This window comes from Oncorhynchus nerka, linkage group LG7, assembly GCF_034236695.1.
Source record: "Oncorhynchus nerka isolate Pitt River linkage group LG7, Oner_Uvic_2.0, whole genome shotgun sequence".
Lineage (NCBI taxonomy): Eukaryota > Metazoa > Chordata > Actinopteri > Salmoniformes > Salmonidae > Oncorhynchus > Oncorhynchus nerka.
In genome coordinates this window covers 61,993,120-62,065,208 of record NC_088402.1, presented here as the reverse complement: position 1 = coordinate 62,065,208, position 72,089 = coordinate 61,993,120, and the positions used below count along the sequence as shown (strand labels likewise).

The window sequence follows — 72,089 nt, the reverse complement described above, 5'->3', positions numbered from 1 at the left end:
AAAACTCTAGACCACTTTTACTCCACACACAGAAACGCATACAAAGCTCTCCCTCTCCCTCCATTTGGCAAATTTGAGCATAATTCTATCCTCCTGATTCCTGCTTACAAGCAAAAACTAAAGCAGGAAGCACCAGTGACTCTGTCAATAAAAAAAGTGGTCAGATGAAGCAGATGCTAAGCACAGAATGGAATATGTTCCGCGATTCTTCTGATGGCATTGAGGAGTACACCACATCAGTCACTGGCTTCATCAATACGTGCAACGATAACATCGTCTCCACAGTGACTGTAAGTACACACCCCCACCAGAAGCCATGTATTACAGGCAACATCCGCACTGAGCTAAAGGGTAGAGCTGACACTTTCAAGGAGCGGGAATCTAACCTGGAAGCTTATAAAAAATCCCGCTACACCGGCTCTGACGCTCGTCTGATGTGGCAGGGCTTGCAAACTATTACAGACTACAAAGGGAAGCACAGCCGCGAGCTGCCCAGTGACACCAGCCTACCAGACGAGCTAAACTACTTCTATGCTCGCTTTGAGGCAAGCAACACTGCAACAGGCATGAGAGTGTCAGCTGTTCCGGATGACTGTGTGATCACTCTCTCCGTAGCCGATGTGAGTAAGATGTTTAAACAGGTCAACATTCACAAGGCCGCAGGGCCAGACGGATTACCAGGACGTGTACCCAGAGCATGCGCTGACCAACTGGCAGGTGTTTTCACTGACATTTTCAACCTCTCCCTGACTGAGTCTGTAATACCAACATGTTTCAAGTAGACCACCATAGTCCCTGTGCCCAAGAACACTAAGGTAACCTGCCTAAATGACTACTGACCCCGTAGACCTCACATCTGAAGCCATGAAGTGCTTTGAAAGGCTGGTAATGGCTCACATCAACAACATTATCCCAGAAACTCACTCAAACCTATGTGAGAATTCTATTCATTGACTACAGCGCAGCGTTCAACACTATAGTGCCCTCAAGCTCATCACTAAGCCAAGGACCCTGGGACTAAACTCCTCCCTCTGTAACTGGATCCTGGACTTCCTGACGGGCCACCCCCAGGTGGTAAGGGTAGGTAACAACACATCCGCCACGCTGATGCTCAACATGGGGAGCCCTCAGGGGTGCGTGCTCAGTCCCCTCCTGTAGTCCCTGTTCACTCATGACTGCATAGCCAGGCACAACTCCAACACCATCATTAAGTTTGCCGATGACACAACAGTGGTAGGCCTGATCACCGACAACAAATTAACTTCCGGAGCCGACAGAGATGGCCGCCTCGCTTCGCATTCCTAGGAAACTGTGCAGTATTTTGTTTTTTTTTATGTGTTATTTCTTACATTGTTACCCCAGGTAATCTTAGGTTTTATGACATACAGTCGGGAGGAACTATTGGATATAAGAGCAACGTCAACTCACCAACATTACGACCAGGAATACGAATTCCTCGAAGCAGATCCTCTGTTTTTCCCACCACCCAGGACAATGGATCGGATCCCAGCCGGCGACCCAAAACAACGACGCCGTAGAAGGGGCAGACGGAGCGGTCTTCTGGTCTTCTGGTCAGGCTCCGTAGACGGGTACTCGAGACACGCTATCGGAGTCGGTACAGCCAGCTGGTTTCTTCACGCATTGCGCCAACAGAAACAAGCATCTTTCTGGTAAGAAGAAGGGCGGGGGTGTAAGCCGTATGATTAACGGGATGTGGTGTGATCATAACAACATACAGGAACTCAAGTCCTCCTGTTCACCTGACTTAGAATTACTCACAGTCAAATGCTGATGCATTATCTACCTAGAGAATTATCTTTGATTATAATCACAGCCACATATATCCCCCCCAAGCAGACACATCGATGACCCTGAACGAACTTCATTTGACTCTATGTAAACGGGAAACCACATGTCCTAAGGCTGCATTTATTCTAGCTGGGGATTTTAACAAGGCTAATCTGAAAACAAGGCTCCCTAAATTCTAACTTCCGCGATGCATATAAGGCCCTCCCCCGTGCCTCCTTTCGGAAAAGCTGACCACGACTCCATTTTGTTGCTTCCAGCCTATAGACAGAAACTAAAACAGGAAGCTCCCGCGCTCAGGTCTGTTCAACGCTGGTCCGACCAATCGGATTCCACGCTTCAAGATTGCTTCGATCACGTGGACTGGGATATGTTCCGCATTGCGGTGAACAACAACATTGACGAATACGCTGAGTCGGTGAGCGGGTTTATTAGCAAGTGCATCAGCGATGTCGTACTAACAGCGTCTATTAAAACATTCCCAAAGCAGAAACCGTGGATTGATAGCAGCATTCGCGCAAAACTGAAAGAGTGAACCATTGCTTTAAAACAGGGCAAGGTGACTGGAAACATGACCGAATGCTAACAGTGTAGCTATTCCCTCCAAAAGGCAATCAAACAAGCTAAGCGTCATTATAGAGACAAAGTAGAGTCGCAATTCAACAGCACAGACACGAGAGGTATGTGGCAGGGTCTACAGTCAATCACAGACTATAAAAGGAAAACCAGCCCCATCGCGGACCAGGATGTCTTGCTCCCAGACAGACTAAACAACTTCTTTGCTCGCTTTGAGGACAATACAGTGCCACTGACATGGCCCACTACCAAAACCTGCGGGCTCTCCTTCACTGCAGCCGACGTGAGCAAAACATTTAAATGTGTCAACCCTCGCAAGGCTGCAGGCCCACACGGCATCCCCAGCCGCGTCCTCAGAGCATGCGCAGACCAGCTGGCTGGTGACATATTCAATCAATCCTTATCCCAGTCTGCTGTCCCCACATGCTTCAAGAGGGCCACCGTTGTTCCTGTTCCCAAGAAAGCTAAGGTAACTGAGCTAAATTATCACCGCCCCGTAGCACTCACTTCCGTCATCATGAAGTGTTTTGAGAGACTAGTCAAGGACCATATCACCTCCACCCTACCTGACACCCTAGACCCACTCCAATTTGCTTACCGCCCCAATAGGTCCATAGACGATGCAATCGCAATCACACTGCACACTGCCCTAACCCATCTGGACAAGACGAATACCTATGTGAGAATGCTGTTCATCGACTACAGCTCAGCATTTTACACCATAGTACCCTCCAAACTCGTCGTCAAGCTCGAGACCCCAGGTCTCGACCCCGCCCTGTGCAACTGGGTCCTGGACTTCCTGACAGGTCGCCCCCAGGTGGTGAGGGTAAGTAACAAACTCTCCACCCCACTGATCCTCAACACTTGGGCCCCACAAGGGTGCGTTCTCAGCCCTCTCCTGTACTCCCTGTTCACCCACGACTGCGTGTCCATGCATGCCTCCAACTCAATCACCAGATGACACTACAGTGGATGACACTACAATGGTAGGTAGATGACACTACAGTGGTAGGTTTGATTACCAACAATGACGAGACGGCCTACAGGGAGGAGGTGAGGGCCCTCGGAGTGTGGTATCAGGAAAATAACCTCACACTCAACATCAACATCAACAAAACAAAAGGAGATGATAGTGGACTTCAGGAAACAGCAGAGGGAGCACCCCCCTATCCACATCGACGGGACAGTAGTGGAAAGGGTAGAACTTTTAAGTTCCTCGGCATACACATCACGGACAAACTGAAATGGTCCAAACACACATACAGCGTGGGGAAGAAGGCGCAGCAGCGCCTCTTCAACCTCAGGAGGCTGAAGAAATTTGGCTTGTCACAAAAAACACTCACAAACTTTTACAGATGCACAATCGAGAGCGTCCTGTCGGGGTGCATCCCCGCCTGGTACGGCAACTGCTCCGCCCATAACCGTAAGGCTCTCCAGAGGGTAGTGAGGTCTGCACAACACATCACCGGGGGCAAACTACCTGCCCTCCAGGACACCTACACCACCCGATGTCACAGGAAGGCCAAAAAGATCATCAAGGACAACAACCACCCGAGTCACTGCCTGTTCACCCCACTATCATCCAGAAGGCGAGGTCAGTACAGGTGCATCAAAGCAGAGACTGAGAGACTGAAAAACAGCTTCTATCTCAAGGCCATCAGACTGTCAAACAGCCATTTCTAACATTGAGTGGCTGTTGCCAACATACTGACTCAACTCCAGCCACTTTAATAATGGAAAAATGGATGTAATAAATGTATCACGAGCCACTTTGAACAATGCCACTTCATATGATGTTTACATACCCTACATTACTCATCTCATATGCATATACTGTACTCTATACCATCTACTGCATCTTGCCATCTTGATGTAATGTATCACTAGCCACTTTAAACAATGCCACTTTTATATGTTTACATATTCTACATTACTCATTTCATATGCATATACTGTACTCTATACCATCCACCGCATCTTGCCTATGCCGTTCTATACCATCACTCATTCATATATTTTTTTATGACATATTCTTATTCATTCCTTTACACTTGTGTGTATAAGGTAATTGTTGTGAAATTGTTAGGTTAGATTACTCATTGGATATGACTGCATTGTCGGAACTAGAAGCACAAGCATTTCGCTACACTCGCATTAACATCTGCTAACCATGTGTATGTGACAAATAAAATTTGATTTGATGATTTGATTTGATTGGATTTGACAGCCTATAGCGAGGAGGTCAGAGACCTGGCCGCGTGGTGCCAGTTTATCATCCTCTCCCTCAACGTGATCAAGACAAAGGAGATGATTGTGGACTACAGGAAAAGGAGGACTAAGCTCGCCCCCATTCTCATCGACGGAGCTGTCGTGGGGCAGGTTGAGAGATACAAGTCCCTTGGTGACCACATCACCAACAAACTATCATGGTCCAAACACACCAAGTCAGTTGTGAAGAGGACACGACAAAGCCTATTCCCCCTCTGCAGACTGAAAAGATTTGTCATGGGTCCTGAGATCCTCAAAAAGTTATACATCTGCACCATCGAGAGCATGTGGTTGCATCACTGCCTGGTTTAGCAACTGCTCAACCTCCGACTGCAAGGCACTACAGAGGGTAATGCGTACGGCCCAGTACATCACCGGGACCAAGCTTCCTGCAATCCAGGACCTCTATACCAGGCGGTGTCAGAGGAAGGCCCTACAAATTGTCAAAGACTCCAGTCACCCTTAGTCATAGACAGTCTCTCTGCTACCTCACATCAAGTGGTACCGTAGCACTAAGTCTAGGTCCAAAAGGCTTCTTAAAAGCTTCTACCCCCCAGCCATAAGACTTCTGAACAGCTAATCAAATGGCTTCCCAGACTATTTGCATTGCCTAGTCCCCCCTTTACACTGCTGCTTCTCTCTGTTTATTATTTATGCATATTCACTTTAACTCTACCTACATGTACATATTACCTCAATCACCTCGACTAACCGGAGCCCCCGCACATTGACTCTGTACCTGTAACTCCTGTATATATCCTCGCTGCAGTTATTTTTTCTTTAATTATTTGTAACTTTTATGACTTTTTTTTCTTAACACTTATTTTTCTTAAAACTGCATTGTTGGTTAATGTCTTGTAAGTAAGCATTTCACTGTAACTTACTTACTTACTGACTTCATTGTCCCCATGGGGAAATTGTGTTGCAGTGTCATGTACACATTTAAAGTGGTGTTTAAATACAAAACAAAATTGACAATACAACTTTCATAACAGTTTACATACCAATAAAAACATACCAATAAAAAAAAAGATCATAATTGTAATAAATAAAGATTTATTTGTATTTTTAAAGACTAGCCTGCTGCTGTTCTTACGGAGTCGATAGGAACATTAGCCTGAGCTATTTAGGAGGGATATCACACCTGGCACAAATGATTGTTTGTGATGTTTTTCCTGCTGAGGGTTTCCCTATACCTGCGATCAGAGGGGAGTAGTTCAAAGTCCAGGTACAGGGGGTGGCTTTGGTCTAAAACGATTTTGTGAGCCTTACGGAGGGCCCTGACCATAAAGGTCTCATCCAGGCCTGACAGTTTGACTCCAAGGACCTTGTTGCTGTGGTAATAATCCTTCTTAACATATTTCTCTGGCCGACAGTGACATTGCCAAACCAACAAACAATAGAAAAAGTTAAAATACTCTCAGTAAAAGATTTGTAAAACCAAGTCAATATAGTACAGTCTACATGAAAAGATCCCAGCTTTTTGAGAAAGTACAGTCTCCGTTGGCTCTTGTTGTAGATCAGGTCTGTACATTTACTCCACTGAAGCTTATTGTCCAAAAGGACACCCAGATATTTATATTCCTCTACAATTACTATATTCTGACCTCTGATAGATGTTGCAGAGGTTGGTGTTATACGCTTCCTGAAGTCTATGCACATCTCTTTGGTCTCGTTGGTATTGAGAACCAGGTGTGATTCCTCACACCACTCTACAAAGTCATCTAGGACCGGGCCATGATGTTCCTCGTCATCATGCAACAATTTCAACAATTTTACTGAGGTACAGTTCATATAAGGAAATCAGTCAATTGAGATGAATTCATTAGGCCCTAATCTATGGATTTCACATGACTAGCCAGGGGTGCAGCCATGGGTGGGCCTGGGAGGCCATAGGCCCACCCACAGGGGAAACAGGCCCAGCCAATCAGAATGATTTTCCCCACCAAAGGTTTTTTATTACAGACAGAAAAATCCTTCTCAATTTCATCAGCTATCTAGGTGGCTGGTCTCAGACGATCCCACAGGTAAAGAAGCCGAATGTGGAGGTCCTGGGCTGGTATGGTTACACGTGTTCTGCAGTTCTCAGGCCGATTGGACATACTGCGGCTTATGGTAGAGAAATTAACATGAACTTCTATGGCAACAGCTCTGGACATTCCTGCAGTCAGCATGCCAATTGCACGCTCCCTCAAAACTTGAGACATCTGTGGCATTGTGTTGTGTGACAAAACTACACATTTTAGAGTGGACTTTATTGTCCCCAGCACATGGTGCACTCGTGTAATGATAATGCTCTTTAATCAGTGTCGTGATATGCCACACCTGTCAGGTGGATGGATTATCTTGGCAAAGGAGAAATGCTCACTAACAGGGATGTAAACAAATTTGTGCACAACATTTGAGAGATGTAATCTTTTTGTGCATATGGAACATTTCTGGGATCTTTAATTTCATCTCATGAAACACTTTACATGTTGCATTTCAATTTTAGCTCATTGTATACTGTATACAATATTTGCCCGTTTAAAAAAACAAAAAGCTCTCAAGTTGGTTGTTGATCATTGCTATACAGTCTTGCCTTAGATTTTCAAGCCTATTTAAGTCAAAACTGTAACTAAGCGGCTCAGGAACATTCAATGTCATCTTGATAAGCAACTACAGTGTATATTTGGCCTTGTGATTTACGTTATTGTCCTGTTATAAGGTGAATTTGTCTCCCAGTGCCTGTTAGAAAGCAGACAACCAGGTTTTCCGCTAGGATTGTGCCTGTTCTTAGCTTTATTCCATGTATTTATATCCCAAACAGATTGGTACTCAGTGATGTGTTGTGTTGGATTTGCCCCAAACATAACATTTTCTATTTCTATTTCTAACATCTTTGCCAGATGTTTTTCCAGTATTACTTTAGTGTCGTATTGCAAACAGGATGCATGTTTTAGAAAATGTGTATTATGTACAGGCTTCCTTCTTTTAACTCTGTCATTTAGGTTAGTATCGTGGAGTAACTACAATGTTGTTGATCCATCCTCAATTTTCTCCTCCTATCACAGTCATTAAATTGGTCTACACGTACAAGTTCTGGCCTGGTTTAGATCTTATCTGTCGGAAAGATATCAGTTTGTCTCTGTGAATGGTTTGTCCTCTGACAAATCAATTGTACATTTCGGTGTTCCTCAAGGTTCCGTTTTAGGACCACTATTGTTTTCACTATATATTTTACCTCTTGGGGATGTCATTCGAAAACATAATGTTAACTTTCACTGCTATGCGGATGACACACAGCTGTACATTTCAATGAAACATGGTGAAACCCCAAAATTGCCCTCACTAGAAGCCTGTGTTTCAGACATAAGGAAGTGGATGGCTGCAAACCTTCTACTTTTAAACTCTGACAAAACAAAGATGCTTGTTCTAGGTCCCAAGAAACAAAGAGATCTTCTGTTGAATCTGACAATTAATCTTAATGGTTGTACAGTCGTCTCAAATAAAACTGTGAAGGACCTCGGCGTTACTCTGGACCCTGATCTCTCTTTTGACGGACATATCAAGACTGTTTCAAGGACAGCTTTTTTCCATCTACGTAACATTGCAAAAATCCTAAACTTTCTGTCCAAAAATGATGCAGAAAAATGTATCCATGCTTTTGTTAGTTCCAGATTAGACGACTGCAATGCTCTACTTTCCGTCTACCCGGATAAAGCATTAAATAAACTTCAGTTAGTGCTAAATACGGCTGCTAGAATCCTGACTAGAACCCCAAAATTTGATCATATTACTCCAGGATTTGGTCCTGCCGTACATACCTACACGTACGCTACGGTCACAAGATGCAGGCCTCCTAATTGTCCATAGAATTTCTAAGCAAACAGCTGGAGGCAGGGCTTTCTCCTATAGAGCTCAATTTTTATGGAATGGTCTGCCTACCCATCTGAGAGACGCAGATTCGGTCTCAAGCTTTAAGTCTTTACTGAAGACTCATCTCTTTAGTGGGTCATATGATTGAGTGTAGTCTGGCCCAGGAATGTGATGTTGAACGGAAAGGCTCTGGAGCAACGAACCGCCCTTGCTGTCTCTGCCTGGCCGGGTCCCCTCACTCCACTGGGATTATGTGCCTTTAACCCTATTACAGGGGCTGAGTCACTGGCTTACTGGTGCTCTTCCATGCCGTCCCTAGGAGGGGTGCGTCACTTGAGTGGGTTGAGTCACTGACGTGATCTTTATGTCTGGGTTCGGCGCCCCCCCCTTGGGTTGTGCCGTGGCAGAGATCTTTGTGGGCTATACTCGGCCTTGTCTCAGGATGGTAAGTTGGTGGTTGAAGATATCCCTCTAGTGGTGTGGGGCCTGTGCTTTGGAAAAGCGGGTGGGGTTATATCCTTCCTGTTTGGCCCTGTCCGGGGGTATCATTGGATGGGGCCATAGTGTCCCCTGACCCCTCCTGTCTCAGCCTCCAGTATTTATGCTGCAGTGGTTTATGTGTCGGGGGGCTGGTGTCCTGTGTGAATTTAAGTATGCTCTCTCTGATTCTCTCTTTCTCTCTTTCTTTCTCTCTCTCGGAGGACCTGAGCCCTAGGACCATGCCATGATGACTACTTGCTGTCCCCAGTCCACCTGGCCGTGCTGCTGCTCCACTTGCAACTGTTCTGCCTGCGGCTATGGAATCCTGACCTGTTCACCGGATGTGCTACCTGTCCCAGACCTGGTGTTTTCAACTCTCTAGAGACAGCAGGAGTGGTAGAGATACTCTTAATGATCGGCTATGAAAAGCCAACTGACATTTACTCCTGAAGTGCTGACTTGCTGCACCCTCGACAACTACTGTGATTATTATTATTTGACCATGCTGGTCATTTATGAACATTTGAACATCTTGGCCATGTTCTGTTATAATCTCCACCCGACACAGCCAGAAGAGGACTGGCCACCCCTCATAGCCTGGTTCCTCTCTAGGTTTTGGCCTTTCTAGGGAGTTTTTCATAGCCACCTTGCTTCTACACCTGCATTGCTTGCTTTTTGGGGTTTTAGGCTGGGTTTCTGTAGAGCACTTTGAGATATCAGATGATGTACGAAGGGCTATATAAATAAATGTATACATTTTATTATAAATTTGATTTGATTTGATTAAACTCTATAACTGTTTTTTTTTAATCACCATGGTCAAATCCCTGAGCGGTTTCCTTCCTCACTGGCAACTAAATACGGAAGAGCGCCTGTATCTTTGTAGTGACTGATACACCATCCAAAGCGTAGTTGATAACTTCACCATGCTCAAAGTGATATTCAGTGTCTGCTTTTTTTAAACCAATAGGTGCCATTCTTTGCGAGGCATTAAAAAACCTCCCTGGTCTTTGTAGTTGAACCTGTGCTTGAAATGTTCTTGACTGAAAGATAAATGTATGTGTGTGGTACAGAGATGGGGTAGTCATTCAAAAATCATGTTAACCACTATAAATGCACACTGAGTCCATGCAACTTAGTATCTGACTTGCTAACCAAACTTATACTCTTGTATTTATTTAGGCTTGACATATCTAATTAGCTTTCGTCCGAGATGGCATAGCAGTTCATACGTCTTTTGTCCTCGTCTTGTCGTGTATATATATATATTTACAACTTTTTTTTCACATACATTTTATTTTTATTTTCCATCAACTCATCTTCAATACACTCTCCTGCAACCTGCCTCACCAATTGATATGTATAAATACGTATTATTTACCTCAAATCTGCAATCAAATCTGCAATCCTCCAAGAAGCTAGCCAGAAGCTAGCCAGAAACTCCAAGAAGCTAGCCAGAAGCTAGCCAGGAGCTAGCCAGAAGCTAGTTAGCTTCTTTACTGGCAACTCGTTCGTATTCAGCTAACCACGGTTTGTGGTCATCAGCTATCCTTTAACTCGAAAATCTATCGCCAGTTTTGTACGGCGCAGCGCGGCTCGGAACGGAACATACCGGACCGATTTTTTCTCTCCATGTCCCTGGATTTCAACTGCTCTCTGGACATTCACTCCCGGATCTCACAGCTAGCTGGCTGCTATCCGTGTGTCTATCTGCTTTCGTCGATTCCGGAGCAAACATCAATTACTCCGGAGCTAGCGAGCTCCGTCAACCACTCCTGAGCTCCGTCAATCACTCCTGGGCTGCAGTCACCTATCCGGACCCGTTTTACTGCCTACACGGAGCCCCTCCGGGCCTTCACAACTGGACTGCCGACGTTATCTACCCGAAGGAGATCCGGCTGGCTCCTCCGTCGCGACGTTACCTGAATGCCCATCTGCGGCCTGCTAACCGTTAGCTGTCTTACCGGATGCTCTCAGAATAGACAATCGGACAATTTATTTATTTTTATTATTAACATGTTTCTTCTTGGGCCTCTATAACTATATCTATTGTTTTTATTTTTTTGTTGTTGTGTGATTTGGACTAATCCCCTCTACAACACGGAACTCCACTAATCTACTGACGGAACGCAAGAGGTGGCTAACAACAGACCTCCATCCTATGCTAGCTTGCTACCGATGTCCTGGCTAGCTGTCTAAATCGCCGTGACCCCCAAACCAACCTCTCCACTCCCTGGACCCTTTTGATCACTCGACTAAGGATGCCTCTCCTTAATGTCAATATGTCTTGTCCATTGCTGTTCTGGTTAGTGTTTATTGGCTTATTTCACTGTAGAGCCTCTAGTCCTGCTCACTATACCTTATCCAACTTATTAGTTCCACCACCCACACATGCAATGACATCTCCTGGTTTCAATGTTTCTAGAGACAATATCTCTCTCTTCATCACTCAATACCTAGGTTTACCTCCACTGTACTCACATCCTACCATACCTTTGTCTGTACATTATACCTTGATGCTATTTTATCGCCCCCAGAAACCTCCTTTTACTCTCTGTTCCAGACGTTCTAGACGACCAATTCTTATTGCTTTTAGCCGTACCCTTATTCTTCTCCTCCTATGTTCCTCTGGCGATGTAGAGGTGAATCCAGGCCCTGCAGTGCCTAGCTCCACTCCTATTCCCCAGGCGCTCTCTTTTGATGACTTCTGTAACCGTAATAGCCTTGGTTTCATGCATGTTAACATTAGAAGCCTCCTCCCTAAGTTTGTTCTTTTCACTGCTTTAGCACACTCTGCCAACCCGGATGTTCTAGCTGTGTCTGAATCCTGGCTTAGGAAGACCACCAAAAATTCAGAAATTTTAATTCCAAACTACAACATTTTCAGACAAGATAGAACTGCCAAAGGGGGCGGTGTTGCAATCTACTGCAAAGATAGCCTGCAGAGTTCTGTCCTACTATCCAGGTCTGTACCCAAACAATTTGAACTTCTACTTTTAAAAATCCACCTCTCTAAAAACAAGTCTCTCACCGTTGCCGCCTGCTATAGACCACCCTCTGCTCCCAGCTGTGCTCTGGACACCATATGTGAACTGATTGCCCCCATCTATCTTCAGAGCTCGTGCTGCTAGGCGACCTAAACTGGAACATGCTTAACACCCCAGCCATCCTACAATCTAAACTTGATGCCCTCAATCTCACACAAATTATCAATGAACCTACCAGGTACCCCCAAAGCCTTAAACACGGGCACCCTCATAGATATCATCCTAACCAACTTCCCTCTAAATACACCTCTGCTGTCTTCAACCAAGATCTCAGCGATCACTGCCTCATTGCCTGCATCCGTAATGGGTCAGCGGTCAAACGACCTCCACTCATCACTGTAAAACGCTCCCTGAAACACTTCAGCGAGCAGGCCTTTCTAATCGACCTGGCCGGGGTGTCCTGGAAGGATATTGATCTCATCCCGTCAGTAGAGGATGCCTGGATATTTTTTTAAATGCCTTCCTAACAATCTTAAATAAACATGCCCCATTCAAGAAAATTAGAACCAGGAACAGATATAGCCCTTGGTTCTCCCCAGACCTGACTGCCCTTAACCAACACAAAAACATCCTATGGCGTTCTGCATTAGCATCGAACAGCCCCGTGATATGCAGCTGTTCAGGAAGCTAGAAACCGTTATACACAGGCAGTTAGAAAAGCCAAGGCTAGCTTTTTCAAGCAGAAATTTGCTTCCTGCAACACTAACTCTAAAAAGTTCTGGGACACTGTAAAGTCCATGGAGAATAAGAACACCTCCTCCCAGCTGCCCACTGCACTGAAGATAGGAAACACTGTCACCACTGATAAATCCACCATAATTGAGAATTTCAATAAGCATTTTTCTACGGCTGGCCATGCTTTCCACCTGGCAACTCCTACCCCGGTCAACAGCACTGCACCCCCAACAGCAACTCGCCCAAGCCTTCCCCATTTCTCCTTCTCCCAAATCCATTCAGCTGAAGTTCTGAAAGAGCTGAAAAATCTGGACCCCTACAAATCAGCCGGGCTAGACAATCTGGACCCTTTCTTTCTAAAATTATCTGCCGAAATTGTTGCCACCCCTATTACTAGCCTGTTCAACCTCTCTTTCGTGTCATCTGAGATTCCCAAAGATTGGAAAGCAGCTGCGGTCATCCCCTCTTCAAAGGGGGACACTCTTGACCCAAACTGCTACAGACCTATATCTATCCTACCATGCCTTTCTAAGGTCTTGAAAGCCAAGTCAACAAACAGATTACCGACCATTTCGAATCTCACCATACCTTCTCTGCTATGCAATCTGGTTTCAGAGCTGGTCATGGGTGCACCTCAGCCACGCTCAAGGTCCTAAACGATATCTTAACCGCCATCGATAAGAAACATTACTGTGCAGCCGTATTCATTGATCTGGCCAAGGCTTTCGACTCTGTCAACCACCACATCCTCATCGGCAGACTCGACAGCCTTGGTTTCTCAAATGATTGCCTCGCCTGGTTCACCAACTACTTCTCTGATAGAGTTCAGTGTGTCAAATCGGAGGGTCTGCTGTCCGGACCTCTGGCAGTCTCTATGGGGGTGCCACAGGGTTCAATTCTTGGACCGACTCTCTTCTCTGTATACATCAATGAGGTCGCTCTTGCTGCTGGTGAGTCTCTGATCCACCTCTACGCAGACGACACCATTCTGTATACTTCCGGCCCTTCTTTGGACACTGTGTTAACAACCCTCCAGGCAAGCTTCAATGCCATACAACTCTCCTTCCGTGGCCTCCAATTGCTCTTAAATACAAGTAAAACTAAATGCATGCTCTTCAACCGATCGCTACCTGCACCTACCCGCCTGTCCAACATCACTACTCTGGACGGCTCTGACTTAGAATACGTGGACAACTACAAATACTTAGGTGTCTGGTTAGACTGTAAACTCTCCTTCCAGACCCATATCAAACATCTCCAATCCAAAGTTAAATCTAGAATTGGCTTCCTATTTCGCAACAAAGCATCCTTCACTCATGCTGCCAAACATACCCTTGTAAAATTGACCATCCTACCAATCCTCGACTTTGGCGATGTCATTTACAAAATAGCCTCCAATACCCTACTCAACAAATTGGATGCAGTCTATCACAGTGCTATCCGTTTTGTCACCAAAGCCCCATATACTACCCACCATTGCGACCTGTACGCTCTCGTTGGCTGGCCCTCGCTTCATACTCGTCGCCAAACCCACTGGCTCCATGTCATCTACAAGACCCTGCTAGGTAAAGTCCCCCTTATCTCAGCTCGCTGGTCACCATAGCATCTCCCACCTGTAGCACACGCTCCAGCAGGTATATCTCTAGTCACCCCCAAAACCAATTCTTTCTTTGCCGCCTCTCCTTCCAGTTCTCTGCTGCCAATGACTGGAACGAACTACAAAAATCTCTTAAATTGGAAACACTTATCTCCCTCACTAGCTTTAAGCACCAACTGTCAGAGCATCTTACAGATTACTGCACCTGTACATAGCCCACCTATAATTTAGCCCAAACAACTACCTCTTTCCCAACTGTATTTAATTTATTTATTTATTTTGCTCCTTTGCACCCCATTATTTTTATTTCTACTTTGCACATTCTTCCATTGCAATACTACCATTCCAGTGTTTTACTTGCTATATTGTATTTACTTTGCCACCATGGCCTTTTTTGCCTTTACCTCCCTTCTCACCTAATTTGCTCACATTGTATATAGACTTTTTTTTTTTTTTTTTTTTTTACTGTATTATTGACTGTATGTTTGTTTTACTCCATGTGTAACTCTGTGTCGTTGTATGTGTCGAACTGCTTTGCTTTATCTTGGCCAGGTCGCAATTGTAAATGAGAACTTGTTCTCAACTTGCTTACCTGGTTAAATAAAGGTGAAATAAAAAATAAAAAATAAATAAATAAATATCAAGGGGGTTGAATACTTAGATTTAAGACATTTCATCTTTTCATTTTTTCAAAATTTGTAAAACATCCCACCCCCAAATCCACTTTGACATTATGGGGCCAGTGTCACAATCTCAATTTAATCCATTTAATCCGTAACACAACAACATTTTGAAAAAGTCAATGGGTGTGAATACTTTCTGAAGGCACTATAGGTCCATTATTCTTTCTACAGTTTCGATTAGATTTTTGTCATTGTAAAGTATATTTGAAATGACTAAAGTATAATTATTTTACTTAAACCACCTGTATTAGACAGCTATGTCTATGTTCCTTTTTCTATGTTTTGGGATTTCTGTGTTTGGCCTGGTATGGTTCTCAATCAGAGGCAGCTGTCAATCCTTGTCCCTGATTGAGAACCATACTTAGGTAGCCTGGTTTCACTTTTGAGTTGTGTGTGATTGTTTCCAGTTGTAATGTTTGTTTCACATTTCAGGACTGTTTCGGTTTTCGTTTTGTTATTTTGTATTCTTTAGTGTTCAGTTTTATATGTTAATGGTTAATGTAATACATTTTTACATTTGATTATGTTTACCGGCAAGTTATTACATTAACTGGGTTTATTACACAAACAAAATGTCAAAGTTATTACATTTACCTGCGGTATTTGATTTACCGCTGTTGCCTTTTGACAGGAAATCATTTGACACCTATTCAGATTACTGTAGGTTTTCAGGGTTTTAGGGTTTCAATGGCAGGATGATGTGAACTGGGTGCAACAGGAGGCTGGGGTCATCATGGGTACCTGTTTCCACCTAGTGGTTAATATAGTCAGATCCATTTGGGGGAGAACATTATCTCCACTGAATGATCATATGAATAGTAGTAGACTCAATCACAAGGAATTTGACAACTTTTATTTGTTAAAAAGCAGCTCAATTCAAATTCCGTGCCCAATTCCATTTTCAGTCTTGCATTTCTAAGACATGTCTCCAATGTGCTTTTTGTCCCCATTCAGAGCCCCTATCAGGGGACAAAGGCAAGGCCTTATGACAACTAATTCACATACACAAAAAACATCACTAACTACTAGAAAAAGAGAATACCACACAGTAACTGGTCACATTTGATCCATGATAAGGTGACTGTCTCAATTCCCATTGAAGCTTACAGTTTACATGGAGTTGTATGCTCTGCATGTTTGTGTTTTTCTTAAATGGCTGAGTAGTTGAGTTACTCAAAGTTCTGACCTTGCTTGTGGTAAAAAGAGGGGTTGGGGTCAGTTCCATTTAAATTCCAGTCAATTCAGGAAGTAGTAGAATTTGGTTTACTTTCTGAATTGACTGGAAGTGAAAGAGAATTGACCCAAACCCTGGTAAACAGGGGGCACAAGATGTTCAACATACTGTACTGTTTTAAATGGCATAGTGATGCTAAATAATTCATGGGTATAACACAGTAAACACATCATTCAATGGTATTGATAAACTAGAAGACTACAGTATGCCCTCAAAATGAAGGGTGCAATGGGAAAGGGAAGATGAATGCTGTCTGTGGAACCCCCATATATCCCTGTCTCGATCAGTGACTGGTCTCACAATAGTGCCACAATTAGGGGTATCTGTCATTGGGGGACTGTTGCCTTTGCTTTGGGGTCAACTTTTGACCTAATAAGGAAGGTTTTGCTACACAGTACACCTGTGTATCTGGCTACTTACAGTAGGTACAGATGAATGATACAGTACATTCCCACTCAGCACTTAATGTCACTATGGGAAACAACTCAAAACCACTGAGCCTGAACTTGAATAGTTTTCATTCACATTGGATATTCAACATACTTCATACACAAATTAGTCGGAAAGCAACTCATAACCCATTTCATAGTACATGAGGACCCATACAGTAAGGACATTAAATTAACTTCCTACATAATTGGATATGGTAAATGCATTGGTACAGTAAATCACAAAAAGGTGATGGTACAAAATAAATATTCACAGAAATGTACATGGTAATCTTGCAGTGCAACCTCCATACATGTCAATGCAACACAACATCACTCTGTTATCTTAGATGTGTCTTCCTCATTCAAGACAGCCCACAGTAGATGATAATAGATTAGAGGCACATTGAAACACTGTTGCATACGCAGCCTCCTCATGCATTCATTCCCTCTACACACAACCACACACGTACAGTACACGCACACATGCACAAATGCAGTAAACCCAGTAAACCCATCCATCCAACTCCCCTCAGCTCTTAAAGGCACTGTGTTGTGGTAAATCTCCATAGTGGAGAAGAGCAGCAGATAGTCCAAGGTGTTCAGATCAGAGTGTCTCCTGACTGGGGGGTATGGCATGGTTGAATCAATGAGAGCCATTGGCCCATCGCTCTCACTGGCTTTGCAGCAGACTTTAGCCCTGCGACCTTCTATCATTAAGCGACAGCTCCATGGCAATATATACTCAAGACTGATGTTGGACAGTTGCACAGTGGGCCTCACAGGCTGCAGGAGAAGAGGGCTACTGTTTGACCTCTCCTTCCACCTCCCAGACCTGGGGGTCTCCTTTCCTTTTCTCCTTCCAGCAGATCAGCAGGATCTGTGTCACAGGTTACATGACAAGTTGTTTATTCCTGAGATCAAGAAAGGGGAGGATAAGAGAGATAGTGGGAATAAGAGATGAATGAATCAAATATATAGTTTGAATGTATGTGTAATATTCATATTATTAAAAACAAAAGTGTCAAGTTTCCTCTTAACTTAAGTCCGCAATCTGGATCTCTGCATGGTCTCTTTGAAGATCCCTTCTCTAGCCTCCGGATTAAAACCCAATTATGAGTGTACCATTATGTGTACCATATTATATACTGGATCTTTAAAAGACATAACTTTCACATGACCCTGTAGTTTACCAATAAAATGGGCTGTTGGTGATGTAGTTATACTTGGTATTCATATCCCAAAATACATAAATGAACTTACCATAACAAATTGATATAGAAAGTTAACAAAAATAGACAAGATCCTTCAACCATGGAGAGGTAAATACCTGTCTTTATGGAAACATCACCCTGGTTAACTCTTTCGTCATATCACAGTTTACTTATTTACTTATAGCACTACCCACACCAGACAACTTGTTTTTTAAACCATATGAGCCAAAATAGTTCAATTTATTTGGAATGCTAAGTCAGGCAAAATCAAATGTGACTATTTGTATAATGAAATGAGTTTGGGGGGCTGAAATGCTTCAAAAAGTATTCACACTCCTTGACTTTTTCTACATTTTGTTGTGTTACAGCCTGAATTTAGAATTGATTAAATAGAGATTTTGTGCCTACACACAATACCCCATAATGTCAAAGTGGAATGACGTTTTAAGAAATGTTTACAAATTAATTAAAAATGAAAAGCTGAAATGTCTTGAGTCAATAAGTTTTCCACCCTTTTGTTATGGCCTAAATAAGTTCAGGAGTAAAAATGTCACATAAGAAATTGTATGGACTCTGTGCAATAATGATTTGTTGTATAAATGACCCCACCTCTGTACCCCACACATACAATTATCTGCAAGGTTCCTTAGTCGAGGAGTGAATTTTAAGCACAGATTTAACCACAAAGACCAGGGAGGTTTTCCATTGGTTCGCAAAGAAGGGTACCTATTGGTAGATAAAAGACATTGAACAGACATTGAATATCCCTTTGAGCATGGTGAAGTTATTAATTACACTTTATGTGGTGTATCAATACACCCTGTCACTATAAAAAATATAGGTGTCCTTCCTAACTCAGTTGCCAGAGAGGAAGGAAACCGCTCAGGGACTTCACCATTAGGCCAATGGTGATTTTAAAACAGTTACAGAGTTTAATGGCTGTGATAGAAGATAGAGGATGGATCAACAACATTGTAGTTACTCCACAATACTAACATACATTACATAGTGAAAAGAAGGAAGCTTGTACAGAATAAAACATATTCCAAAACATGCATTTAAACATGCACTAAAGTAATACTGCAAAAGATGTGGCAAAGAATTGCACTTTTTGTCCTGAATACAAAGTTGTATTTGAGGTAAATCCAACACGACACATCACTGAGTACCACTTTTCATATTTTCAAGCAGCATGTTGGTGGCTGCATCATGTTATGGGTATGCTTGTCATTAACAAGAAAAATGTAGTTTTTTAAAAGAAAAATAAACATAATAGAGCTAAGCACAGGCAAAATCCAACAGGAAAACTTGGTTCAGTCTGCTTTTCAACAGACACTGGGAGACAAATTCACCTTACAGCAGGACAATTACCAATACTTACCAATACGACATTGAATGGTCCTGAATTACAGTGTTGACTTAAATCGGCATCAAAATCTATGGCAATACCTGAAAAAGGCTGTCTAGCAATGATCAACAACCAACTTCACAGAGCTTGACATTTAGAAAAAAAAGAATAATGGGCAAATATTGTACAATCTGGGTGTGCAAAGCTCTTAGAGACTTACCCAGAAAGTCTCACAGCTGTAATCACTGCCACAGGTGATTCTGACATGTATTGACTCGGGGGATTGAATACTTCGCTAATCAAGATATATCAATCAATGATATAATAATAATCTTAGGAAAAATAATAATCTTTAATTTAAAGTCTGTGGATACTATGCAATTAGAAAGGTTCAAAATTCATGTAAGCAAGTTGAAAAATATATGTCACGTGGAAATCAAAAGAGGGTTGTCTACTGAGATAGGTGGGATGGGCTGAGAGTATCTGAAGGGTGGGATTAAAAAGCTCATGATCGGTAATAGTTATTATAGAAAACATAATACGCTGAGTGTACAAAACATTATGAACACCTTCCTAATATTGAGTTGCATCTCCTGTTGCCCTCAGAAGAGCCTCAATTCATCAGGGCATGGACTACAAGGTGTGGAAAGCGTTCCACAGGTATGCTGGCCTATGTTGACTCCAATGCTTCCCACAGTCGTGTCAAGTTGGCTGAATGTCCTTTTGGTGTTGAACCATTTCTTGACACACTCAAACCGGTGCACCTGTCACCTACTACCATACCCCATTCAAAGGCACTTAAATATTTTGTCTTGCCCATTCACCCTTGCATATGTGTAAATCGCACATATACACAATCCATGTCTCAGTTGTCTCAAGGCTTAAAAATCCTTATTTAACCTGTCTCCTCCCCTTCATTTTGGATTTAACAGGTTACATCAATAAGGGATCATAGGTTTCACGCGGATTCACCTGGTCAGTCTATGTCATGGAAAGAGAAGGTGATCCTAATGGATGTACCGTTATAAGATCCGTCAATGTAGATTCAAATGGCTACTGATAATGTTCGATATCATAGCTACTAATGGGTCAACATTTAAAAAAATATATATTATCATTATGGTCACAACATCCACTGTTGTTTCTGTCAGTACATTCATTCATACTGTGTTTGGTTTTCTGTAAGTATGTGTATTTGAGCGTGATATCTTTATGAGTATTTAATGTTCATTAATGTGTCCCTGCGTTTATTTGCCAAGGGTCATAAATGTAATGTCTGCACACAAACCAGACAAGACAGACAGCAGCGCTGCTGAGTTATGACTCAACCAGTATCCATGGAAACTGATCCTTTGTCCTACAATCCTCTCTCCTACATAGTTTGTCTTCTAATCCTGTCTCTTTTTGCGTGACCTTGCTCATTTCTTTAATACTGTTCTATGAAGAACCCGGTGACTATTAAATCCCTCAATGTGTTGGGTACAAAAGTGCCCATGTTTGTCGGCCTAATGTTCTCGGTGCCAGTGTCTGTGTTTTGATCTGTGGAAAAAAAAACTTGTTTCAGTCATATTCATCGAATCCCCTGGAATTAAAAAAGCGGAAATATTTAGCTGTTCCTATATAGTTGTGGGTTCTGCTGGCTGAGTAAGAGGATGAGAGAATGTGTTTGTTTGCGGAAGACACAAGAGGATACAGAGAGTAAGAGAGAACTGTAAGAGAGAACTGTGGGACATATGTCACATGCATTTGTCATGTGTTTGGTTATGTGTATATACAGTACCAGTCAAACGTTTAGACAAACCTACTCATTCAAGGGTTAATCTTTATCTTTACAATTTTCTACCATGAAGAATAGTAGTGAAGACATCAACACTATGAAAAACACACATATGGAATCAGGGAGTAAGCAAATAAGTGTTAAACAAATCAAAATATATTTTATATTTGAGATTCTTCAAAGTAGCCACCCTTCTGAAAAACAAATGATAGTCTCACTGAGTGCAAACCAGATGGGATGGCGTATTGCTGCAGAATGCTGTGGTAGCCATGCTGGTTAAGTGTGCCTTGAATTCTAAATATTCCTAGTGGTTTTTGGCACAAGCAAGTCTCGTCTTATTATTGGTGTCCTTTAGTAGTGATTTCTTTGCAGCAATTCGACCATGGCCTGATTCACAGTCTCCTCTGAGCAGTTGATGTTGAGATGTGTATGTCTCTTGAACTCTGTGAAAAAATGTATTTGGACTGCAATTTCTGAGGCTGGTAACTCTTATGAACTTATCCTCTGCAGCAGAGGTCACTCCTTTCCTGTGGCGGTCCTCATGAGAGCCAGTTTCATCATAGCCCTTGATGGTTTTTGCGACAGCACTTGAAGAAACTTTCAGTTCTTGAAATGTTCCGTATTGACTGACCTTCATGTCTTAAAGTATTGATGGACTGTCGTTTCTCTTTGCTTATTTGAGCTGTTCTTGCCATAATATGGACTTGGTCTTTTACCAAATAGAGCCATCTTCTGTATACCACCTCTACCTTGTCACAACACAAATGATTGGCTCAAAGGCATTAAGGAAAGAAATTCCACAAATGAATTTTTAACAAGGCACACCTGTTAATTGAAATGCATTCCAGGTGACTACCTCATGAAGCTGGTTGAGAGAATGCCAAGAGCGTGCAAAGTTGTCTTCAAGGCAAAGGGTGGCTACTTTGAAAAATATCAAATATAACACTTTTTGGTTACTACATGATTCCGTATGTGTTATTTCATAGTTTTGATGTCTTCACTATTATTCTACAAAGTAGAAAATAGTAAAAATAAATAAAAACCATGTAAAGAGTGGCTGTGTCCAAACTTTTTACTGGTACTGTATGTGGTACATGCGAGAGAGTTTGAAGTGAGCAGACACATCCAATACTTTCAAATACTGATAAAACATCTAAAACAAAACAAATGATTCCATTGTTCACCTGTTGTTTAAAAAAACAGGACATCTTAAGAAACATTTTAATCAAATTCATACGTTTCCATTTCATTTACAAAAGTACCAAAACAAAATCCAAAAGTCTAATTTTACGAAGTGCTAGGGAGTGAGGAGGCATAACAATAAGACTAGGAATGCTTGTGATTACACATACTCTGTAATGGCGGTCAAGCCCCGCTCTCCCCAATTGGAGAATGGTGGAGAGCTGATCTGGAGGCATTTGGGTCCATAACAAATGAATACATTTAAAACAAAAACATGAGAAATGCAAATTACCAACAAGTTGTAAAGTGTCATTACTGTTACATTAAACAACAAAGACTATATGTTAACACTTTATTGGACAGGGTAGTTTTAGGGGAGATTGTTTGTCATGGTAAACTTCTGTGGGTCCATTTTTCAGTGTAAATCATTAACTACAGCATCTTTATACAAATATGTCTGGACAATATCAAATCATGCGGAAAACAACAAATTGAAAGACTATATGAGCAATCTGTGCTTTTAATTTCCATCATAAATAAATGATCTAGATCACAAAACAGAAGAGAGATTGGGGCAATGCTACTTTGGCAAACTTGTAGGTTTGGATAGTAGGTTTGGATAACAGGCTTGTTGTTCTTGTTTTTATGGCAACTCATTCCATTAGTGCATTGTTCCTACCATTTTTTCAACCGGCATACACTGCCAGAATAACTCTCATATAATACCATTGTCTAAATTCATCAGCGCTGATTAGTTTTAAAGTACAGCAATGTGTCTGGTTGTGAAAAAGGGTATTGGTATTACCCCTTCATACAAAAGGATGACATAGCATCATCATCTTCATGGCCTCTTGGGTTTTGTCTTCACTTCTGTTAAATGGCAGCCTGCTATAGGTCATTCAATGTCATACATGTGCTAAAGGCTGTCATAAATAGGTGTGTGCTCTTCCATTTGTTAAAATATATGTGTTATTTTTTTCCAATAGGTATTGTTATAATAACAGTAAGTGCCTTTAAATACTATTGGTCTATAGTTTTTATATGATATGAAAATTCTGTTTGTCTTTGTATTTCAATTCTGTTTCAGTGTAGATTTAAAACAAAATATGTATCTGTGATAGGGCAAGACAACAGGGTTGTTTTACGGGTGTAAATGCCTCTTTCAACACTCATAAGGAATGCTTCATACTCATGGCATGACATAAGCTATACAAACAGCCCCTATCCCCCATCCTTTAGACCCGACTGGGAAACAAAACTAAATCTTCATTTAAAATTGCGATTTTGGACTGGTTTAAATCCCAAAGGCCATCAGGAGAAACCTCTTAGCTACTTCTCATTCTCAGATTAACCTCTGACCCTATCTGTGACCCTAGTCTTTCATCACATCACACACACCCCAAGTTCAGTGGGCTGGCAGTGGAGGGCAGGCCGATGGGATGAACGTGGGGTCAGTAGGTGAGACATGCCCTGGGGTGATGTGTCTATGTGTTGGGAGTGGCTATGAGACGGGCTGGCAGTGGTGGGGGAAGCAGTGGTACGCCACACACACCAACATACACTTGCGGTGAGATGTGGGGTGATACACACTGTAGTGCAGGGTGGGTGGGGTCTGAAGTCATCATAACCTGGTGTGTACATTGGCGATGATCTCCGGTGGAAGGTCCTTGATGGGGAGGTCCCCCGTCTCACCCCCGCTGTCCCCCGGCCCATGGTCGGTGCTCTCACAGCTGCTCTGGGGCGACTCTGGAGGAGCCTTGTACAGAACACTGGCAAGCAGGAAGAACAGCGTGCCGAGAACCTGACAGAAAGAGGGAGGGAATGAGACATGCACTACAGTTAAAGTAGGGAGAATAGAATTCTCTCTCAGTTAAACAAACATTTGATATGGTTACGAGTATAAAGAAAATCCTTGAACACAATCCTCCACCTGCAACAAGTGTAGATAACAGCACAGACAACTTGTAGGCCTTGAGTTACCTTGTAGATGATGCCAGCGATAAGGGTGTAGCGGCTCATGGCCGAGTTCTGGTAGAGATGGCAGGAGCCCTGCTCTCCACACTGGTCCTCCCACAGCAGGCATGAGATGTCGATCACGGAGCCAAATGCTATCGGGCCTGGGATCCCACCTTCAGGAAGAACATATCACATCATATAATGCTTGTTGTTGGGAATGTCAGGCTACAAGGCCATTAATCAAATCAAATTCAGCAAGAGCATACAGTACCTAGACTTCGCACCACAATCCATTGGATCCCCAGTCCAAAGGACCTCTGGTTGTCTGGAACACACCTGGAGGGGGAGAGCAGTTTAGAGACAGAGTTCACACACAGGTTTCTCTCTCATGCCTTGTTATAACAGGACTATACCACTGAGTTCTCTCTCTCTTTAGTCTGTCTGATCCGTACCCACCTGAGGGTAGCGGTGAGGGCTGGTATACTACACAGGAAGGTGAAGGAGATGATGATGAAGAGGAAGGTGAGGAAGGCTGGCATGTGGCTACAGGAGCTGGTGCATTTCCCATCCAATGCCAGGCCCTCCTGCCCCGATGTCACATTCCCACCCACCACACAGCTGCAGCCCGAGTACACCTGCACAGGGACACACCAGACAGAGGAGACAGTCAGTCAAAGTCAACACTTACAGTTGAAGTCGGAAGTTTACATACACTGAGGTTGGAGTCATTAAGAGTCGTTTTTCAACCACTCCACAAATGTCTTGTTAACAAACTATAGTTTTGGTAAGTTGGTTAGGACATCTACTTTGAGCATGACACTGATCATTTTTCCAACAATTGTTTACAGACAGATTATTTCACTGTATCACAATACCAGTGGGTCAGAAGTTTACATACACTAAGTTGACTGTGCCTTTAAACAGCTTGGAAAATTCCAGAAAATTATGTCATGGCTTTAGAAGCTTCTGATAGGCTAGTTGATATAATTTGAGTCAATTGGAGGTGTATCTGTGGATGTATTTCAAGGCCTACCTTCAAACTCAGTGCCTCTTTAATTGAAATCATGGGAAAATCAAAAGAAATCAGCCAAGACCTCAGAAAAACAATTGTAGACCTCCACAAGTCTGGTTCATCCTTGGGACCAATTTCCAAACGCCTGAAGGTACCGTGTTCATCTGTACAAACAATCGTATGCAAGTATAAACACCATGGGACCACGCAGCCGTCATACCGCTCAGGAAGGAGATGCGTTCTGTCTCCTAGAGATTAACGTACTTTGGTGCGAAAAGTGCAAATCAACCCCAGAACAACAGCAAAGGACCTTGTGAAGATGCTGGAGGAAACAGGTACACAAATATCTATATCCACAGCAAAAGGAGTCCTATATCAACATACCCTGAAAGGCAGCTCAGCAAGGAAGAAGCCACTGCTCCAAAACCACCATAAAAAAGGCAGACTACGGTTTGAAACTGCACATGGGGACAAAGATCGTACTCTTTGGAGAAATGTCCTCTGGTCTGGTGAAACAAAAATAGAACTGTTTGGTCATAATGACCATTGTTATGTTTGGAGGAAAAAGGGGGAGGCTTGCAAGCCGAAGTACACCGTCCCAACCGTGAAGCATGGGGGTGGCAGCATCATGAAGTGGGGGTGCTTTGCTGCAGGAGGGACTGGTGCACTTCACAAAATAGATGGCATCATGAGTATTGAAAAGGATGTGGATATATTGAAGCAACATCAAAACATCAGTCAGGAAGTTAAAGCTTGGTCGCAAATGGGTCTTCCAAATGGACAATGACCCCAAGCATACTTCCAAAGTTGTGGCAAAATGGCTTAAAGACAACAAAGGCAAGGTATTGGAGTGGCCATCACAAAGCCCTGACCTCAATCCTATTTTAAAATCTGTGGGCAGAACTGAAAATGCGTGTGTGCACAAGGAGGCCTGCAAACCTGACTCAGTTACACCAGCTCTGTCAGGAGGAATGGGCTAAAATTCACCCAACTTATTGTGGGAAGCTTGTGGAAGGCTACCCTAAATGTTTGACCCAAGTTCAACAATTTAAAGGCAATGCTACCAAATACGAATTGAGTGTATGTAAACTTCTGACCCACTGGGAATGTGATGAAAGAAATAAAAGCTAAAATAAATAATTCTCTCTACTATTATTCTGACATTTCACATTATTAAAAATAAAGTGGTGATCCTAACTGACCTAAAACAGGGAATTGTTACTATGATTAAATGTCAGGAATTGTGAAAAACAGAGTTTCAATGTATTTGGCTACGGTGTATGTAAACTTCTGACTTCAACTGTATTGTTACAGTCGTTTAGAGATGGAGACCAAGGCGCAGCGTGGTAAGCGTTCATCTTACTTTATTTTGATGAACACCAAAAAATAAAATAAACAAACATAACGTTCTGCAGGCTACAGAGTAACTGTACAAAAACAAGATCCCACAAACTCAAGTGGAAAACAGGCTGCCTAAGTATAAACACCAATCAGAGACAACGATAGACAGCTGCCTCTGATTGGTAACCATACCCGGCCAACAAAGAAATAGAACACATAGATTTTCCCACCCAAGTCACACCCTGACCTAACCAAATAGAGAATAAGGTCAGGGCGTGACATGTATACTGGCTATCATTCATCTTCATTAACTACTGTATCTAATTTAACTAATGTATTTAATATATCTTCATTCATTCATCTTCATCTAACACAGACCTGTTACACAGACCCTGCCCATCGGTTTTTACAATTTGAGTTCCGACCAAAGTGAGATCTTTGCTGAAGGTTTGGTTCATTACCTGTCTGCCTGTTGAGATCTCTGTGTGGTTGATTGTGCTGCATCCTGCATGGCATGGGGAGTAATACATCACACCGTCGGCTCCACAGACCGGGTTGTAGAGCTCTCGTAAACAGTGGCAATCTGCATTACACCCCACCGTCAGGTTGCCCCCCAACAAAGAGCTGAGAGAGGGAGAGAGAAATAGAGTTGAAAGGTTATTTTCTATGACATCCATGATTAATATGTGTTGCTCTGTATGCAGTAGTATTTATTCTACTGTGTTATTAATGTTAATTAGCCTGCAAACCAGTTTGTTTAGCTAACACTTCACTCCTTGTGTCATTGCAAAACTATTTGGCGGTATGTAACCTAAACAGACTTGTACCATGGCTAACTGTTGATCGTTTCGTGGAATGGAACTGGCATAGGACAATAAGGAGCTGGTCTAGTTGTTGACTAGCTAAATATATTATTTTCCTTGAGGGGGAATGTCTTGTCTTTCACATTGTGCAGAGACATGCAGCTGACAAACTAAAAGTTTTAGACTGTAAAATACTTGTCGAACAGCATACCCTCCTCTCCTCCCCTGGTGGGTTGTACAATCCCTCTGCTTCCTCTCTGTTTATTAGTATTCCACAGCCAGAGGGCATCAACGAATGTGTAATCAACTCAGTGTTAATGTGTGCTGCTTTAATTTTGAGTCATTTGTGTTGTTTACTGTGGGCTACTCTGTATGCTTTTTTTTGTTTCTTAAGATTTTCACAATTCAGTTGAGCTTGTGCTGATTTTCACCTAAATATCCTTACCATATGATAATGTAACATTACAGAAATAATGTCAAACAATCCTTATAAAGGACACCGATGGTCTGTCTGTTCATTGCGCCTAGTCTGGGTTTACCTGTTGCGGAGGTTGTTGGCTTGCTCATAGTACTGTTCATTGTACTTCTTGTTGTACTGATGGCCCGGTGGCAGGTTGCTGCGGTAGGGAGCGGTCACCCCGGCCATAGGGACATTGGGACAGTGGATGAGGAAGATGAATATGGCCAGGAGACTGACGAGGGCACACACCATGCAGAAACGGATGATGCCACGGCAACGTAGGTTCAGCTTCTTCACAATGTAGCCGCCCAGGAAGGTGCCACCTCCGCCCGCGGGCACCACCATGTAGCCTGGTGGGAGGAAAGGGAAGGTTAATGCCCATGTGTATGTGAGGGACGAGGATGGATGAGGATGAAAGAGGATGGAAGCATAACTAGCTTAAATGGTAATAGTGTGACTAAAAGAAAAGAGGTAGATGAGGTAGGGTCCTAATATAGTGGAGGGGGTAGGTGGTGTTTCAAATATACAATGTGCTATAAGTGCATGTTTGTGTATGGGGTAATGTTAGTTGTCTGGTGTAGTCTCTCACCGAACCATGTGGCTGCCTCAGATGCACTCAAGCTGAACTGAGACTCCAGGAACTTTGGGCCAAAGGTGGACATGCCAGCGATGAGGGTGGCCTCCGTGGCCCCCGCCAGACACAGGAAGAGGAAGGGAGGGTTCTTCAGCAGGAGCAACACTGACCTGGAAAGAGAGAGAGCGAGTGAGTGAGAGAGAGCGCAAGAGAGTTCTCTTTAGTAAGACCTTATCTTCTTAATTAAAGGTCCATCCCTGACCCTGGAAAAGATAGCCACAGTGAAAATAAATACTTTACTACCATGTTATACGGTGTAATCACTGTCCTGTTTCCTCCCAGTAATCCCCTGTTGCCATGGAGAACCAGCTGGCTTTCTGAGCTCAAGTGGGGTACAGGACACATAATAAACACTGTAGCTATGCATGGAGGGATTACACTATTGTATGTATGTCGTATATCTGTGTGAGAGTTATGAAGTAAGAGTGTAGGGCTTTCTGGTGGTCCCTCTAGTGTCCTAGAGTGTATGGTCACCTACCTAGGCATGTCCTTCATTGACTTCCCAAACTGAGGGTCTGATGCACTGGCCTGACTGCCGTCTTTCAGCTGGTGAGCCTCAGATACACGCATGGCCACATACTTCTGAGAGCCTAGAGAGAGAAGGGGGAAAAGAGAGATATTCATGTTGATGGCAAAGATTGGGGTAGTTGCTGATCTGATTGTTTAGTGCTCTGTGGTGCTGGTGAAGTGACACTAAATTGGTAAGTAACCTGGTAGTTGGCGTGGGTAGCCCAGGATGGGCAAGGCGATGACCAGCGCTGCTGCCCCTCCTGCAAGGAAGCCAATCCACCAGGCCCCCACCCACAGAGGGTTCTCTGGAGTCAAGTCCGTTCTACACACAGGGAAGGGGCACAGAAGAAGGAATGAAGAAGATGAGAAAGAGACAAAAGAGTGAGAAAGAGTGTGCTAGGGGCAATAATTAAGTTGAGAGCTTTTTGGGGGGGAATTTGAGCAAAGGTTACACTACAAATGGCCACTAGATGGCACTATTCTTTATCTTTAGAAAGATTTTGCTCTGCTGCCATCTCCAATTTTAAGGTGAACCATTTTTATACAGTCTATGGGTCTAACTGATCTAGAAATGGTAAGTACAGCTACCTTAAGTGGCTAACTCCCTGAGGTTAGTCCAGGTGTATGGTAGGTGGCGGCAGGGTAGCCTAGTGGTTAGAGCGTTGGACTAGTAACCGGAAGGTTGCAAGTTCAAACCCCTGAGCTGACAAGGTACAGGCAGTTAACCCATTGTTCCCAGGCCGTCATTGAAAATAAGAATTTGTTCTTAACTGACTTGCCTGGTTAAATAAAGGTAAAAAAATAAAAAAAGGTGGAGACAGAACAACTGAGGTACTCACTTCATGTGAACCTCTGTGTAGATGTTGAGAAAGTGTCCTCCTAGAAGGTACCCTGCTGCTGGACCCACGATGGCTGCTGTATAGAAGATCCCTGAGGAAACAGAGACCAGAGGAGAGCTGCGTGCGTCAGTTAGGGACTTCCTACTTCCTTTCAACGGAGTAAAAATACCTAAATGTTCCTGCTTTGATGGTTTGGTTTTCATCTGTGTTGTTTAAATGTGATAGATAAAATCGCAGAAACAGAGCGCGTTCACTGAATCCTCGCTGGGGTCAACAAGGTGGAGATTGTCTTCGATTGCTTCTGTTGCCTTTGAAATTAGGAGAGCGGGGGAGAGTTCCAATTCAAGGGCATATTATTCATGTCTGTGGTGAAACTGCTGAATGGAAAGATGGGAAGTCTAAGGGAACCTGAAAAGGTCAAAATTGTAGGCCTCATTCTGGGTGTGACATTGATCCTCCTTGATGGTAGGTGAATAGGGAACGTCAGATGTGGCGGGGGTTTCTGTGGCTTGTCTGCTGAACCTCAGGTGGAGACATAACGTCGCAAACATCCAATTTTAACAACTTTCAACTACAATCGAGCTCAATCAACAGGGATGTAACAGTCTGTTATTGTTTTAGAGTTAAATACGGCCTTTCCGAGCCATTAGATATAACCCTAACTTTCACATCTAAGACCTCGTTTTTTACTGAGTCTTTCCCAATATGTCAATTCTCGAAGGTCTAATCTATTCACCCATTACATCAGAAAACCAGCAGGCTACGGACATCATAGGGTAAGAGGTGAGTACCCCTGGTTTAGACCATAAGCAAATCAAGGAAGTCATCTACAGTTCACAGTTCCTTTGATAGTACATTTAGTGTTTTTAGTTCACTTAAAATCAAATATTGTAACATTATTAAACACAATTAAAACTATTCTCTGATGGATGACAAATATATGCACCAGATAAAATCTGAAAAGTACACTTGAGAAAATACACGTTCCAAAAAAGATTAGATAGAACAATGGTCCTACAGTCCGTGCTTAGTGACTCACCAATGTACACTGGAGCATAGCTGGATTTGACATTCTCGTCCAGGTAGGTGACCCCCAGAGTGTACAGGGGAGTGGCTCCCACCCCGTGCAGGAACTGGCCCAGCATGAAGACAAAGCGGTAGCTGGACAGGCCCCCACCCTCGCTATCATGGCAAGGGCTGGTACGGTTCCCTGTGCACACCCCTGTCCGCTCAGGAATGCTGACATGGTATGGGGGAGTGGTGAAGTGTGGCAGGGCGAACACCAGAGAACCTAGCGCCATGACTAGCACCCCCCAGCCCAGCCAACGAGGCTTGTGCCCCGTCCCACCAAAGTAACTGACAAAGGCCAGGCACACACAGGCAGCGATGTCGTAGGAGCTGGCGATGAGCCCGGCCTGGTAGCTACGCAGGTCAAAGCGCCTCTCTATGGAGGTCACCACGGTGTTGATGAAGCCGTTGATGATCATGCCCTGGAGGAAGGAAGCCACACAGAGGAAGAAGAGCACCCAGCGAGGGGTGTTGAAGGTCTGGATGGATCGGGGCGTCAGGGCCCCCCAGCCACACAGCCCTTCTGAGTCCGTGGGCATGAATTTGAGGTCTAGGGGGGTCTCTGCGGGCACCTCAACCCCGTAAAGCTGTCCAGGCAGAGGGGCAGAAGCCCTGGTGAGGATGAGGTGGCAAGCAGGGCCTTCTCCAGCAGGGCTGCCAGGGCCTGAGCCCACTGGGCTATCCTCGTGAGAGTTCAAGGGGCTGGGTGTGTCCAGGGATGGGTCCATGGGGCCATTCTGGAGGTCCAGGAGCTCCTGCTTGGAGCTGAAGGAGGTGTCGGCATTAAGTAGGATGGGCATGGCTCCAGGGAGAGACTCTCTGAGAGGGAGAGAGGGGCCTGGGAGACAGGGTAGTATTTTGGGGGAGGGAGAGACTGCTAAAAGATAAGGATGCTGTTCTCCTGTAGGCTACTGTCTGTACCCAGTATGTGCCTATGCCATGGAGCTGTCAAAGTCTCTGCATGTGGAAAGCACAGCTCTGCAGGAGGGCCACTATACCGGGGAATGGACAGGATGTGCCATTCTGGAGCCTCTGAGAAACTTCATCCTAAAGAGAGGAGAGAACAGGACATATTTTGAAAATATGAAAATGTTGGGATAAAAAAATCATGATTCTAATATAGCACATTCATTTAAGCCAATTCCTTTGTCTAGTGCCTGCTGACAGGGGACATCTGTCTCTGGTTGGGTTTAGCCAGGTCTCATGGTTTAGCCAGGTCTCTATTATCCTCGTGTGATGGTGCCCAGGGCATTGGAGCGGTCCATAGGAATAAGCTCTGCATGGTAGCTTTAGCACAACTATCACTGCTTTCTCTTTATCTGTCCAGACCTACAGGTTTCCCCCAAAAAACACAGCCCAGTGGGCTAAAATTGGTTGAATCAACGCTTTTTCCACATCATATCAACACATTTTTGTATGTGTTGCCATTGAATCATCATAGAAAACTGATTGAATTTGCCAAAAGTCTTCAACATATGAGTAATGGCGCTGCATTGGATAGCATTCATTGTACAGGCTACTGACCAATTCTGCTTTTGTTAGTGTTTTTTCTGCGCTGATATTAATTTCTTTGGTACATAATGTTTCCGCTATGACCGAAAAGAGCTTCTGGACATCAAAACAGTGATCACTAACCTCGATTTGGATGAAGATTTCTACTTCAACGAGTCGGAGGAGAAGGACATTCTGCTCACCCTGGAAAGGCCCTAATCCCAGAAACACAGAAAAGGAAACAATTGCATAAGAGAGGCCAACTTACGGGCACCCTGACGAAACTACATCGGTGAGTACATAAACCGCCTCTACCCTCCATTCTATTGGCGAATGAACAATCACTGGACAACAAACTGGACGAGAATCGTTCAGGACTATCCTATCAACGGGACAGTAGTGGAACAAGGGCATGGATAATATACATCAAGCTATTTTATCTATTCATCGGCAGGACAGAACGGCAATGTCAGGTAAGCTCAAGGGAGGAGGTGTGTGTCTCTATGTTATTCCAATGGCATTGAGGAGTTTACCACATCAGTCACCGGCTTCATTAATAAGCACAACAATGACTTTGTCCCAATAGTGACCTTACGTACATATCCCAACCAGAAGCAATGGATTACAGGAAACATCCTCACTGAACTAAAGGCTAGAGCTTCTGCTTTCAAGGAGCGCCACGCTAATCGAGACACTGATAAGAAATTCCGCGATGCCCTCCGACGTATCATCAAACAGGCAAAGCAGGACTAAGATCGAATACAGGACTAATCCTACTACACCGGCTCTGATGCTTGTCAGATCTGGCAGAGCGTGCTATCACAGATTACAAAGGGAAGAAAAAAATAACGGTAATATCTTAAGTTTCACTGAGATGTCCTTGAATAACGACCCAGATAATATAGAGCAGGGTGGTGAAGTCTGGTAAGACGAGGGGCGGGTCTGTGTCTATTTGTCAATAACTGCTGGTGCGCAATGTCAAATATTTTAAATATTAAAGTCTCGAGGTATTGCTCGCCTGAGGTGGAATACCTCATGAAAATATCTTGTGTTACTTTTCTGAAATTAAAAAAAACTTTAGTTTATTTAGTAAATATTGTCTTAACTCTTCTTGAACTGCACTGTTGGTTAAGGGCTTGTAATTTACATTTCACCTTAAGGTCGACACTAGTTGTATTCGGCGAATGTGACAAAAAGTTTTGATTTGATTTGAAACACTGCTCTATTACACTCCACACTGCTCTGCCCACCTGGACAAGAGGAACACCTATGTGAGAATTCTGTTCATTGGCTACATCTCAGCGTTCAACACCATAGTGCCCTCCAAGCTCATCACTAAGCAAAGGACTTCCTGACACCTGTGGGGTGGTGAGGGTAGGCAACAACACATCTGCCATGCTGACCCTCAACATGGGGGCCCCTCAGGGGTACTGTTTAGTCCCCTCCTGTACTCCCGGTTTACCTATGACTGCACGGCCTTGCCCGATTCCATCATTAAGTTTGCCGATGATGGTGGTTGACCTGATCACCAATGACGATGAGACAGTCTATTCGGAGGAGAACAGACAGTGTGATGCCAGAAAAACAACTTCTCCCTCAACGTTAGCAAGACAAAGGAGTTGATTGTGAACTAAAGGAAACGGAGGGGAGCACGCCCCCATTCACATCGATAGGGCTGTAGTGGAGCGGGTCGGGAGCTTCAAGTTCCTCAGTGTCCACATCACTAAGGATCTATCATTGTCCACAACAGTGGTGGAAAAAGTACCGTATTGTCATACTTGAGTGAAAGTAAAGATACCTTCATAGAAAATGACTCAAGTAAAAGTGAAAGTCACCCAGTAAAATACTACTTGAGAAACAGTTTTTAAAAGTATTTGGTTTTAAATATACTTTAGTATCAAAAGTAAAAGTATAAATAATGTAAAAAGCAAACCAGACGGCACTATTTTATTTTTTGTCTTTAGGAACATAGTAAAGAAAAAGTAAAAGTACAGATAACCCAAACAACTACTGAAGTAGTACTTTTAAAATATTTTTGACTTAAGTTCTTTACACCACTGGTCCACACAGACCAACACAATTGTGAAGAGGGCACAACAGCGCCTCTCCCCCTTCAGGAGGCTGAAAAGATTTGGCATGGGCCCTCAGATCCTTAAAAAGTTAAAACAACTGCACCTTTGAGAGCATCTTGACTGGCTCCATCACCGCTTGGTATGGCAACAGCTTGCCATCCGACCCCAAGGTGCTACAGAAGGTAGTGCGTACAGCCCTGTACATCAATGGGGCCGAGCTCCCTGCCATTCAGGACCTCTTTTTATCGTCAATTTCGTGGTATCCAATTGGTAGTTACAGTCTTGTCTCATCGCTGCAACTCCCATACAGACTTGGGAGAGGTGAAGGTTGAGAGCCGCGCGTCCTCCGAAACACAACCCAACCAAGCCGCACTGCTTCTTGACACAATGCCCACTTAACCCGGAAGCCAGGAAACACCGGAGGAAACACTGTGCACCTGGCGACCGTGTCATGCATGCACTGCGCCTGTCCCGCCACAGGAGTCGCTAGTGCGCGATGGGACAAGGACATCCCATTGACCAAACCCTCCCCTAACCCGGACGACGCAGGGCCAATTCTGCGCCGTGCAATGCGTCTCCCGGTCGCGGCTGGCTGCGACAGAGCCTGGACTCAGACCCAGAATCTCCAGTGGCACAGCTAGCACTGCGATACTGTGCCACTCGGGAGGCCATCCAGGACCTCTATTCCAGGCGGTGTCAGAGGAAGCCCCTAAAAATTGTCAAAGACTCCAGCCAACCAAGTCATAGACTGTTCTCTCTGCTACCGCACAGTAAGCAGTGCCGATGCACTGGAACCAACAGGACCCTGTCTGGAACCAAGTCTGGAACCAACAAGACCCTGAATAGCTTCTACCTCCCAAGCCATAAGACTTCTAAATACTATGTTTAATAGTTAACCAAATAGCTACGCGGACTATCTGCATAGACCCTTTTTGCACTATATTTTTTGACTTGCCACATATGCTGCTGCTTCTGTTTATTAACTGTCACTTTACTCCTAGTTATATGTACATCATCGACCTCAATTACCTCGTACCCCTGCACATTGACTCAATAGTGGTATCCCTTGTATATAGCCAAGTTATCTTTACTCATTGTGTCTCTACTATTACATTTAATATTACGTGTTTTACTTTTCTATAATTTCTCTATTTTCTTTCTCTCTGCATTGTTGGGAAGGGCCCATATGTAAGCATTTCACTGTTAGTCTACACCTTTTGTTTACAAAGCATGAGACAAATACAATTTGATTTGATTTCTAAGGGAATTTCATATATTTTCACCTAACTTTGAACCTAAATCCAATGACAGGGTGCAATTTTTTGCTGATTTCATGTTGAAATTCACATTAGTTGACAACTCAAACATGTATAAATCAAAGTCCCACATTTTACATGAAGACATATCTAGTCAGTGACTGTTCCCTATATACTGTACTCTACTGACTCTCATTGTGCTCCATGAATGACAGTGGAAACACTTTGAATAATATCTCGGATTTAAACAATGGTACCATATGAGGGTAAAAATGTATACAAATAAACCCACTGATTGCATTTGGTGCTGTGGAACAGAAGGTAGAGAGCACAGGCTAACAGGTGAGCCAAAGGTCATCCATCAGAGCATCGCCTGACCCCTCGATCTCTTACCCCACCTTACCTCGCCTCCACTTCTCATTCCTCACTCCGAGTAAACAAATTAAAACGGATGGTAAGGCAGAGAGAAGTACTGAAATGTATGCCTAACTTTGTGAAGAGCTGTGTGTGTATGTGTGTGTCCATGGTTCAGACAGCTGACCACAGCCACAATAGGTTTCTGCATCAACAGCCCTATGCTTACATTACACTGTTAAACAATGCAAACAGTAAAATATGAAACAGAAACACACTGCCCTTATACCCTAGGCATAGGAGTGATTGACATTAAGCACAGTGTTGCCAATTTAGCAACTTTGTTTCTGTATTTAGCGAGTTTTCAGGCCTGTCAAGTTTTGGTTAAAAAAAACGACAAATCCGCCTACTTTTCAGGCTTCCTTGGTTTTACCACCAATGGTTTTAATAGGATTTAGCAACTTTTCCCCATCAATTCTGGCCTAAATGAGAGTGGGAGAAGCTGTCTGTGCAACAGATGTCACTGCAATTACCATTTAACCTGTTAGGTATAGTTTGTTTGTAACACCACTCACTACTTGTAGCTGTATAGTCTGTTAATTTGTGTTGCTGGTCTTGGCTAGCTTAATGTTCCGGTCGGTAGGTAGCTTGCACTCACTCACATGGCTGCTAGTGCTGTTATGAAAGAAATTCAAAGTAGTGAAAACGCTCTGGAGCAGACAATGTTGAAATGCAATCTTTAGACATGTACTTTTGTTAAATGTAGTTTTGTAATTTACTAAAACAACAAGAACATTTTGTTTGAAAAATATGAAGTTTTGGCTGTGAGCCAATGGGGTAAACTAGATAACCACAGGTTGTTTTCCCTCACAGGTGGGCGGGGCCGCGACGTTCTATCTAATACCAACACGGACTATGAGCTTACTAGCTATTATTCAACGGGTGGTTTTGAATTCCCATTGTTACGTCCTATCCTGCCCATGATATACTTAAGTGACAATGCCCAAAAAGCTAGTGTTCTGAGGATATATTGGCACGGGTCGTCTCGGGCCTGGAAAACCATGCCAATATAAACTCCAAACACCGGCTTAGAGGGTATTAACACTTTTATACAACGGGTTACCGACATATTGAAATAATGATTGACATATTTTCATTAAAAACTTTATTTTGATTAATTTATTCATACTATTTCATCCTTCCACAAGATATAGTCCTGATACAAATCTAGGGTTGCAACCCGTTCATCTATCAGTTTGGTTGCCAGATTCGCGACCCAGTCATTTAGTCTTTTTGTTCTGTATCTATGGACGCGACCCAGTCGTTCGTTCTCAGCCATACTGGCTGGCAACGGTCTTATCCCTTGCTTGCTAGCTAGCCAACTAACTTACAGTAACATCAAACAGTGCAGCCAGAATAACAGCAAGGTAGCTGCATTTGCGTTTGTTTAATCAGTTTTCTAGTGACATTTATTTGGATAGATCCATAACAATGAGCTAATGATGAACGATTTCGCCTGGCATAGAAAATGTACTCTGTCGTCAGGACACCATTGTTCAGAGGAGCTAGCCAACAGCATATCTAACACAATCACTTCAAATTGAATCTGGAAAGACAGCAAACTAGCTGCATTTCTAGCTGCATTTCGTTTTCTATTGACATTTCGTTGTATATATATATCCATAAAAATGACCCCAGCTGATTCATTATTTCGACTGGCTGAGAAACGTTGCCTGTCTGTCTGTCTGTCTGTCTGTCTGTCTGTCTGTCTGTCTGTCTGTCTGTCTGTCTGTCTGTCTGTCTGTCTGTCTGTCTGCCTGTCTCGTCCCGACTCCTTAAGCGTTCATTACTATGGGACATCTGGAGATGGAATTTCAATATTGAAATAGACAGTTAGGTTTACACAAATCTCTGCTTTTGACAATCAAAAAGAAATGGGAGATAATGTCAAGATGCTTTTTATAGTGGAGATCAAGACTATAAATTGCTTGGCTGGGCTGAGGATGCAGTGGATTGAGCAGTGAGATGGAACAGAGTAAATAGGCATTTCAACGTCATAGCTTTTGCCGGTGGTAACTTGTGGAATATACACCAGAATGAATGCGATAAGCATCCAGGATTAGATCCACCTGGGATTAAAGTGCATTATAAACTGGGTGGTTTAAGCTTGACTTGGGGTCCAAGCGGAGGTCGTTGAACCACCCTTGTAGTGGACATAAAGACAGCTTGCCGAACGGTGTCACCGCAGAGGCCTCCGCGAGCATGCCCATCTGTTGTTGGAAGGTTTGTACCTTCACCAATGCAATCAATTTAAATTGTTGCAGAAGAAGAAGAATGCTGTCCACGAGCTGAGGTGTTGTACATGCCCTCATTGTGTGGGAGTTCAGAGCCATGCCAATAACTTGGTTCAGAGTCAGCGCTGTTCTCTCGGCTGCACACTCGCGAAAGGGGGCCCAGATGAGACAGTCGTTGAGGTAAGGAAGGATCTTGATCCCTTGTAGGTGGAGGGAGCTCAAGGCTGCGCTCACGCATCTTGTGAAGACACGAGGAGCCAGGGAGAGACCGAAGGGCAATACTGGAAACTGGTATCCCTGGCCCTGGAATGCGAACCGCAGAAAACGCCTGGGTTCCGGTAACACCGGAATGTGATAGTAAGTCCAGGGACGTGAACCATTGCCGGGTAGTACTTTTTGGAAAACATTGAACCTTTTTAAATCCAGAACTGGACAGAAGCCTCCATCTTTCTTCGGAACCAGGAAATAGGTTGGGTAAAAGCCATCTTGCTGTTCTGATACTTATAATCTTGTGATCGCACCCTTACCTAGGAGGGATGTGATCTCCTGGTTGAGGGTGCAAGCTTTCAGGGGTCATTCTGATCCCTGAGAATGGTGGGGGTCGGCGTCAGAAATGCAGCCTGTACCCCTGTGAGAGGGTCATCACCACCCATGGGTCTGAGGAGTGGGATGCCCAGTAGGTCAGGTGCTGCTGGGAAAATCGGCCTACGACCGAGCCCTGCCATTCAGTTTCTGCCTCCACGCCTGTTTGTGTGGTTAGGGGGCACTGACAACGACCACGGCCTGGCCTCTTGGGGGTTGGGGGGTGGCTGCATCGCCGTCTGGGGCTGGCAAGCACCAGTGTTAGGCTGGTGGTAGGAGCAAGGGTGTGTGTACGGCTGGGCCAAGTGAGAACGGCGAGGTTCACGTGCATCACGCCTCCCTCTGCCACGACTGTGATGCCTGGTTTCTGGCCTGTGGGTCCCACAGTGGTGTAGCCTAAGTCATCTGTTTTCTACGTACGATGGCCCGCTCAGCTGCAGGTCCGAAAAGCAGTCCGGGGAACACTGGGAGCTTTCTCAGCGTTTGTCTCAGAGTCATCAGACATTGGGGCTTAGGCGAGCCAGACCTGGCGACGAGTCACAACAAGGGTGGACATCAGTCTGCTTAGCTCTCTGGTCATGAACGCAGACGCATGAGATGTCATGTCATGACGCTTGAAGAGATGTAACATTGCAAAAATCAGAAACTTTCTGTCCAAAAATGATGCAGAAAAATGTATCCATGCTTTTGTCACTTCTAGGTTAGACTACTGCAATGCTCTACTTTCCGGCTACCCGGATAAAGCACTAAATAAACTTCAGTTAGTGCTAAATACGGCTGCTAGAATCTTGACTAGAACCAAAAAATTTGATCATATTACTCAAGTGCTAGCCTCCCTACACTGGCTTCCTGTCAAAGCAAGGGCTGATTTCAAGGTTTTACTGCTAACCTACAAAGCATTACATGGGCTTGCTCCTACCTATGTCTCTGATTTGGTCCTGCCGTACATACCTACACGTACGCTACGGTCACAAGACGCAGGCCTCCTAATTGTCCCTAGAATTTCTAAGCAAACAGCTGGAGGCAGGGCTTTCTCCTATAGAGCTCCATTTTTATGGAACCGTCTGCCTACCCATGTCAGAGACGCAAACTCGGTCTCAACCTTTAAGTCTTTACTGAAGACTCATCTCTTCAGTGGGTCATATGATTGAGTGTAGTCTGGCCCAGGAGGTGAACGGAAAGGCTCTGGAGCAACGAACCGCCCTTGCTGTCTCTGCCTGGCCGGTTCCCCTCTTTCCACTGGGATTATCTGCCTCTAACCCTATTACAGGGGCTGAGTTACTGGCTTACTGGGGCTCTCTCATACCGTCCCTGGAAGGGGTGCGTCACCTGAGTGGGTTGATTCACTGATGTGGTCATCCTGTCTGGGTTGGCGCCCCCCCTTGGTTTGTGCCGTGGCGGAGATCTTTGTGGGCTATACTCAGCCTTGTCTCTGGATGGTAAGTTGGTGGTTGAAGATATCCCTCTAGTGGTGTGGGGGCTGTGCTTTGGCAAAGTGGGTGGGGTTATATCCTTCCTGTTTGGCCCTGTCCGGGGGTGTCCTCGGATGGGGCCACAGTGTCTCCTGACCCCTCCTGTCTCAGCCTCCAGTATTTATGCTGCAGTAGATTATGTGTCGGGGGGCTAGGGTCAGTTTGCTATATCTGGAGTACTTCTCCTGTCCTATTCGGTGTCCTGTGTGAATTTAAGTGTGCTCTCTCTAATTCTTTCTTTCTCTCTTTCTTTCTCTCTCTCGGAGGACCTGAGCCCTAGGACCATGCCCCAGGACTACCTGACATGATGACTCCTTGCTGTCCCCAGTCCACCTGGCCGTGCTGCTGCTCCAGTTTCAACTGTTCTGCCTTATTATTATTCAACCATGCTGGCCATTTATGAACATTTGAACATCTTGGCCATGTTCTGTTATAATCTCCACTCGGCACAGCCAAAAGAGGACTGGCCACCCCACATAGCCTGGTTCCTCTCTAGGTTTCTTCCTAGGTTTTGGCCTTTCTAGGGAGTTTTTCCTAGCCACCGTGCTTCTACACCTGCATTGCTTGCTGTTTGGGGTTTTAGGCTGGTTTTCTGTACAGCACTTTGAGATATCAGCTGATGTACAAAGGGCTATATAAATACATTTGATTTGATTTGATGTCATATATATAAATATTTTATGAATTTTATACTTGGGCTGCAGGACCGTGGAATGATGACATTAACACGTCATTGTATTTTGCGGGAGCATTGTCCCACAACTCCCATATACTGTATCAACCAATTAGCGTCCAGAATCCAAACAACCCATTTCATGAGACAATATACACATGGCCAGTACATTCATAAGAAGTACCATTGTTTATGTCATTACCTAGCAACACACTACTACCTTTACAGATCCACTGTCTCATCTGCAAAGCCATGCAATTTATAAACTTGTCCACTGTGTAAAGCATTATACATTATGTCCAACATTTGTAACATGGTTGCAATATTGAAATTCAATCTCCACTGCGTCCCATAATAATGAATGTGTTGGGAGTCGGGGCAAGACAGACGGGCAGCTTTTCTCAGCCAGTCAAAATCATGTATCAGCGTCATTTTTATGGATAGAAAGAATTTTCTATAGAGAAACTGGTAAAACGAAACAAAAAGCAGCTAGTTTGCTGTCTTTCCAGCTTCAGTGATTGTGTGGTAGCTGTGTAGTCGGCTATCTAGCAAGGGGGAAGAGCCTCCATTGCAACCATTTTTGCTTGCCATAGCAACCTGCACATTTCTGGAACTATCAACCAGCGCTTGGGTCGTTTTGCTTTACATGGCAGCCAATACGAATAGAACTAATGACCAGAAAGCGCCTACAATTGCACTTGACAACCAATGTTAGTGAATGTAGCATCACATTTTGTAGAAACTGTATGGTTTGGGAAAGAATCTTGCTTTTTAATGCTGGTAACCAATAATATATGAGAGGCCATGTGTTATGACATTTTTATCATGGCTGTGGTGGTCTACGGCTTCGCCTTGGCTGTAACAGCCATGATACAATTGTCATAACACATGACCTCTCATGTATTACTGCTTAAATCAAATTATACAGCTCAGACTCCATCTCATTAAACCTATTCCAACAGAAACGAAAAATAACTGAAAGCCTTTAGTCAGATAACACTTGGATATTTCTATGACCAAATGATTATTTCAAACATAAAAAATACCTTATTAAACATACTCCTTGTTGCTTGGTTTGTACAGACCATTTTTGGTTTACATTTTTGAAAACATTCTATTCCATACAATCCAACTGCTTTAGAACTTTCAGGATACCTGCAGAAACAGTTTGACCTGCCAACATTCTTCAGAGCCATAAACATGTGATGCTTTGTTGAATGATCAACTAAACCCTGGTGAGCAAGTACTAGGAAAGAAGAGCTAACAACTGTTTCAAGTATGCAATTAAAGCATATTGCTGTTATCTGTTATTTTGAGACTGGAGAAAATCTTTTCTTCCTCAGCTTTGGAAGCTACGCAGGACCTGTAAACTATTTACCAACTTTTCGCATAATATGCTAACCCTCCTCTCCTCAGTACAACATCATTTAGTTAACAATATAATCAGATTGAAGATTAAACTCGCACAGAATAAAATAAAATCCTCAGATTGACCATACAGTTTTCTCAATTACTCCCCAATACCAATAATGAAGCATTACAATAAATACTCATTAGAAAGCGAAATATTAAGCATGATTTGCATCCTACCTCCACTCTTCCTCATAGGGTAAGGGAAACTGAGTCAGGGAGAGAGATAGAGACGGAGGTATCCCAGGTTCTAACCCAGTCTCTCCAAGCCTCTTAAAGGCTAACACTGAGACAGTTCAACGCCCAATCCTGACGTACAGATCCTGCTGATGACAGCCATGTGGGACAGCCCACCACTACAGTACCTAATCCACCTGGATAATTGGCTAGGGCTTACCACCACCGCCCACTGGCCAACCATGACACGCACACACACACCACTGCTGTAGAATACAGTATAACATAATATATATGATATAATATAACAACTGCAGTATAACCTCGTTTTAGATTACACATCTCTGTGGTTATAGCTCAAAGGGTGAATCGTAAACAACGGTAACTACTGTAAATGCAAACTCATTATTTGAACACATATTCACTAGAGCAGCAAATGAATGTGAATGTTGTGTGTGAACAGGAGAATGAAATAGCCTAGTCTGACCGCCGGCCACACAGCCATTGTTTGTGTGCAATCTCAACCACACTGCACACTGCCCTAACCCACCTGGACAAGAGGAATACCTATGTGAGAATGCTGTTCATCGACTACAGCTCGGCATTCAACACCATAGTTCCCTCCAAGCTCGTCATCAAGCTCGAGACCCTGGGTCTCGACCCCGCCCTGTGCAACTGGGTACTGGACTTCCTGACGGGCCGCCCCCAGGTGGTGAGGGTAGGCAACAACATCTCCTCCCCGCTGATCCTCAACACGGGGGCCCCACAAGGGTGCGTTCTGAGCCCTCTCCTGTACTCCCTGTTCACCCACGACTGCGTGGCCATGCACGCCTCCAACTCAATCATCAAGTTTGCGGACGACACAACAGTGGTAGGCTTGATTACCAACAACGACGAGACGGCCTACAGGGAGGAGGTGAGGGCCCTCGGAGTGTGGTGTCAGGAAAATAACCTCACACTCAACGTCAACAAAACTAAGGAGATGATTGTGGACTTCAGGAAACAGCAGAGGGAACACCCCTATCCACATCGATGGATCAGTAGTGGAGAGGGTAGCAAGTTTTAAGTTCCTCAGCATACACATCACAGACAAACTGAATTGGTCCACTCACACTGACAGCGTCGTGAAGAAGGCGCAGCAGCGCCTCTTCAACCTCAGGAGGCTGAAGAAATTCGGCTTGTCACCAAAAGCACTCACAAACTTCTACAGATGCACAATCGAGAGCATCCTGGCAGGCTGTATCACCGCCTGGTACGGCAACTGCTCCGCCCTCAACCGTAAGGCTCTCCAGAGGGTAGTGAGGTCTGCACAACGCATCACCGGGGCAAACTACCTGCCCTCCAGGACACCTACACCACCCGATGTTACAGGAAGGCCATAAAGATCATCAAGGACATCAACCACCCGAACCACTGCCTGTTCACCCCGCTATCATCCAGAAGGCGAGGTCAGTACAGGTGCATCAAAGCTGGGACCGAGAGACTGAAAAACAGCTTCTATCTCAAGGCCATCAGACTGTTAAACAGCCACCACTAACATTGAGTGGCTGCTGCCAACACACTGTCATTGACACTGACCCAACTCCAGCCACTTTAATAATGGGAATTGATGGGAAATGATGTAAATATATCACTAGCCACTTTAAACAATGCTACCTTATATAATGTTACTTACCCTACATTATTCATCTCATATGCATATGTATATACTGTACTCTAGATCATCGACTGCATTCTTATGTCACTAGCCACATTAACTATGCCACTTTGTTTACTTTGTCTACATACTCATCTCATATGTATATACTGTACTCGATACCATCTACTGTATGCTGCTCTGTACCATCACTCATTCATATATCCTTATGTACATATTCCTTATCCCCTTACACTGTGTATAAGACAGTAGTTTTGGAATTGTTAGTTAGATTACTTGTTGGTTATCACTGCATTGTCGGAACTAGAAGCACAAGCATTTCGCTACACTCGCATTAACATCTGCTAACCATGTGTATGTGACAAATAACATTTGATTTGATTTGATTTGTGGGGTCGTTTCAGGACCGGTATATAGGGAAACGTTATCCTAACCGTGAACAGAATAGCACTTCAGCTCTTCTGAAGTGAATTATCACAGTGTTGTGTGTTTGTGAGGTGTTTCTCTCTCTCTCTCTCTCCCTCGCTAAAATATAACACACACAAACAAATACACCCTTTACCTCATCACCTTTATGATATACCCTCAGGTTTTGCCTGATTTTCCCTGAGGGCCACTTTACAGGTTAAATCATCTGCTGCTGCCTTCAGGATCCTCAAAACGAGCAATTATTTGCCAGAACCTCTGTGCTCAGTCCACAAAGGTAACACCAAAAACCTGATTTTCACAGCTTTGAGGATGTTTATGACATCAGGGTTTTTGGCTACATGCCATATACAGTAGTAGTAATATTGTCCTCATAATTCTGCATGAAATGATGGCACTGGTGGTCTGTTACTGCTGTTAAAATAACAGAGAAAGACGAGTACTATCTGGCTTCAGCAACAATGGTCATGATGATTGCAGATATAAGAGTATGCGGTGGTGAGCCAGACCAGAACATTTGATTAAATCCTAATTAAATCGTATTGAGCAGTTGATTGATGGCCAAGTGGAGATATCCCCATTTCCCTCAGATAGTTTGAGAGAGTAAGACTCTAGATTAGACTATGGGAACTAGTCTGGAGCTGGAAGGACGCACTTGAGCCAGGGTACAATGTTCACAATGAGCCATGGGGTGATGTCTGTTATTTAGTTGTTTGCGTATCCCAGTTCAACGGATATATGAAGAAAAACAAGGCCCAAACACAAGATTTGGCAAACCTTCTAGTGTTTTACAGACCTGTTCCATTTATATTGGGATCTTCGAGTCTTTTCATTTCTATATCAAAGTGAGATCAAAATGAGGGAGCTCAGATGAATAAGCAAAGGGGCTACCGGTCCTCATTCTTATGAATAGCAGCTCATTCTTATGAATAGCAGCAGTGTTTGCTTTGGAGTGAGGAGGGTTTCCTCCTCTTTGGTAAACAGTTTCCTTTGATGTGTTGTTGGAGGCGCTCACATGGCTATTGCATGCAGAGCCAAGAGGTAGAACCAGAGCCATATCTTTAGATTTGGAACAACTTTTTATTTTGTTCTTATTCTAGACATTCAGTTCCATAGCATTGTTTAAATATCCCCCGTGTCATTTTAATGGGGAGTTAACATGGCTGCCATAGAATGTTGTAGTGTCATGCAAATGCATCATAATTCAGAAACCTCAAAGGCCCAACTCTTTATGAGTGCATTCGTAAATTTACCCTGGATAGTCAAGAGTGCATTCTGGGCCGTTCCTAAATTCAGAGTGTTGTCAGATTGTCCGTTTGTAAATTCATAGTGCACACTGGACGCTCTGGCCGAGAAGTAGAGTTGATCCGAGCAATCTGACCTCACAGCAGCAATCATGCACCCAAGCTAACTGGCTAACGTTGATAAGCTTGCTAGCTACTTTTAGTCACAAATGAGAGAACACCTCACTTGGACCATTTCACTCACCCTAGCAGAGCTGGTTATACTGTTTTCATGTTATCTTAAGGTTTAATGACAGTTTTTTAGCCAATGTTTACTGACACCTGTCATAACCACGGTGCTCATCAATTATTCTTCGCTCTGATACTCTCAAACCAGAGTGCTCTGAACTTTCGGGAGTAGATTGCCAGAGTGAATTTACAAACGCACCCTAAATACGTGGCTCTGGGTAGAACCACTGACATAAAATAGCAGGGTAGGGAAGCCACCCTACTCATTTCTCACCTGTTATTCCTAGAAGGGAAGCACTTTCAATAGTAAATCTTCATTCGACCTCCATTCCTCAACTACAACATAGAGGATGGAATATGGATGTAACACACTTATTATCAGGTTTAAGTTCGGTAATAAGGTACTGTAACTTGACGCTGATAAACATAATTTTTAGGGAAAATATTAAACTAAACATATTTGAAAATCAATAATTTGGGGAAGAACTGTATGTTTCTGTATCTGTCTTGTGACGGATTGGTCCAGAGCACACAGAAGATTTGGTTTTGCCTGCTGAGATCAGACAATGTATGGTCCGATTGCAACGTCATAGATGTCCGAAAGAAAAACTCAAATTTAACCAATCACTACAAAACGAACCAGGGAACAGCCCACTAACATTGTTGTCTTTCAGCCCCCGTTGGTTCAATGTTCCTGGGAGGTTCAGGCAACAGCAAACATACTATTTCCATTAGAACAATCTCCGATACTGATCTAACCATTGTGTCTAGTCTACAAAGTACACTATTAAAACCCTGATATTCCTTCATCTCTGTTTGGCCCCAGGGTAGTATTGTTCTCCATACTGTTTATCTTTATACAGTCACAGTACATCCATACTGTATGCCCTCAAAAATAAAATATCAGGACATTTTATACCACCTAAGTTGAGCACTTACAGTAAGTTGTGGGCAGCAGCTAGCCTAGTGGTTAGAACGTTGGGCCAGTAACCGAAAGGTTGCTAGATTGAATCCCTGAGCTGACAAGGTAAAACATATGTTGTTCTGCCCCTGAACAAGGCAGTTAGTTAACCCACTGTTCCTAGGTCATCATTGTAAATAAAGATTTGTTCTTAAGTGACTTGCCTAGTTGAATAATAAAAAAAAGTTCTGACTCTCATCACAAACATTACACTGGCTTGGTATTCACCCCCCTTGGCATTTTTCCTATTTTGTTGCCTTACAACTTGGAATTAAAATTGATTTTTGGGGGGTCCGGCAGGACAATGATCCTAAGCAGGACAATATAATTTGATTTACACAACACAATACAACACTTTGAAGATCCAGCTCCTTCAAGTTGGATGGGTTCCGCATGTATACATCTTTAAGTCATACCACAGATTCTCAATTGGATTGAGGTCTGGGCTTTGACTAGGCCATTCTAATACATTTAAATGTTTCCCCTTAAACCACTGTGTTGCTTTAGCAGTATGCTTAGGGTCATTGTCCTGCTGGAAGGTGAACCTCTGTCCTAGTCTCAAATCTCTGTAAGACAGAAACAGGTTTCCCTCAATCATTTTCCTCTATATAGCGCCATCCATCATTCCTTCAATTCTGACCAGTTTCCCATTCCCTGACGATGAAAAACATCCCCACAGCATGATGCTACCACCACCATGATTCACTGTAGGGATGGTGTTCTCAGGGTGATGAGCGGTGTTAGGTTTGCACCAGACATAGCGTTTTCCTTGAAGGCCAAAAAGCTACATTTGAGTCTCATCTGACCAGAGTACCTTCTTATACATGTTTGGGCAGTCTCCCACATGCCTTTGGGCGAACACCAAACATGTTTGCTTATTTTTTTATGGCCACTCTTCTGTAAAGCCCAGCTCTGTGGAGTGTATGGCTTAAAGTGGTCCTATGGACTGATACTGCAATCTCCGCTGTGAAGCTTTGCAGCTCCTTCAGGGTTATCTTTGGTCTCTTTGTTGCCTCTCTGATTAATGCCCTCCTTGCCTGGTCCGTGAGTTTGGGCGGCCCTCTCTTAGCAGTTTTGTTGTGGTGCCATATTCTTTCCATTTTTTAAGAATAGAGTTAATGGTGGGATGTTCAAAGTTTCTAATATTTTTTATAACCCAACCCAGATCTGTACTTCTCCCCAACTTTGTCCCTGACCTGTTTGGAGAGCTCATTGGTCTTCATGGTGCCGCTTGCTTGTTGCTGCCCCTTGCTCAGTGGTGTTGCAGACTCTGGGGACTTTCAGAACAGGTGTATATATACTGAGATCATGTGACACTTAGATTGCACACAGGTGGACTTTATTTAACTAATTATGTGACTTCTGAAGGTAATTAGTTGCTCCAGATCTTATTTAGGGGCTTCATAGCATTTTTTTTTTTTGAAACAAGTTTTTTTTTTTTCATTTCACTTCACCAATTTAGACTATTTTGTGTATGTCCATTACATGAAATCCAAATAAAAATCCATTTAAATTACAAGTTGTAATGAAAAAAAAATTGGAAAAATGCCAAGGGGGTGAATACTTTTGCAAGGCACTGTTTCTGTGTGCATCACATGACTCTGATCATTATGTCCATGATGTGCACTGAAGTCTTACATCATGTATTCAATCCATTACAGCCAATATGTTTACATACTGTAGGAGTACCAGTATGTCATAGATGAGCAGCATCGTTCTGTCTCGTGCCTGATGATGAATTATGAGGTGATCAGTGCACATTATGGACATCATGATCAGAGTCACGTGATGCACACAGTCACCCCAAAAGCACTAGCGAGACAGAGGGATACACTCCATACATAGCAGCCACAAGAAAACAACAACTTACATCATACAGTAGACAGAGCTGCAAACAAGAACTGACAGACAGAAAGACATGGCATTGCAGGTATAGAACTGCCAGACAGACAGCCAGGGACAGACAGACATACGGACAGACAGCCAGGCCCTCAGTGAGTAGGCGTCAGCAGGTTGTCCCTCAGGCCAGCAGAGATCTTGACTGGGGCTGAGGCTGGGCACTATGACATTGCCAGAACGCCAGGCCCTGGACTCAGCATGGAGACACAGTGTCTGTCTGTCTCTCTCCAACATCCGGGCCGTAACGCATCTCATACAGCTACACGCGCTCAGTCTAAACAATACGCCACACTGTAGGTCCCAGTTCTCCATCTTTAACTGACTATCTGTCACACACTCCCACTGTACCTATAGTATGCCTATGCATCAGTCCCGTGTGTATGTTAGTGGCTAGTTTTCCCTCTGGGTGCCTGAAGCGTAAGGCAGGGCCAACCTGAAACACATGGGGCGGACAGGACTCATACGTTTATGATCCTGGTTATGGCAGCAGTTTTCTGTTATCATTGTCCAGGTGCCATTATCATGGGACATTACCTCCCAATTAAACAGGTAGTTACTAAGCTTCCCTTCATGATGCTTCTGCAGGCTATGCATGATAAGACCAGTGAAGAATTTGAAATATTACGATTTCGTTTTTCATAAGGTAGGAAATAGGTCCTACATTTCCAAATGTGCAGTCCATCTCCTTAGCTACAATTTATACAAATGTACTCTGCTTACGCACGTTACATTGTACCCTACCACATGTAACAGTGACAGTAGCTGTAGTGACACTGGGTCCAGGGTGCCCTTTGGAATCCTACTCACAGTAAGTTGACGTTATTACACTTTACTGCTCTATTATGGAATGTATATACAATACAACTGTGTGCCATTAAACTAGATGCCTTTCATATTTGTGCTTGATACAGGTACCTCAACCACAGTTGATTCAGCCATGTGTATTCAGAGATTTGCTTTCAGACCTATTCAAAAACTGTTTACTGTACATACCAAGTCAGAGTAACTGATCTTCAGTTTTAATTTCCTTTTACTTTAAGTTATTTTCCTCCTAAAGATGGGCTGACTGTCTTTTCGTTTCCCTTCTGTTGATATGTATTCCATACAGCAGATGAGACCAGTTCTGTCAGGTGATCCATTTGGTACATCCACTAGTACAGTATCTAACATACTGTATCCACTGAGCTAAAAGGCATTTTAAATCCCCAAAGCTTCCCTACCAAAGTTTTTCACTAACAGCAGCAGTAGCAGCAGTTTTAACAGCCTGTATCTCCCTACACAGCAGTTGAGCAGCACATTGCACTCTCTTGATATCAAACCGATGCCCTGCCCAGTCTCCCTTGGGATTGGCACGTTCAGTATTTTGGATGAGGCCATTCCATCCTATTTGAAAGAAATGTGAACTTTGAAACCTCTTGGCTGATCTTGAAGTCTAATCAGCACTTCCTGGTACTGCCTCAGAACAACAGGTGAGTCAGATGTGTAACTGGGCTGTGGGGAGACTCCAGGAACAGATATCCCCAGTGTGGTTAAACTGTATTTTATAGCAATAGCTTTCTTAATGGACGGATTCCATTGACACCCATAATGTGCCAACCAGTGTGTGATGTCCTCCTGTACAGAAAGGTATGTGTGGAAAAATCCCTCAGCCTTCCAGCTAATTGCAGTAACAGTACACCCCACAGGGCACAACTCACTCTATTGGAGCTAATGAGACTGGACAAGGCAGGCACTGACCCATTAATGGCTTTCCACTTGCTGCTCACAGGGCTAACATCACCCTGCGGCCAATTCTTTATTCAATTTCTTGCAAAAAAGAAATCCCACATTAAATAACAGAAGAATACCTTAAATGTACCTTATGCAAAACCATATCAGAGACCCAGGGTTATTTTTTAAAATATCTTATATTGGGTCAAATGACCTATGATTCATTACAGTGGAGGCTGCTGAGGGGAAGACCCCTCATAATAATGGAGTGAATGGAATGGCATCAAACCGTGTGTTTGATTTATCTGATACCATTCATATATTCCACTCCAGCCATTACCACAAACCTGTCCTCCCCAAATAAGGTTCCACCAACCTCCTGTGATTCATTCATTCTTTAAAGCTAAATAATTGAATCTATTAAATGAATAGTTTAGTTCCAAAACGATATAAAAACACTTTGAAGCTTCTATATTGCAATAGTTAACACACCATATAAATACAATGGATTTTACACAGCATACTACGATTTCACTTCCCAGGGTGCAATGCTCCCCCCAGGGCTGTTGGCTGGCTAGTGGTTACTGATAGCAAGCCTAGACAAATATCAAGTAGTCTAAATATTGTGAATTTCACGTGACTTTAGGGTTGTGTAATTTTTTTAAACTTGTCATTTTTAGCAGGCTCTTATCCAGAGTGACTTACAGGAGCAATTAGGGTTAAGCGCCTTGCTTAAGGCCACATCAACATATTTTTCACCTAGTCGGCTCGGGGATTTGAACCTGCGACCTATTACTGGCCCAACGCTCTTAACCGCTAGGCTACCTGCTGCCCTCATACTATAATGCTCACATGAATGTCATACTGAATATACAGTATGATCATGTCATTGTCAATCAAAAATAATTAGAATTTAGTAGAATAACGACAATGATGCAGTGCACTGTACTGCTGTGTGACCCCTTTTACATCGTTGTTTCGGTGGACTGGCCCTCGTCATCTGCCTCTGTAATCAAAGTATTCCCATAGTTCGCTTCTGGAGCCAGTTTTGTCAACAAGCTACATGCATGGAGGTATGATGATTTTCATTTTCTCTCTCCTCTCACTTGCTTCTCAAAAGTGGCTTGCGCTGTGTCAGCTGCATGACCAAGCCAAAGTAGCCTGGCTAGCTACTGCCACCATGAAAAGATTCAGACAAATTACTAGACACTCGATCCTCTCAATCGGTATATGACATGAGACACATTTAACCAAAAGTAACACAAATTCTAGTTTGTGTTACTTTTGTTTTTTATGTTCTAGTATCAAAAAAGTAGTGAAGTTTGGGTATCCTACGAAACACTAGGAGAGGGGACGGCTCTTTCTACTCTCACCTCCCCTGGTTGCACCCCAGCACTATTTGTCTTTGGCGGCTGAGAGTCATAAATGGGGACACACCAATGCATCCTTCCTCAGATGCTATATAGTTTATCATATACATATGCAAATCTACATTTGTGAGTTGTGTGCATACACGTGTGATGAATTAAATCAAAGCCAACCAAAGCCAGAAATGCTGTATACTGGGAGGCTTTAAAGGAGGATTGGTCCCTATCCCTCTGACTGTGTGTGGTTTGAGTGGTGTAATGTGCTGCCTCAGGCCTATAGGAATGGGGTGATTTTGATGGGGATAGGTAAGAGTTTGTTGAGTGGGGGGAAATTATGTCCATTTACTGTACAAATCACTGTGTAAAGGTCCGATTCCATCCAAAATAAGACGCATACCGACACACACAGATGAACCTTCTGCCCTACTTTTCCAGGCAGGCTCGCTATCTGCTGGTGATGTGTCGGATCGCAGGTGAAACCGACTGGAAGAAATGACCTCCAGTTAGCCAATCAGACATCTCCAAGCCAGACTTACCCTTATATGAGCTTTCTGAGGGGTGAGGAGAGGCCACCATGTAAATGATGCTAATTAATTACCCGTGTCTGCTGACCCTGATGCTCACTGCCTGCCGAGGTTGGGCTTGCCTCAACTTCAGAGATGAAAAGAAAGACTGAAAAAATAAACACTGCGCTACAAATGAACCAGACCTCACAGTGAAGCTACAGGAACACTCAGAGCAGGATATAGGTCAACCAGTTCAACCACATGGAGAGTGGAGGGCAGTGGGAAACAGTGAGGGCCTTTTACGCCCTCAGTGAACGCCTAAGGATTCCTAAGGATTTTTTTAAACTTCCGCCTTCTTGAAGGCCTTGACACGTCACTCCTGAGAGCGCATGCAGTAGCCTAGCTTTCCCACGGTTTAGCTAGCTTTTGTTGTAGTGTGTGGTGCCTACAGACACAAGTGTTATTGTGAAGGATCATTTTGCTAATTTGTTAACATCGCCCTGAGTTGAGTGCCACGGTGGTGTGCATTATACACGGTCTAATTTCCTTCATCTGAACATCAGTGTCAGCAACAATCATGCATCTCAGTTCATTACACACAGCATAACACATACAATGAAATATTTGAGAATATATTACATAGAACAGACATGCTTCGATATTAGGCTGTATTTAACTCTCATTTCAGTGTTAGTCTACACCTGTGGTGTACAATGCATGTGCCAAATAACATTTGATTTGATTTATTACAGTGCTAACAAGTCTCACATCAGCTCAGTACTGTAAAATGTATCTAACATGTGAGTCAGTTTGACAGTTGTCTTTCAATGTCAAGCTATTTAAAGTTATTTGAATTATTTTCTTCATGCAAATGAAGACAGGGAAGAGTGGTATCTATCTACCGTACACTAGGCATTGCAATAACTTGTATCTTCGCTAGAGTATTTGACAAAGCATTGCAGATAACAGCATTGCTTTAAAAGGGGATACAGTACGTTTGAAAATAACATATAATGAACAAATTCGTGTCTGTCAACCAAACTAGACACTATCCAGTGTTAGGGAGTAGTGAACTACATGTACAGTTGAAGTCGGAAGTTTACATACACCTTAGCCAAATACATTTCAACTCAGTATTTCACAATTCCTGACAATTAATCCGAGTAAAAATGTCCTGTTTCAGGACAGTTAGGATCACCACTTCATTTTAAGATTGTGAAATGTCAGAATAATATTAGAGAGAATGATTTATTTCAGCTTTAATTTATTTTCTTCACATTCCCAGTGTGTCAGAAGTTAACATGCACTCAGTTAGTATTTGGTAGCAATGCCTTTAAATGGTTCAACTTGGGTCAAATGTTTCAGGTAGCCTTCCACAAGCTTCCCACAATAAGTTGGGTGAATTTTGGCCCATTCCTCCTGACAGAGCTGGTGTAACTGAGTCAGGTTTGTAGGCCTCCTTGCTCGCACACTCTTTTTCAGTTCTGCCCACAGATTTTCTATAGGATTGACGTCAGGGCTTTGTGATGGAGACTCCAATACCTTGACTTTGTTGTCCTTAAGCCATTTTGCCACAACTTTGGAAGTGTGCTTGGGGTCATTGTCCATTAGGAAGACCCATTTGCGACCAAGCTTTAACTTCCTGACTGATGTCATGAGATTTTGCTTTAATATATCCAAATAATTTTCACACCTCATGATGCCATCTATTTTGTGAAGTGCACCAGTCCCTCTGTAGCAAATCACCCCCACAACATGATGTTGCCACCCCCGTGCTGGGGGTGGGATGGGGTTCTTCAGCTTGCAAGCGTCCCCCTTTTTCCTCCAAACATAACGATGGTCATTATGGCCAAACAGTTATATTTTTGTTTCATCAGACCAGAGGACATTTTCCAAAAAGTACGATCTTTGTCCCCATGTGCAGTTGCAAACCGCAGTATGGAAGCAGTGGCTTCTTCCTTGCTGAGCGGCTTTTTAGGTTATGTCGATATAGGACTCGTTTAACTGTGGATATAGATACTTTTGCACCTGTTTCCTCCAGCATCTTCACAAGGTCCTTTCCTGTTGTTCTGAGAATGATTTGCACTTTTCGCACCAAAGTACGTTCATCTCTAGGACACAGAACGCCTGGTCTCATGGTGTTTATACTTGCGTACTATTGTTTGTACAGATGAACGTGGTACCTTCAGGCGTTTGGAAATTGCTTCCAAGGATTGCTTCCAAGGATGAACCAGCCTTGTGGAAGTCTTCAAGGTCTTGACTGATTTATTTTGAATTTCCTATTATGTCAAGCAAAGAGGCACTGAGTTTGAACGTAGGCCTTGAAATACATCCACAGGTACACCTCCAACTGACTCAAATGATGTTAATCAGAAGCTTCTAAAGACATTACATAGTTTTCTGGAATTTTCCAAGCTGTTTAAAGGCAGTCAACTTAGTGTATGACCCACTGGAATTGTGATACAGTGAATTATAAGTTAAATAATCTGTCTGTAAACAATTATTGGAAAAATTACTGGTGTCATGCACAAAGTAGATGTCCTAACCTGTCACGACTTCTGCCGAAGTTGGCTCCCCTGCCTGTTCGGGCGGTGCTCAGCGGTCGTCGTCACCGACCTACTAGCTGCCACCGATCCCTTTTTTGTTGTCTGTTTGTTTTGTCTTATTAGTTTCACCTGTGTCCTGTTGTATGTGCTTAATGGGCTTCCTTATTTAAAGTACGTGTACCCTTGTAGTTTTGTGCCACATTAAAGTGCACCTTTTCCCTGTGGAACTCTCTGCGTCTGATTCCTTCCTCACCCACTTAGTCCCGCGTGACATAACAGACTTGCCAAAACTATAGTTTGTTAACAAGAAATTTGTGGGGTGGTTGAAAAACAAGTTTTAATGACTCCAACCTAAGTGTATGTAAACCTCCGACTTTAACTGTAGTTCAATTAGTAATTTAACTACATTTTGCAAGTGGTATTTTAACTAAATTTAAATCTCGGTAGTGCTTTCAGTTACTTTAAAAAATCATTTTTTACCATGGAGTGGATTAACATCTGCTAACCATGTGTATGTGACAAATACATTTGATTTGATTTGATTTAGCTAACTACTGGAACTCCACGCTACACGCAGGAAGAAAACATAGGTGAAGTAGGCAAGAATTTCCTTTCTCTTTCGACATCAGACATGTCTAATTCTCACTTGCATTTAATAAATTACACATTCTGTTAACACCTGACTCCAGAGTGATCTGTTCTTGCACTTTGTAGTCTATGACATTTAAGATTTAGATATGATAATATAATATATCACAAAGTAGTTTAGATGTAGTGAACTTCTTTTGTGAAGTAACTTCAGTTGAGTAAACTATATATTTCTCAGGGGTAGCTTTAGTGTAGCTTAAGTTCTTCTGGTGTGAAGTCACTTGTAGCTTGGTAAACTATATAGCTGAGTACAGAGTATCTCTATTCTTATAAAGTTCACTCAGTCATGTTTTCTTTTAGATTTAATGTACATTACATCACATACTAACTTGACCTACCTCTCTCTCTCACACACACACACACACACACACACAGTATTGGATAGCATACCACTGATAAGTGGTTTGTTTTGGTGGCTACCTCTCGTTATTGTGCCAAACGGAGCTCACTTAGGCAATATCCGTTTGCCAGGCTCAAATGGGGAGCAGGTGGCACGGAGAGGGAGGAGGCTGAACCTCGCTAACCAGAACTAGGCTGGGGAACTAGGCTCGCTAACCAGAACTAGGCTGGGGATGCCTAACCAGAGTCCAGACCGTATACAGTTCTCATTGCTATTGCATGGGCTTATGGCAGGCATGTTCGTGCATACACAGTATAACAAGAAACATAGGGATATGAAGCATATAGGTCTTATTCTTTCCTTTGAACTCCTCACTAGCACACACACACACATTCAATCATATCATACTTACACACACGCATACACACACACACACTTAGGTTTACACTACCTTATTCTATATGACCCTAAAATGTATGGTCCTTGGATGAAAACGTATTATGATTAACATCTATATAATTTATTGCAGCCACACCATGACACACAGAGGATACTCTCTCCATCCACATAGTGGCATACAGTAGGATTGGTCAGGGAGGGTATGGGGGTCTGGGGACCGTGATTGGTTTAAGACCTTCAACACGTTGCCCTCTGCAACCACTGCTGTCACTCGGTCAACAGGACTAATTTTTCATGTGGTTTTTAAAGTGAGTAGTGGTCTCATGGGGGAGGGGGGATGTACACCAGAGTAAATGGGCACTTAACAATGGACAACCTCACATGGGAGACCCCTGTCAATTATGTATAAGGGACAAGGGATCAGGTGTTACTGAGAATCACTCTTAAAATATCAAAATGTTACAGGCATGGGGAAACAGAGAAGGGCTTTAAGTGTGTAAAAATGCCACGTGTCAAGCCTGGTCTGGCAGTGGTTCAGATTTGATATCAAATTCTCACAGAGACTGTTATAGTGTAATGACAATATATCCCCAGGCATACAAGATATAGGGGACATTTCTTATTTCTTATTTTTTGTGGTCAACATTTCTGTTTTATTCAGTATGCTATAGGTTTATATGCTAATACTGGTTACCAAAGGTTACAGACCATATGATGTACATAATGTGTACCATGAGTAAGCATAAGGTTTATCTTTTAGTAGGTTGGTATGCATTCAATGGGCCAAAGCCTATTTCACGTGCTTTTGTAAAAGAGCAGGTGCTTAATGCAGGCACGCCACTCACTTGTAGCGTTTGGAGACTGCATAGAAGACATTTTGCCATGTTGACTTAGCCTAAGTACGAGGAAGCAACACGAGAGACGCATGTGTCACTTTTTGACCATAGCGACGCAGGTGTTACTGTTTGACCATAGAGACGCAGGTGTCACTGTTTGACCATAGAGACGCAGGTGTCACTGTTTGAACATAGAGACGCAGGTGTTAGTGTTTGACCCTTTTAATAATAACCTGAGTGAATACAGTAACATGCATGAAACTGTGTTGCGCGCTGCATGGCTTTGTTGCGCGACTGCATAGACAAAGGATGGGAGTATGATCGGAAACCCAGTAGGCCTATGCAGAAGAGACGTAGGTGTCTTATATATAAACACCCTGCATGTCGACCGCTCATTGCTCAGATATGTAGGCTATTCGGGCTACAACAATGAGACCAAAAACAAATCGCTGCTGTGGCACTGTTATAACGGAATAATAACACCAGGCGAAATTATACCACCAAGTTTAGTTTCGCCCTATATAATATCCATTTCGTTTTCTTCCATTGTTTTCCTCGGTGTCACGCCTCAACACTTCCTCTTGTCATGATGGGCAAATCCGGCAGCAAATTAATGCGCTAATAACCCAAAAAGTATTCGAGTGAATCCTCTCATCCTCCTGTAAATAGAATATATGCTAAGGCATATACCAATGGACAGTTAGCCAGTTAAATCCACCTAATTGTAAAATAATGGTCAATAATAATAATAATAATCAAACAGTCGGTTATCGGCCCATCAGTCCGCATGGTGACTGTATTGAATGAACTAACTCATTTACAGCCTATACAGCATGCCGTTGTAATGCTTCCTACGCAATGTAAAGGATTAAATAGGCTAGATACGACCAGATGTTGTTGATGCTGTAGACGCTTTTGTTTATCTATCAACCATCATTAAGCCCGATGTGACTGAGGAACAACAATGCTTTAATCAGTTTAGGCTATGCAGAGCTGAGAGTAAAAATTGTATTAATGACTTGGAGTAAAACATGTGCGCCACTGGGTAACGGCATCCACGTTCGTTGGCTTTACAGTAATGACAGCCATAGACCACGAACATGCTGATGTTGGCCATCGGGATACAGAATTCCTGAGAGTATCCCTAAACGGAACTGGAATGACTGATGTATCGGATACAAAATGTAAAATACTTACATGTTAGTGTCCTTTTAGGTTGCTACCCCTTGTCTCGACCATGCCATAGGGCGGATGACAATTCCATTGGGTGGATGAAATAATGATTCAAATGTCTACATTGATACGTAACGACGTGCTTCCTTGTTTGTTGGTCCTCCCAGTTGGCGGCAGCGTTGGGTCTCTACGCCTCGATTAGACAGTCAGTGATGTTTCGGTTAGACCAACAGTGTTATTGCGTTTTGGTACATAAGATGTAGCCTACATGATTTTCCAATAGAACCCTGCATTTGCCTTGCAGCATTGCAGAGGCAGTGCGTTCTGTCTCTTATAAAAAAAATATTGCCGTTTTGAAACTGCAGTCAAAGTGGAGTAACTGCAGTCAACTGTGGTATTTTGGACGCAGTAATTGCAGAATATCTGCAGTGTACTGCAGTTAAATTGCTGTTTTACTGCAATAAAACTGCAGTAAAAGAAACAGTGTTATTTTGGACGCAGTATTAGCAGCACACTGCAGTTATACTGCACTCTGACAGCAGTTATACTGCACTCTAACAGCAGTTATACTGCACTCTGAATGCCATCCTTTTTCGTAATTGGTGTAGTGCAAATGTAACCCAATAGTACTTTGTAACGAGAATAAAGGATAAATCACTGTGTACTTAGATTCATTCGTTTTATTCTTCTCTTTAACCAGGTTTCCATCCAACCATTTCATGTGGATGAATTACCTGACCTGATGCATGAAAAAAGTTACAACCCAGCTGATGGGAACTGGATATGTCAGTACAATCTTATAAATGGAGAGAGACAATTTGTTTGTTCGTCATGGTGGGATCTTTTTGTTTCTGTCAAATTCATTTCACGAGAAATTCCGTTGGAAACGCTTTCATGTTGTGTTGTCCTCACACTACGACTCAGGAAACTATACAGTTTATAGTCCTCTACAGTGGACAGGTCATAATACCCATAAAACCTAGCTGTCAAACACGGAAATGGTTCCAATCATCTTTCCACCATAATTTTACAAACACTTAAGTATGTGTTTGGTGTAGGCTTACCTTGGCGTGACGTTTTGATCACCGTGTAATTCACTCTAAGACAAGGTTCGTTTTATCAATATGTAAACCTCAATTTACTCCCCCAAATTTGAAATGCTAATTAGCAACAGGGAAGACAAAAAAACTCCTGCAGGAATCTCCTGCATGTCATCTTTAGCCGTCATTGTCAGCTACTGTTCATCAGCACGATCAGAGACCTTGTGCTGTATTGAAATGAATTGAATGAATTCCTCTCTTTCTAGCCATTGACTACGCTTTAGCTAGCTAGTTAGGAGAGCAGTAGGTAAAACAATTATTTTGTATTACTTAGCCTACATAATTGTTTGTACAGTATGTCGTCTTTGGTGTCTATTTCAGACCTTTTTGCATTTTTCAAGGATGAGCATGTGGCGAAGTGCAGCTATAGTGAGTGGATACTTACCGGTTTGGTCAGGGCCAATATGAAGGTTAAAGTTTATCCTGTGTTGGTGAGTGTATCTATTAAGTTAAGTTTGAGCATCTTAGCAATACAATGTGTTCTATACAGCTGTCAACATTCTACAAGGAAAGAGACACTTAATCAATAATATAATCAGTAGCCCTTTCCTGCAGTCAAATTACCTCGTGGCCTCATGGGTAGAATGTTATGATAATTGAGAATTTCAAGAAGCATTTTTCTATGGCTGGCCATGCTTTGCACCTAGCTACCCCTACCCCGGTCAACAGCACTGCACCCCCCACAGCAACTTGCCCAAGCCTCCCCCATTTCTCCTTCACCCAAATCCAGATAGCTGGTGTTCTGAAAGAGCTGCAAAATTCGGACCCCTACAAATCAGCCGGGCTGGACAATCTGGACCCTCTATTTCTAAAATGTTCTGCCGAAATTGTTGCAACCCCTATTACTAGAGTGTTCAACCTCTCTTTCGTGTCGTCTGAGATCCCCAAAGATTGGAAAGCTGCCGTGGTCATCCCCCTCTTCAAAGGGGGAGATACTCTAGACCCAAACTGCTACAGACCTATATTTATCCTACCCTGCCTTTCTAAGGTCTTCGAAAGCCAAGTTAACAAACAGATCACCGACCATTTTGAATCCCGCCGTAACTTCTCTGCTATGCAATCTGGTTTCAGAGCTGGTCATGGAGGCACCTCAGCCACGCTCAAGGTCCTAAACAATATCATAACTGCCATTGATAAGAGACAATACTGTGCCGCCGTATTCATCGACATGGCCAACGCTTTAGACTCTGTCAATCACCACATTCTTGTCGGCAGACTCAACAGCCTTGGTTTCTCAAATGACTTGTCAGGATTTGGCCAGGATTGTTCCGGTTTTGGCCACTAGATGCCCCCATTGTGCTTTTTTTTAGACCCGGTCGAGTCAAAATGCACTCCAGGAAGGTAGGGGCGGTAGCGGATTGGCCCACCCCCAAGTCCGTTAAGGAAGTTCAGCGTTTCCTGGGCTTCACAAACTTTTACCGCAAGTTCATCAAGAACTTCAGCTTGGTGGCAGTCCCTCTCTGCGCATCCTCTCTGCTCCCATCCTGACACTACCGACTGCGGATGAACCTTTTGTGGTGGAGGTAGACGCATCAGAGGTTGGTGTTGGAGCTGTCCTGTCTCAGAGGGGTGAAGACAAGAATCTCCACCCTTGCGCCTTCTTCTCACACTGGCTTACCCCGGCCGAGAGGAACTACGATGTGGGGGATCGTGAACTCCTAGCGGTTAATATGGCATTGAAGGAATGGAGACACTGGCTCGAGGGGACTTCTCAACCGTTTCAAGTGCTTATGGACCACAAAAATCTGGAGTATATCCAGCAGGCGAAGCGGTTGAACTCCAGACAATCTCGATGGTCTCTTTTCTTCAATCGATTCCAGTTTATCCTCACCTATAGGCCCGGGTCGAAGAATCTCAAACCGGACGCCTTGTCCAGGGTCTACGCTCCTGCCATTCGAGAAGATACTGACATGCCTGTCCTTCCTGCCGCTAAGATCGTGGCCCCGTCCTCGTGGCAAGTTGAGGATACCGTGAGACGAGCTCAAGCTATCGAACCGGGTCCGAAAGGAGGTCCTGCCAATCGGTTGTTTGTCCCCAAGGCAGCGAGGACCCAGGTGTGGTGACATGTGGTGACATGCTAGCTAATGTTTGTCCACAAGGGCAGGGATATTTAGATACCGTTTAGCTAGCTAGTCACGTTAGCTCATCGTTCGTGTAGTCAGACTTTTCCCCAGCCCATAGGTGGTGTCATGCTAGCTAGTCCACCACGGCAGTGATATTTAACATTAGCTAGTTAGCACTAACTGCTAATGTTAGTCACATTCGCTAGCATGTCACCGCCTGTTGGGAAAGTCCGACTACACCACGTGAGATACTGTGCAACGTTAGCAAGCTAATATTTTCTAATGCAGCAAACTAGACAACCAAGGTGCCTAACTAGCTAGCCCACCAGGCAGTATTTAGCAAGCTATATCCCTGCCCTGGTTTGCTAACATTTCAAAAGTATGACTACACAAACTGTGAGCGGAAGTTAAATAGTTGGCTAGCTCACAAAAGACTTGTCAACAATAAAAGGTCACAACAGTCATTATGTTAGCCTATGCTGGTTTTATTTTGACTTATTTGAAAAGTAACGTGTGTTATACACTTAACTACAGTCAGTGGCTATCTAGCTAATTTTCAAAAACATCTAGCTAACCACAGATATTTGACCTAACCAAAATAGCTTGTTAGCAGCTAGCAAACATGGCTTACCTTATCACACAGCTCCAGCGATGCCTCTTGCTTACAGAGGTCACACTTATCGGAGTAGTGGTTACAATCCAGTACACACCACAGAACCATCCTTGCTTTGGATCTACGGAGAGACCTAAGGTTAGCTAGTTAGCTACAAAGGCCAGGGAAATTAAAACAATTCAATTAATTAAGAAATGCTACAGTAGCTAGTAATTAGAAAAAGTGCTAAAATAAGAATACACACAAGAAACACACAATATCAATTAATTACACAATAAACTAAAAAGGCTGTAATTTACTTACTAGGTTACTTGCTAATTGTCGATGAGAGTTTGCATTGAGAAATATGGAGCTTTTCCCCACCCTGTGTCTTGAGTGATTACGTCAAAGCTTGCAACAGGTTGTATAGTTCTGTTTGATAGCCACATTAGCATCTAATTAGCATTTCATTTTGTTGCGTAATTACTTGCGAATATATTTATAAAAGTGACCTTGTCGGAGAAAGATTTGGGCGGTTATGAAAAGATCAAGCCAGGGTAAACCTACACGAAACACAGACCTTACATGAAGTAGTTCTAAAATACCCTACGGAAATATAAATGGTGGAAAATGATTGGAAACTTTTCCGAGTTTTATCGCTAGGTTTTATGGGTATTTTGACTCATTTTATGGTACTCAGTTAGGCTACACATTGAATAAGTTATGATGAACTGCATAGTGTGGTGAAAGTGCATGCAATGAGATTGATGCTACTTTCCAATAAATATCAAGGGTTTTATTATGGTGACATGATGATCGATGCTTGGCTGCCGTTTGACAAATACAAATTATATCGCTCTTATTCGTAATGATCTCATAATGTAGGTAGCCTACCTGCAATATATCTGTGAGCTGTTTGCTAGAGTGCACATGCCAAGACCAGAGTGAGCACATTTGCTATATAACATAACAGTTTTTGTGACTGTAATGGGTGCGTGCTGGTGGCAGGGAAGTCAGGCGCAGGAGAGTGAACTTGGTATAAACGGAACAGTTTAATAAATGCTAAAAAAAGCTCAGAAAACCAATATATACAAAAATAATATAAAAGGGTACAAAACCCGTCGCACACCAGAACATGACTTGCACAAAACATACAACAAACAATCACCGACAAAGACATGAAGGGAAACGTGCAGTTGCAAGCCGGCTTCTTCCTTGCTGAGCGGCCTTTCAGGTTATGTTGATATAGGACTCGGCTGATTTGTAATGAAACATATACAGTAAATAGGCATCCAGAGGCCCATAATCAGCAAACATCACTCCTGTTTTCCAATGGCAAGTTGTGTTAGCTAATTGATCATTAGCTAACCATTTTGCAATTATGTTAGCACAGCTAAACACTGTTGTTCTGATTAAAGAAGCAATAAAACTGGCCTTCTTCAGACTAGTTGAGTATCTGCAGCATCAGCATTTGTTGGTTCTATTACAGGCTCAAATTGGCAAGAAACAAATAACTTTCTTCTGAAACCCGTCAGTCTATTCTTGTTCTGAGAAATTAAGGGCTATTCCTTGCGAGAAATTGTCAAGAAACTGAAGATCTCGGACAATGCTCTGAACTACTCCCTTCACAGAACAGTGCAAACTGTCTCTAACCAGAAAAGAAAGAGGAGAAAGAGGACAAGTACAAGTACATTAGAGTGTCTAGTTTGAGAAACAGATGCCTCACAAGTCCTCAACTGGCAGCTTCCTTAAATAGTACCTGCCAAACACCCGTCTCAAGGTCAACAGTGAAGAGGTGACTTCGGGATGATGGCCTTCTCGACAGAGTTGCAAAGAAAAAGCCATATCTCAGGCTGGCCAATAAAAATCAAATATTAAGATGGGAAAAAGAACACAGACACTGGATAGAGGAACTATGCCTAGAAGGCCAGCATCCCGGAGTAGCCTCTTCACTGTTGACGTTGAGACTCACAGGAGTGATGGAGTGATGGTTGCTGATAATTGGCCTCCGTACGCCTATGTAGATATTCCATAAAAGATCTGACATTTCCAGCTACAATAGTCATTTACAACATTAACTATGACTACACTCTATTTCTCATCAATTTTACGTTATTTTAATGGACAAAAAAAATTGCTTTTCTTTAAAAAACAAGGACATTTCTAAGTGACCACAAACTTTTGAACGGTAGTGTATGTATATGTATATATATATATATATATATATTCTTTGAGCTGTACAGTATAGTTTTAGGCTACTTGTGGATCTGTGAGAGTTAAGTTGGTGTATAGCCTATTGACTTGGGTTATTAGTAAAACAATGACCACATGGTACATTCTCACACCAAGCCACATGCGTTATAGTTGTAGTATAGTTTAGTTGTGTAGGTACGCAAAATGGTATGCAGTCGAATTTAAAGAGGCTGATGGTGTCCAATGATATTCCACCCCCTATGCCGCTCTATTTGTATTATTATTAAAAGAAGAAAAAAAGTCAGAAAAACCAGTATACATACAAGACGTATACAAACAGACAATGATGACAAATGCTAGGAGGTACATCAAATTACAGATTATACAAAGACCTTAAAAGAAACACACATATTGATTGCTTTAACAGCTTTCTTATTAGAATTGTCTTAATGTACTGCTTGAATTCCTTATAGAAAACACGGAAGAGTGGTTTTTATTATTGAATATACATTTATGAATATGACATTTTTCCATTAGCACAGTTACATTTACGAGGTAAAATGAAGGGACTGAGCAGCACATTCTCCCATTAAAAAAAACAAGTCATCAAAACATATTAACAGTTATAAAACTATGAATATTTTTCCATAATTTACTTACATGTAAACTTTGTCAAAATAAATGCAAAACTGTTTCTGGATGCTCAACACAAAGAGTATAGTTATGTCTTTATTTGGAGTTTCTTCAGGTAATGATTTGCAGGGTAATACTTATGGATCATTCTGAAAGAGACCTCTTTGACCTTGTTAACGAGCAGGTATTTCTGTTGTAATAACCAGACCTTTTTTTTCCAACAGATATTATTGACAAACGTATTCCAGTAAGTTGTGACACAAGGAATGGATACAATATCCCTTTGAAATAAAGCACGTATAGATCCCCCTATGGCGCTATTGTTTCTGGAGCAATTGGTGTGACGCAGGATCTATCGGATGACAGGCATCGATATGAGTATGAGATGTGGCTCCAATTCGTGACCTTTCTTACGATATTTGGTCAAACGATTAGTCTAAACTGCTTGGAGATGTCATTCATTTCAATATAGTTTATGGTAAACATATCAAATGGGAGAAAGTGTAGGCTACTGAAGTGGGCTAGGCTAGATGAGAAGGATTTTGGAGCAGCTTGTATTTTAGGCTACCAATGTACTGTATGTGTTTCCTGCACAATTCATGTGAAAATATTTACCCAATTAAATGTGTTGGGGTTGTAGAGCTACAGTATATAGTCCATGTCTGTCATCAGATACTGTTGTGTTGTGAGGGTGAAGTAATCTGCAACTCTGTCTGGGTGTCATTCAACCATGTCCTGTTTGGGTTGGCAGGTTGAGGACGTGGTTGCAGTCTGCAGCATCATCTTCCTTGCAAAGTGATGTTCTCACAGATTTTATAGGTGGCTTGTACTGTGTATGTCAGAGGCAGACCAGGTGCATCCCAGTCTCAGAAGTCTGTTTTTGTGGTCAGATAAGGGGTTGTTTGTTCCCTGTTCGGTTACTGCTATGGTTGAGGAGTTCACAAGCATGCATATAATCCTGCAAAGTAAATTATACGGGTGGAATAGATGTGCCTAGTCTCCCTCATCGTCATTCAAATAATGTTGGGGACAGACTGAAGATTAACATAACTGACATATCTTAGGGCCAGGGCAAATTATTCTGAATGTTTGCTGTGTAACACAACGTCTGACTAAAGTCTATGTTTAGAATGATTAACCACTAGAATATGATGTTGCACATGTAGCCTCCTTTCCTACTGCTATAAGATTTCTGTCTCTGTGTCTTGGCTGATAACAGACACGTTAACTATTCATAGACAATGTGTGATGATCTACAGCAGGGCAAAGTGCAAACTGGTTGATCAATTTAATAAGTTACACTTTAAATATAAGTAGGCCATTTCCTCATTCTTACAAAATCTCTTTCCATGAGCAATTGTATTAGTCTAAAATCATATACAATTCCCATTTTCTTTTGCATACAATATATCTCAGTATTAGTATTATTCATTTTATACGGTCTTTTTTTGCTCATCTTTATCAAGGGTGCCAATAATTATGGATCTGACTGTATACCAAATTGTATCATACTTGTTGACTTTTTATAATTAACAATTTATCATTTAGATGATTAGAGGCTTTTCACACAGGTTTTTCATCTTCCTCACTTGCACATATTGTAACTTGTGTGCAAAGAACCTGACAAATAAAATTATATATTAAATGCTTGACAAATAAAATGGTATATTATTTTACTCTTTATCTCCAATCTAAAATCAAATCTAGAGTCGGCTTTCTATTCCGCAACAAAGCCTCCTTCACTCACACCGCCAAACTTACCCTAGTAAAACGGACTATCCTACCGATGCTCGACTTCGGCGATGTCATCTACAAAATAGCTTCCAATACTCTACTCAGCAAACTGGATGCAGTTTATCACAGTGCCATCCGTTTTGTTACTAAAGCACCTTATACCACCCACCACTGCGACCTGTATGCTCTAGTCGGCTGGCCCTCGCTACATATTCGTCGCCAGACCCACTGGCTCCAGGTCATCTACAAGTCCATGCTAGGTAGGTGTATCTGCTCCAGCAGGTGTATCTCACTGATCATCCCTAAAGCCAACACCTCATTTGGCCGCCTTTCGTTCCAGTTCTCTGCTGCCTGTGACTGGAACAAATTGCAAAAATCGCTATCTCCCTCACCAACTTCAAACATCTGCTATCTGAGCAGCTAACCGATCGCTGCAGCTGTACATAGTCTATCGGTAAATAGCCCACCCAATTTACCTACCTCATCCCCATACTGTTTATATTTATTAACTTTTCTGCTCTTTTGCACATCAGTATCTCTACCTGTACATGACCATCTGATCATTTATCACTCCAGTGTTAATCTGCAAAATTGTAATTATTCGCCTACCTCCTCATGCCTTTTGCACACAAATACTTTTTTCTTTTTTTTCTACTGTGTTATTGACTTGTTAATTGTTTACTCCATGAATAACTCTGTGTTGTCTGTTCACACTGCTATGCTTTATCTTGGCCAGGTCGCAGTTGTAAATGAGAACTTGTTCTCAACTAGCCTACCTGTTTAAATAAAGGTGAAATCAACATTTAAAAAATACTCTAACTTTGCATTACCGGTGTCTATGCCTTGAGTATTTACTTGAAATGAAACGGAATTTCTGTACACTCAGGATCATTGGGCAATTGTCAACATATTTAGGCTGAGCTTTCGGGCGTCAGGCCTTCATCAGGCTTTCATTACCTTACCTTATCAATCCAATTTAGTTATCAAAACCCACCCCTCTCTTCTCATTATGGGGTGCTAATAATGGCAGTCTCAGAATTCGACGATAACAGATAAGTATTCATATAAAATGTATGGTGTTCTATATTATTTTACCCTTTGCATTAGTGGTGTCTATGTCTCCCACAGTTGTGTCAAATTGGATGAATCTGGCTTTGGGTGGTGGACCATTCTTGATACACATGGGAAACTGTTGAGCTTGAAAAACCCTGCAGTTCTTGACACAAACCATTACACCTGGCATCTACTACCATACCCTGTTTAAAGGCACGTACATTTTTTGTCTTGACCATTTACCCTTGTCTCAATTGTCTCAAGGCTTAAAAATCCTTCTTTAACCTGTCTCCTCCCCTTCATCTATAGTGATTGAAGTGAATTTAACAAGTGGCATCAATAAGATATCATAGTTTTCACCTGGATTCACCTGGTCAGTCTATGTCAGGACAGAGCAGGTGTTCTTAATGTTCTGTATACTTAGTGTATAATCCTGCATAAACAACTGCTAAACTGATCCTCAACACTGGGGCCCCTCAGGGGTGTTTTCTTAGTCCGCTCCTGTACTCTGTGTTCACCCACGACTGCGTGGCCAAACACAACTCCAACACCATCATTAAGTTTGCTGACGACACAACAATGGTAGGCCTGATCACCGACAACGATAATCTCGGACTACAGGAAAAGGAGGGCCGATCAAGCCTCCATTAACATCAAAGGGGCTGCAGCAGAGTGGGTCGAGAGTTTCAAGTTCCTTGGTGTCCACATCACCAACAAACTATCATAGTCCAAACACACCAAGACAGTCATGAAGAGGGCACGACAACACATTTTCCACCATCATCGGGTGGGGCCACAGTGTCTCCTGACCCCTCCTGTCTCAGCTTCCAGTATTTATGCTGCAGTAGTTTGTGTCGGGGGCTAGGGTCAGTTTGTTATATCTGGAGTACTTCTTCTGTCTTATCCGGTGTCCTGTGTAAATTTAAGTATGCTCTCTCTAATTCTCTCTTTCTCTCTTTCTTTCTCTCTCTCGGAGGACCTGAGCCCTAGGACCATGCCTCAGGACTACCTGGCATGATGACTCCTTGCTGTCCCCAGTCCAGCTGACCGTGCTACTGCTCCAGTTTCAACTGTACTGCCTGCGGCTATGGAATCCTGACCTGTTCACCGGACGTGCTACCTGTCCCAGACCTGCTGTTTTCAACTCTCTAGAGACAGCAAGAGTGGTAGAGATACTCTTAATGATCAGCTATGAAAAGCCAACTGACATTTATTCCTGAGGTGCTGACTTGCTGCACCCTCAACAACTACTGTGATTATTATTATTTGACCATGCTGGTCATTTATGAACATTTGAACATCTTGGCCACGTTCTGTTATCATCTCCACCCGTCACAGCCAGAAGAGGACTGGCCACCCCTCATAGCCTGGTTCCTCCTTTTCCTAGCCACCGTGCTTCTACACCTGCATTGCTTGCTGTTTGGGGTTTTAGGCTGGGTATCTGTACAGCACTTTGAGATATCAGCTGATGTACAAAGGGCTATATAAATACATTTTATTTTATTTTATTGTGTTACTTTGTATTATTTTTCACTTTAGTGTATTTGGTAAATATTTTCATAACTCTTTCTTGAACTGCGTTGTTGGTTAAGGGCTAAGTAGGCATTTCACGGTAATGTTGTATTCAGCGCATGTGACAAATAAAGTTTGATTAGATTTGATAACCTAAATTGAGTGTGCTGTTGATGTGCACACAGCCCCCTTAACAATGTCATTAAAAATACCTATAGGTTGGCACATGAAAGGGGCAAACTGAAGATACAAATAAGTTACATCAATCATATCTTAGGGCCAAGACAGAAAAGTATGAAGTATTTAGCTTATCCTGTATGTTTGCTGTGTAACAACCTCAGCTACTGTCTCTGAAGTCACATTTACTACATGATTACATGTTACATGTTTACCACTAGAGTGTGATGTTGCATTTCTGTACGCTGTTGCCAGTCATTGAAGATCTTGGAAGATTCCTGGCAGATGTCAGATTATTCGTTACCACATACAGTGGGCTATTGTGCAAAGATAAATCCAGTGATTCCAAATTGGTTTGATGATTGTGACATTATCATACTTCCTTGAGAGGAGGGTGTAATAATTCATACTGGTATGTTGGGTAGCAAACCAAACTGTGTGGTAATTTGCAGAAGTAAAAGTGCATCATAACATCAGCTGACCTACTTAATCAGTTATACAGCCATAAAACGAGAAGTAGCATAAGGAAATGAATGAATTGTTGGCTCGAGAGACTATTTCCTTATTCTGACCCAGGTTTAGGTAAGGATTAGTTGAGAGAGATGGCCTCTGCCGCATACATGGAGAAACGAACCTGTTATGCATGTCTTTCTCTCTTCACTGATCCAGTTAGCAGGGCTGGCTCCAGGCATAAACAACATAAGCAGCCACTCTGGGCCCTGGCCACTAGGGGGCTCCCTGACCCCTCCTTTATTGGGGGGAACCAAAACTAAATCTTGCTTATGAGCCAGCCCTGCCAATTAGCCTTTCTTGCAGTCTCTCATTCTGCAGACAATGCTTTACAAACTTTCTGAGAACACGGAACCTTTGACTTCGTTGCCGCGCTACAATCCCAACAGCTGAAGGAAACCTCTCAAAAAAAACATGTTCTGAAGAGCATGGCCCGAAAAAGGTTAACAAGATCAGACGAAAAATGTAGCAGTCCATAATGGGAAGATGGGTGAGTTTCCTAACTAAACTGGATTGATAAGTTTAGGTAATAAAAGGCTGATGAAGGTCTGACCACCGAAAGCTCAGCCTAATCAAATGGAAAATTGTCCATTGATACAGAGATTCCTATTCATTTCAATTAAAGCCTTTTACAAAACATACTTTTTTTTTATCCTTTCATTCGCTACTTGAATTTTGTAATTTAATTTCTCCAGTGTTCTATGGGGATGTTCTGGAAAGACTTTACATATTGTTATTCTCATAATTGTTTCTCTTACAAGGAGACTGACTTGTGCAACAGACCAACAGTTGGTTTGTGTCATACGCATGAATGGGGAGAAGCATGATGAGCAGATGTTTAAACGTATCGTGGCCAGGAGGAACTAGACGAGGCAATTCAGTTCCTCACTCTGTGACAACAGCTCCATTGAGCACCTGGCCAAACTACAGCATCCAGTTTGAGGAGATGCACCATTTTCTAAAGAAGAGGGAAGAAGAGATAAAAAAAAAGGAGTTGCAGGAGAAAGAAAGGGAAGCCTCGGAGAACAAAAGAGAACAAAAAATTATAAGGTGGTACTTGCGGGCGCTGAGGCCCAGCGTTTGGACTCAATACATTGTTTAGATGGATGGCCATATATTTGCATCTCACAGGAGAGAGCCACACCTTATATGTGGCAATCTCAGGGATAAGACATTCCCACAGAAGTCCTGGGGTCACTGACGCCAGGAGAAGTGTGAAGTCTGATGAAACTTGAATCACCGAAACTAACTCATGTTACTGTGAATCACATGTTCAATGAACCATAAACAATTAATGAACATGCACATGTGGAACTGTCATTAAGACACTAACAGCTTACAGACGGTAGGCAATTAAGGTCACAGTTATGAAAACTTAGGACACTAAATAAGCCTTTCTACTGACTCTGAAAAATACAAAAAAAAAAAGAGGCCCAGGGTCCCTGCTCATCTGGGTGAACGTGCCTTAGGCGTGCTGCAAGGAGGCATGAGGACTGCAGATGTGGCCAGGGCAATAAATTGCAATGTCTCTACTGTGAGACGCTTAAGACAGTGTTACAGGGAGACAGGACGGACAGCTGATCGTCCTTGCAGTGGCAGACCACGTGTAACAACACCTGCACAGGATCGGTACATCCGAACATCACACCTGCGGGACAGGTACAGGATGTCAACAACAACTGCCCGAGTTACACCAGCAACGCACAATCCCTCCATCAGTGCTCAGACTGTGTGCAATAGGCTGAGAGAGGCTGGACTGAGGGCTTGTAGGCCTGTTGTAAGGCAGGTCCTCACCAGATATCACCGGCAACAACGTCACCCCCTTTGACTCCCCCCCCTTTGTTCAGGGACACATTATTCAATTTCTGTTAGTCACATGTCTGTGGAACTTGTTCAGTTTATGTCTCAGTTGTTGAGTCTTGTTATGTTCATACAAATATTTACACATGTTAAGTTTGCTGAAAATAAATGCAGTTGACCGTGAGAGGACGTTTCTTTTTTTGCT

At 42.9% G+C, this 72,089-nt stretch overlaps 1 protein-coding gene across 5 annotated transcripts; it reads right to left on the bottom strand.

Annotated features, from left to right (window-relative positions):
- Nucleotides 1-22,198: 22,198 nt before the first annotated feature.
- LOC115132126 (solute carrier organic anion transporter family, member 4A1) lies at nucleotides 22,199-58,720 on the bottom strand. 5 transcript variants are annotated; one of them, XM_029664387.2, is made up of 13 exons: nucleotides 58,542-58,720; nucleotides 32,432-32,502; nucleotides 30,768-31,843; nucleotides 29,729-29,819; nucleotides 29,090-29,211; nucleotides 28,858-28,969; nucleotides 28,335-28,489; nucleotides 27,825-28,095; nucleotides 26,944-27,106; nucleotides 24,586-24,764; nucleotides 24,401-24,465; nucleotides 24,154-24,302; nucleotides 22,199-23,974 (listed from the first exon to the last, which is right to left on the bottom strand). In XM_029664387.2, exons 3-13 carry the CDS (start codon nucleotides 31,594-31,596, stop codon nucleotides 23,795-23,797), a joined length of 2,316 nt encoding a protein of 771 aa, XP_029520247.1. In that variant the 5' UTR covers nucleotides 31,597-31,843; nucleotides 32,432-32,502; nucleotides 58,542-58,720; the 3' UTR covers nucleotides 22,199-23,794. The 5 variants fall into 5 exon arrangements, with proteins under 5 accessions (XP_029520247.1, XP_029520248.1, XP_029520246.1 ...); XM_029664388.2 differs by lacking the exon at nucleotides 58,542-58,720 and adding an exon at nucleotides 49,986-50,297; XM_029664386.2 differs by lacking the exon at nucleotides 58,542-58,720 and adding an exon at nucleotides 42,581-42,688.
- Between the last annotated feature and the right edge of the window lie 13,369 nt (nucleotides 58,721-72,089).

Bases quoted from the DNA above. Each gene is read 5' to 3' on its own strand.
- LOC115132126 (XM_029664387.2), bottom strand. From the start codon at position 31,596: ATGCCCATCCTACTTAATGCCGACACCTCCTTCAGCTCCAAGCAGGAG. The intron at 28,490-28,857 runs GTAGGTGACCAT...CTCTCTTTCCAG, and splicing joins TCAATGAAGGACATGCCTAG to GTCAGTGTTGCTCCTGCTGA. The intron at 27,107-27,824 runs GTAAACCCAGAC...TCCCTCTCTCAG, and splicing joins GCCAACAACCTCCGCAACAG to CTCTTTGTTGGGGGGCAACC.